The sequence below is a fragment of the Netta rufina genome (assembly GCF_964035555.1).
Source record: "Netta rufina genome assembly, chromosome: 4".
Classification (NCBI taxonomy): domain Eukaryota; kingdom Metazoa; phylum Chordata; class Aves; order Anseriformes; family Anatidae; genus Netta; species Netta rufina.
The window spans coordinates 43,919,682-43,990,787 of NC_140127.1; the positions used below are offsets into that span (position 1 = coordinate 43,919,682).

Here is a 71,106-nt window from a genome sequence, read left to right on the forward strand (position 1 = left end):
AGCCTTAAGGTACGGAGTAACCGGGGAAAGGTCACAGGCACAGCACACCACTTCCCCCATATGAAGACCGTTCCACACTGCGTTAACACCTATCCTAATCCAAAGCAGCTCTTCAGGGCATTGAACCAGAACGGTAATTCCTTTTACCAACAGAACTCTCAACTAGCTACAGCTCATTTCAGAATTCAGGAGTTGCTGAGGCTGTTTTGTGCAGAACACTGTGCATCATACACCTGGGACCTGGGTGTTCTGTGCTGCAGCTAGGTGCTACCAAAGAATTTCACTTCCAGAGACTTTTTATTTTAACCTGCATACAGTAAGTTTATAAAACAGACATAGAAGCAGGACCAGGCTGGGGGGGAGGGAGAGATTATCTACAAAAATAAGTTCAGTAATAACAAACGAGATTATTTATTATACATTACTGAAGGAGAGATGACTTTAACGAGCAGCTCTCTTCTTTCTCCTCCTTTTGTTAAATGTTTTCTTACTTGTATTTTCTTGTTTCGAGGTGGTCTGTGTTCTGTGAGCAAACAACATTTTTAATCAAGTAAGTGTATTGTTTTATTTCAAAGGAACACGGGTTGAGCATCTGTAACCGTGCAACCACTCACCATGCTCAGTGCAAAGTTCGAACACTTCCTAGAAAATGTTCTAAATACAAGTGAAGGTTTAGGCTAGAGTAGAGATACAGCAGTAAAACTAACTTCTCTGAGATACAATTGTAAGTTAGCCATAGAGCAGCCTGTAAAGTCTCTACAGCACCTGTAAGGAGTGGCTGAATCAAATCCACGTGTACACTCCCATTCCCTTTGGAGGGATTAACATCAGTTACAGAGATGTGACTACCTCAAACAGCTGCAGGTCAGCTGGGTGCCTGGCCTCCAAGAGGGGAACAAACTAGCCCCGCCTTAAAGCTCCTCACCCTGCTATATAATCCCCTTGAACAACTGAGACCCTTCCTGGCCTTGCCAAAGTTCTCAGCACAGACTGTCATCGTTCTGTTGCCCGGCATTCCTTACCAGCTCCTTCCCCCTCTTAATCTCACATGACGGTTACCTTGTTTTGTTTGGTACTTCCTGTGGTTCCAGGATGACAACTTCTTCCTCTTCACTGTCAGACAGCACAATAGGTTCATCTGGAAGGGGGAAAAAAAAGATCAGTTTCTGTAACAAGTCCCGTAGCTAATAATCACAGCATTTCTAAAAAGATATTGAAAGGGGAAAAGCAGGCTCACAATTGCTAGTGCTTAACCCGGCAGTCTTGCTATAGTACAGAAAACAAGTTTTCTTTTGAAGAACACAAGACCTGTCCAGGTGAAGTCAAAGTAGCCCAACTCTCACTCAGAACTACAAGAGAGACATCTTGCACTTTTTAATTCTAGACTATTAACAAAGTAGTGTTATAAGTGTATGCAGTATTGAGACAAATGAATACTCACCCTTAGCTTTGCTTATTGTACTTGTGTCCTCCGTTTCCATTCTCTGGCACTCAGAAGTGGCAGCCTCACTTTCACCCTCCTCTTCCACTTCCTCTTCCCTCTCTGATTCTTCAAGGTCTTCCCAGGAGTTCCCTATTCCTTCCCCAATTTGGGCTGTCCCAGGAGCGTGCAATATTGGTGTGGCAAAACTGCAGTAGTTAAGAAAAATTTTGGAGACACTAAGAATTAAGTAACCTAAAAGCAGTTAGAACCAAACCCAAGAGAATGTTGATATTCCCTCTGATGGCTATATGGCTACCCTGAGCTGGGATACATCTTGGGTGTTTAGCTGCTAGTGGGACTAACACGGGGAGGGGGAAGCCTGCTTTTTTCCCAGACAAGAAACAGAAAACATACACTTCTGAAGGAGGGTCAGCTTTAGTTATGATTTCTTCTGCTTGTTCTTCCACGTTGTTGGTGTCTACAGCAGCACTTTCCATTTTGAAGGCAGTGATCTTTTGGTTTGGTATAGATTCTGCAAAGCCAAACTTCCCACCTTCTTTCCTAGTCAATAACAACAGACATTATTTCAAGGTTATTTCACATTTATGAATGTTTTCTCTCAGAGTTCAAATATACAAATACTTGCTCTTTAAAACAATTACAAAGAAACACAATTTGCTGTTCATGTTACAAGTTAGCATCAATTTTTAGCATATTTCTTAAATGCTCGTCACCATCCCTTCCCAAAGCACTCACCTAACTTTCTGGTCGTTCTCCAAGGCTTTCTGAATTAGTTCTGTTATTTCTGCAACCTTAACAGCTGTTATTTTACTGCATCTCAGAACCTGTTACATACACAACAACAGTTTACAATGATGAAAGCACAGGATTTTTAACTAGAGCTGTAGGACAGATTACAGGAGTAACACTTAAAATTAGGTATCTAAGTAAAAGGGACTGGATCCACGACGAGGTGATCCAACAGATTAATACAACAACCTCTAGCTGTGCATGAAGACACAGTCTGAATTTGTTTACAGCCTCCAACAGCCAAATCACAGGGAAAAATATGCCTGTCTGACCAAGCAATGGCCTTTTTCTACATCTGTTCTTCAGCACAGGAGCACGCTCTTCCACTGGGTCTAAAAATACTCGATGTCTTCCAGTGAAATCTGACAGCTAACTGTTTCCTTAGCTTCAAAATATTAAGGATATTGCAATACCAAGATTACAAGCCAGGAAGCAGTTTATACCTGAGACAAAGACCGGTCAAGGAAAAGATTTACCTGATCCATTACTAGCATAATCCCTCCACTGGACTGGATGGTACAAATTTCACGATGTTTATTCATGGCAATTACAAGGAGGCCGTCCATTACACGTTCTTCTCGTTCACTTGGATCCACCAACAAATATGTGCTAGAATCACAGTTTTAAATATAACACAACAATATAAGTTTGAAACTGAGTTTGACTCCCCCAAGAAAGTGTTCTTATCACCTGTGAAAGCAGCTGGCTACCAGCACTACACAGTACACATACGTATGTCTGTGGCTCCTCACTTTTGATAAAATTCTTTAAGAAATCTGTCTGTCGAGTCGCCTTTTTTTTCTACAAATCTCTATGTTTAAAATTAATTCTGCAGAACTGACAATAAGTTGTTTCTGTCAATAAGGACTTAAGAAGAAAAAACACCTTACCCCTGCTGGAAGAAGGCAAAACTGACGCAAATAGGCATGTGGTGGATACTCAAGGGGACAGGATCACGCTCCTCAGGAGAGTACTTGGAAAAGAATTAGCCCAGAAGACAATTATTTACAAAATTCATTTGGTTTTAAAATTATGTATTGCACAAGAGGGATTTAAAGATATAACAAGCAAGAAAAAAGGCAAACATTCATCATCTAAATATTAACAATCTTATTGCTCTTCTTGTATAATCCTGTTTACTACCTACATAGGCAAATTCAGCACGTTCATCACAATTTTTTTTACAATTAATGTTGCCCTAAATTGAAGTTGATATAGTTTTACACTCAGCAGGCTTGCTTACTACCCTTTTACATTTTGAATAGGAACACATGCACTCCCAAACTCTATGTATCCTGGAGTTTATCTGCTTACATCATCATTTAATTCCTTCCTTTCAGACAGAAAGGAACAGCTACCCAAGATACTATACCGGCATCTAGTACGACTTACCACTGTCACTTCCTCTCCTTGCACAGAGACATCTGGTCTGCGAAAATGACACAGGGCTACTATTGCTGCTATGCTAGCAGCATCAATGATGTTACCGTCATGATTTAACAGGTGCAGGTCCACACGGATTTGCCAAACCTGAGAAAAAAAACAAACGTAACTGCTTGGTAATGAGTAAATGTGATTCCGGAGAAGCTATTGCTTTTCAAGACACTTTCTGTTTTTGAATCATAAAAAGGACCAGCGTATATTCTTTGTGTCTTTCCTTGACAAATTAGGATGAAAAAGCTTGGTATATGTAAGACACCAAGCATGCTAGATTTAAAACCTGGTTAATTTGACACGATACACAACAGTCAAGTACGACTTAAAATTTGTTTTGCAAAGAAATATTCAAGTGTGCAGGATCCCAGTTATTTCAAAAAGTCTGTATAGATCTGTAAGTTAAAAATACCTACAGTCAGATGGGTCCTCCTGAGGTCTTAATTTCCAGTTTTTGAAACAAAACAGACCACCTGAAAAACTGACTATACACACACTTTATTTTAAAACCATTTGAAGTTTAGTTTTTCATACCTTTTCACCAGCAACAACGCAGAGAGATTCAGTATCTATACATTTGGAATTTCTCAGGCATCGCTCTATCAATCTGTTCAGTTTCACCAGTAACTCAGACTGCCTGTTAAAACAAAATTAACCCAAACTGAATACAATTATTCTGCACACTTACACGCTTCAAAACAGTGGTCCTTTTATAAGTCTTTTTAAGAAAGCTACATACCTGCCAGGCTCAAAACCAGGTGCGGCCATGGGCGACAGCTCGAGGTTAAAGAACAGTATCCCTTCTGTAGCCCGATTTGGCTTTGGGGGCACAAGTTCACATGATACTTGGCCAAGAACCCTGCGGAGGGCAACAAATCACTAAGCTACAGAATGAGGCAGAAGATTGCTGGATAAAGGGATATGAAATTAGACTCGTCATCCACCCGTATGATATAAATTATTTGTAATTTATGGCCTACCCCTAACCCCAGCCCCCCGTTCCCCGCGGTGCCCCTCTGGGAGGCCGCAGCCACCTGGTCCTGCCCAGCTCCACCACGCAGCAGCCGCGGTCGGGCCCGAAGGAGATGCGCACGTTCCGGTAGTCGTAGCACTGCCGCCCGTCCAGCCGCTGTGGGGAACGGACACACAGAGAGACACACAGACGGACAGGGGGTCATACAGACGGACAGACAGACAGACAGGCATGGTGGGGGCCGGTTACCGCGGGGGCGGCCGGCCCCGGGGCGGCGTGAAGGGGCAGGGGCAGGGGTAGGGGCGGGGGGGGTGATGGCAGGCGGCCCCCACCTTGCCCTCCCGCACGGCGCGCAGCAGGAAGCGCCGCTCGCAGTTGGACAGCGGCGTCTCCCTCATGGCGGAGCGGCCGTTGGGTCGTGAGGCGCGGCCGTTGGTGCCGAGGCCCGGCCGCTGGGTCGCGAGGCGCGGCCGTTGGCGGCGCGGCGCCTCAGCGTCATCAGCGCGCGGCGACCGTTAGGGGGGGGGGGCATTGGGCGGGCTGCAGCCGCCTGGCGCCCCCTAGGGGCCAGCGCGTCCCCGTCCCGCCGCGCCTCAGGCGGGGCTGAGGTGCACCGGCAATCCGTCTTTTCTCACCCAGAATGGTTGAAATGTCTTAATCACACTTTCTGTTCAAACCTCGTTGACACGCAAAGTTCTAGGCAAGCTAAAAAGTGAGGCACACCTCAGAAGCTTCAAGTTTGTGTGAGCGAGGACAAGCGCTGTCAGATCCTCCGTGCTAGTTTTGTATTTTCATATATTTCAGTAACTTCAAAAATATTCAGTCAAAAATATAAGAGAATATTCAAAAATATAAGAGAATACTGACATGAGATTATACAGACCACCTTGCTCGGTGGACAAAAACAAGCATTTTTCCTAAATGGTACCACATAAGAAGCAACACTAACGAGCAAAATGCTTTAACACTGGCAACTTCTGTAGCCACAAACACAGAAACTTCTGGAGCAAGATTCTCTCTCACTGCTGCTATATGGCCGATCAGATATCTGCCTTGAACAGCAGGCCTTAGGTGGAAAATTCTGCTTCTGCTTTTTTCATTGCTTAAATTTAGTGATGATGTTCATTAGTGAAGTCTTGGGGTTAAATTCTGGCAGTTTTGCCATCACTGAGGGAGAACACTGCTCTAGGACCAAGTTTGCTCCATATTCATAGCCCTAAACCCTGCTGTGCTTTGGCTGAAACAACTTTTTACATGAAAAGGAAATGTTAGGTACTAGTGCCTTGCAATCCCTTAAGATGTGATAAGAAGGAAATTATTTTGTCAGAGTTAATTTTGACTTATGTACAGTTGGAAAACTCATATACAAGTAGAGTTTCTAAATCACTGAAGATAAGTATATTTGGAGTAATTTCATTTATAATTAGCAGGAAGATACAATGTGTAAAATAAAGCTTGGTAAACACTGATGGTCAAACTTTGGTAAATATGTAAGTTGAATAACCAAAAAGAGAGTCTTAAAGAAGTGAGACACAAATTGTAAGCTTTGCATTTCAAATGTCTAATTTGAACTTTTTGCCCAGTGTATTACTGTAAATCCTTTTGCGTCACACTGATACTTTTCCTTTGTTTTACTGAAGCCTTTGTAATGCTTTCACAGAAGTTCACTACAAATTTCACTTGAGTTGTATTGAAGAAGTATTTCGTTTGCATGTTCAAGAAAAAAAATATATATATTAAACCTTGAAAAGAAATCATTGTGAGAATGATTTTTTTTTTTTCCAGTAGAGGGACACATGCATTCAGTTAGAGGAGTGTATGAGAATACATGGTTCTGTGTTATCATACATGTACTTGGAGCTGAACTGAAGCAGCTGGAATGTGTACGTGCCCTTTAAAACAATATCCTTTAAGTCACGTCCTCCCCATACACCCATACACATACACACACACTTTGATATTATAGTTCTTTTTTTTTTTTTTTTCCTCATACATCCAATACTCCAAACCATTAATCATCTTCATGATGCAAAGGAGTACAGATGCAGTCACAAAAGTGCAAACGAATAAGAAAGGAAAGTGGAGTTACTTTTTTTTTTTTTTCCTATTAGTATTTTTATTATTATTTATTATAATTAATATGGCATAGAAGTGTTTCTTAATTTGTGATGAGTGCTCTTCAGGCTGAAATGCTTGAATTGGATTATTTTACCAAACTGAACCATGAGGGAAAATCTCATTTGAGGAATTAAATAAAAAAAAAAAAGAAACTGCATCAGAAACTCAGCATCTTGACTGCAAGCCTCCAGTTACCATGCTTTATGGCCTTATAAAAATAGATTAATAATTGATCTCTTTTCATGGTAACCTTCGCTGTAATGTGCCCCATGCTGCTTAGCTGCAGGTCCTGCTCTCCGCAGTGTCTCCAGTATACACGTTTACACATGTATGCACAGCGTGATGCATACTGTGTTTCAGCATATAAAATTGCTTGGGAAGAAAGGCTTCACATAGATTAAATAATATAATTTATCATTTGATTTTATAAAAGCTTCTGAGACCTTGAAACACATCATCTCCACTTGAATGGGAGGGTAGGTAACCACTGCGAGCAGAGCAGCCTGCAGAAATAGGACTGGAACAGGAGATAGCGTGCTGACCGTCTCGGTGCAGCGAGGCACCGAGTATTCTGGCCCTGATCCAGAGGAGCACTTAAACAAGCTCTTTATCTGAAGCACAGCTGTAAGCGCGTTTGTTCCTTATTTCTTAGAGGGAAGGTGTCACAGCTTGTGCATGAAACATCAAACATCTCCACCGTTCAAATGGATTTCCATTTCTGAGTATGAATTTTAGGGCACAGCTGTGGAGGCAATGCCTTCCCATCTGCTGGTGTGGTCACAGGGCAGAAATGTGAATGGTGCTCCAGCTCCTCTGTTGTATCTGATTGCCTGTCTTTCCAAATGAAGGTTGATGCTGCTGGAAGCCCCATGTCCTTTTGCTTAGAGGGGAGGAAAGGCCACCTCTTGTGCAGAGAGTGCCTGTCCCACCTTCCAGAGCTCTTGTTGGAAGTTTCTATGGCCCCAGTGTCCAACTTCACAACAAAAGATGTGTACCATTTTGTTTAATCAATGAAGAGCCAATGGCTTTAAAAGATTTGTCAGACGACTCCTCTTGGGATGATGTAGACAAATAAATTGTGGGGTGAGAGAAACACAAGACACAATCTTAAGTAGTAAATTATTCCTGAGTTTGCAAAGCAACAAAAGTGACCTGTACTGCATACAGCTGGGTATGCTCTCCTAGGAGGAGGCTGCATCTCCTTTTAATAGTGTCTTGGGTACATGGTTAATGGTTCAAAAAAAGCAATTTGGATTATCTAAGTGACTTTTGCAGCTGCTGATGTGAGACAAGTAGCTGTTAGAAAGAGCGTGATGGATGTGAACTTAAAACCAGACCTGGAAGCTGTACACACTTGCTGCTTTTTCTCCTGCATGTGATTAGCGGCAGAGATTTTCAGCACTGCCAGGAGAGAAGGTGGAAAGGAGTCGGAGAATTGTATTTCTAAAGGCTGGCAGAGCCTGCAAGCTGCACTGTAACTGGTAGTGTGTGGCCTTGTTAATATTTATGCTGCATTAAGGAGACATTGAGACAACTCTTTGTCCTAACTAATGGCAATGAAGTATTCAGAGGTACCCATTCTTTTGCAAAAGATCAGCTGTCTTTGCTAGAACTGGTTTTGCTGGTGCCTTGATTGCTTTCTGAAGGCAGATGTAGCTATTCTGCTAAGCTTTGCTAAGCACATACTTTTCCTCTGTTTTTTTTTTTTTTTTTTTTTTTTTTTTTTTTGTTTTTCTTTCTTTGGGGTGACTGATGTACTCAAGTCAGTCCTTTCCACATGATACAATTGCCATGTTAACACCGGACATGGGATGAAAACTCAGTATTTTCCTGCCCAAACTGGGAAATGCCTCCTGAAGCCCAGCTCAGACTTGCTGCCTTGCTCTTCAGCTCCAGACCCTACGAGAGGAATTGGCCTCCTTCTGTCTCAACGCCCTCACCCTCATGTCTGGCAGGGGGACCCCAAGGCAGCGCACACGATGCTGCCTGGCAGGGAGATGTGGAGGGGCTTGTTAAGACATGGCCTGGCATTTCTTCAGGGCTTCTGGGGCCTGCCCAGGGGTTTTCTGCCCAGCTGTGGGCGCAGCTCAGCACCCTGCTGCCTCTCAGTGAGGTGCCCTCTTGCTCTCTCTTTGCTCCCTAGTTTGAGAGTAAGCCTTGATGGTCTTTTCATAAGCCCCCAATGAAATGATCATGCCAAGAGTGACTTAGGGTAATTTGTCTGTAGCTGAAATGATGTAAACCGCTTCTACGTTAAAAGGAAAGATTTGGTTAAAATGGGAACTTAAACTTTGTCACTGACTTCCTAAGGTCTGCGTCAGCTGTCCCAGCTTTGTTTATTGCCCTGGCCAAATGTGAAATCACTGAAGACTCTTCAGCTGTCAGAAGACTGGATATTTAGCGGAGGAATTAGAGATCTACAATAAATTATTGCCCAAAGACTAAGCATGGAGAGAAGATGATTTACCAGTGATCTACACCTGTCCTATATTCACAGGATTCATTCCAACTCAGCTGAATTCAATCACCTCATACAAGGCTAAAGCTGGGAGGGAAAGGTGCCTCCCCTGCTCTGTGTGTGTGCTGCTGAGGGTGGTGTTTGGCCAAACCCCACCACCCCAATCCCTCAGGTGGGGAACTGAGGCACAACCTGGCTCTGAGCATACGGAAAGTCAGGGTTATTGGTAGGGGTACAATGTGACCCCGTGGTGGGGGCCACCCACTGTGGGCTCAAACAAAGTTTGTGATTTGGCCATTAGGTCTGGAAAACACAGTGTTTTCTTCCTGCATCCTGCTGCTGCTTGAAAGGCAGGTGAAACTGCATAGGGGGTAAGGAGTGCTCACCCCAACACGGGTTTGTTTTGCCACGTGGGTGGCTGGTTACTGGGGGAGGAGTCGAGGAGACTTTGCTTGATGAGCCTTAGCTCATGCTGGTAGCACTAAAATCCCCTAACAAATTCCTTTTTGACCTCCCCTTTCCGCTGCCAGCTCTGTAATAATGTCAGGCTCCAGGGAAGACCTGACAGTGATGATGCTTTAGAAGGTAAAGACTTCAAGCATAAGCAAACACCCATGTCAGAGGCAGAGCCACCTGATGTGAGAAGACGTGTAACAACCTAATCTGCGTGCTTGTCTCAGCCTGCAGCTCTGCGAAATGAAACATTGCCTAGGAGCTTCTGCAGGACAGATTTCAGCCTTTAAAGTGAACGAATGATTCTGTAACTGCAATGTTAATTTAAGGAGAAATTACATTTAATCTAGTCTTTTTTTCTAAAATCTGGTATCTCCAATTTAGCCCAGTTCTTTGAGCATATTCTGTGTGTGGCCTGGTTTCTCACTGACCATTTGAAAGCTGTTTTGCTTGATGCATTCATGAAATATCAAATTTAAAAAGCCTTGCTTGACTGAAATCTGCCTCAACTATGCAGACACGAACTGCTTGAAATTCCAGGGGGTGTTGAAACTGTATCCATTGCTAGTGGGGTGGAAGAAACCCAATACTTGTATGAACTGTTATGGTTTCAGTTGCAATCTATGCTGGAGTAACCCTCCTTATCTGCAGGCTTTACTGTTTTCTCCTTATTTAGAATCATAGAATATCCTGAGTTGGAAGGGACCCTTAAGGATCATCAAGTCCAACTCTTGACACCGCACAGGTCTACCCAAAAGTTCAGACCATGTGACTAAGTGCACAGTCCAATCTCTTCTTAAATTCAGCCAGGCTCGGTGCAGTGACCACTTCCCTGGGGAGCCTGTTCCAGTGTGCAACCACCCTCTCTGTGAAGAACCCCCTCCTGACGTCAAGCCTAAATTTCCCCTGCCTCAGCTTAACCCCGTTCCCGCGGGTCCTGTCACTAGTGTTAATGGAGAAAAGGTCTCCTGCCTCTCGACACCCCCTTACGAGGAAGTTGTAGACTGTGATGAGGTCTCCCCTCAGTCTCCTCTTCTCCAGGCTGAACAGGCCCAGTGACCTCAGCCGTTCCTCGTACGTCTTCCCCTCCAGGCCTTTCACCATCTTCGTAGCCCTCCTCTGGACACTTTCCAACAGTTTCATGTCCTTTTTATACTGTGGTGCCCAGAACTGCACACAGTACTCGAGGTGAGGCCGCACCAGCGCAGAGTAGAGCGGGACAATCACCTCCCTTGACCTACTAGCGATGCCGTGCTTGATGCACCCCAGGACACGGTTGGCCCTCCTGGCTGCCAGGGCACACTGCTGGCTCATATTCAACTTGCTGTCTACCACGACCCCCAGATCCCTCTCTTCCAGGCTGCTCTCCAGCGTCTCATCGCCCAGTCTGTACATGCAGCCAGGGTTTCCCCGTCCCAGGTGCAGGACCCGGCACTTGCTCTTATTGAACTTCATGCGGTTGGTGATCGCCCAGCTCTCCAACCTGTCCAGATCCCTCTGTAAGGCCTTTACGCCCTCATTTGAGTCCACAACTCCTCCAAGTTTGGTGTCATCAGCAAACTTGCTCAAAATACCCTCTATTCCTACATCCAGATCGTTTATAAAAATATTGAAAAGTACCGGCCCTAAAATGGAGCCTTGAGGGACCCCACTGGTGACCGCCCGCCAGCCTGACGCAGCCCCATTTACCATAACCCTTTGGGCCCTGCCCGTTAGCCAATTGCTCACCCATCGTATGATGTTTTTATTTAGCTGTATGGTGGACATTTTGTCCAGTAGGATCCTATGGGAAACCGTGTCAAAAGCCTTGCTGAAGTCCAAAATTTTGTTCATCATTTTCCACGCTACTGTAGGATTTGCTAGTGTGTAGTTTCTCTGGCATGAAATCCAATTCCTCAATGTGTATCACACGAGCCAGATGTACATGCAAAGTCTTGCCTAGGACTGTTGACAAATAATCAAAAAACTCAGGACTTTTTTTTTTTTTTCTATTTAATCTACTGCGTTTTTTCCCCATCTATTTACTCTACTTCATTTGGATCAGGCCCACTTTCAGCTCAGAAGCCAGCTTTCCTGCTCCAAATACAAGCTCTTGGCATGAGATGATCGATCTGTCGGAGCGTTTGACTTAGCGATTGCTGTCAGGAACCTGCTCGGTTGCGTACTGAAAAGGTAGCGGGGGACCTGCTGCCAGGAGACTCCTGGAATAAGGTTTTACCGCGTGTCAGGACTTTGGAGGACTCATGCATCATCGCTGTCATTCCTCTGCTTCACCGCAGACTTAATGCCTGCTCAGGGGAGAGCTCAGACCCTCTCCTCCGCAGTTTCAGTCCCAGGGCATTGCCACTAGATGTCCCGTTTTCTTCACGGCCCATGCCGCTTTGAAAATCACTGGTGTCATTTTGTTTGGAGTATGGGAAGGGATGGCAGTATGTCAGCATTTACATTATTCATATTTTCGCTTCCTCTTTGATGATGACTGGAGCTATTTCTGAACGAAAGCGTTGCTAAGAGTGGTTTAATGTTGTTTAACTACACTTCCTACAGGGGCCGGGACTGGGAACGTGGGTCTGACACAAACTGCTAGCATCTTTCTGTCACTGTATTCAGCAGGGTGACTCGACATAACTTGCTCTGGAATTACTGTGTAGCAGTGCTGCTGTGCTGGGATGTACATATGAATGAAATCCTCGTACAAAAACCCAGCTCTTGGGTCTGCAGCTGCAACCAGTGGCAGGTATTCAGCATAAACTGAACTTCGTGGGATCCTTTGAATTTGAAGCAAAAACCAAAGCAATCATTCTGAGGCAAAGCTATGCGTAAATTCTGCTGTGTGCTGCACTGTGTGGGAGTCTGAGCAAAGGGTTTGTGCCTCCGTGCAGAGGTATGGGAATTGGGCTGCAAAATATAACTGATGCACGCCCCGATGGTGACATTCACTGCTTCTCCTGTGCAGATTACACGCACTAGGGCTCTGAAACCAGGTGGACACAGCGAGTATGGATTCTGGCCTCTGGATCCCGAGGGTCTGCTTCATGGTCTTCTTGCCATCACCCTGAGCCCCCCTGCAGTGTGCACGGGAGCTCTCTGTGGCTGTGACCCACGGAGCTGTGATGGGGTGCTTGCCACTGATGGCTGTGCAGATATCTGTGTGTCTGCTGGCTTCCTCCTGCGGTGAGAGGCACTGCCACCGCTCTCTCTTTCCGGGACGTACCCTGCTGTGCTCACCCTCTTATATCCTGCCTCTTCAAGCAGCAGTTTGGCAAGGTTGTTCAAGGCAGTTTGACTGCTCACAAGTGGGAAAGGGAAGCCCTAGTTAGCCATAAATATCTACTCATTTTGGCTGAAGGAAAAAAGGAAATTTATGGCCGCAGCTGTCTTCAGCAAGTAGTGTCATACCACGAAGCAAAAGAATTTGGTGTTAAATGAGTAAAATACATCTCTTCCTGTTGAGTAGTCTGGATGCAAAGTTGAAATGTGCTGCTTCACTCAGTCCCATCACACAGGTGTAAACTCACCACCTTTTCCCAAGGCAAACAGTGTAACTATCCCATGTATATAGACGCTATAATGTCTTGCTAGAGAAAATCTGCCATTCAGGTTCATTATTTACTGCAGTGATTTCTGATGATAATGTCTAATATGCATCTTTAGCTGTATGCAGGCTCTCCTCAATGCCTAATTCTAGAGAGTGCTCAGCACTTACAGCTCCTGCTGGTATCAATCTTATTAGACAGTTGGCAGGGTTGTGCCCTAATGCTTTTTTTATATATATATATATATTTTATGAAGTTTTTGCTACTGTCAGTTTTCTTATGAACTAAGTTTTGACTTTTTTCATGGCAACTGTCTGAGGGCCTGACCTTTGTTTATTTTTTACTACTAACTCACTCCTCAGGTAACGTCTTGAAGCCAGTGACATAAGTGACACTTCAGTGACACGTATCATTGTGTTCAGTGTTTTATAAAATGAATTCAGATGATTCTTCATTAACAGCTGCCCCTGACTTCTCACTGAAACCTCATAGATGAAGCTTCTGCAAAACACATGGAACAACAGCAAATGCTTTTCCAGAAGCCTGTCTGGTGTTTGAAGGACAAAACTGGGATCTGTTACACTGCCTGTCACATACATGTGGAAGAGAAAGTTCTTGCTCTTGAAGATGGTGGTATGAAAAGCAGAAATAAAAGGGTTAAAACTAGGATAAAATGTACAGAGGAATGCTTTATATATGTTCCTAATGACAGGAGATAAATGAAGTGTACAGGCAGGAATGACAGAGACAGTAAAATTACAGAAGGAATAAAAAGGTGGGATTGTCACAATTTCTCACCAAACTGTCCAGTGCTAGCTTTGATAGTTGTTCTTCCCCTGGCTGTTTAGAAAATGAGAGCTAGAAAATGATGACTGCTAGAGCAGCAAACTTCTAATTCTGTCTTGAGCAGAGGCTGATGACCTTCACAAAAGAGCAGACAGCGGACCAAATAAACATCAGGGACAGCCAGGATACGAGCATGCAGTTTGTGTGCCGTCTGACTGCTCCGTGGGAAAATGTCTCATGCTTCTGCAAGTCTGCTGTTGGACAGCCTGATGCTACAGATCCTGCCTCTGCCAATGGGACAGAGGCTGGAGGGCTTTAAAAGGGTTGGAGGGATCTGAAATTCCTCCCTTTTTCCTTGGTCTCACCAGCCCAGAGCTGAGAGGTGTGCCGTTTATCTAGGAGCAAGATTTGACATGTATCAGTCCTGGAAGAAGAGACTTGAAGCCTTCATGGTAGCCCAGTCATGGATCTTGAAAAGGACTCCTACTTCATTCCTCTACTATGGGGGAAAAAAAAAAAAAAAAAAAGCTGTCAATATGATCAAGAAACTCATATTTTCCCTTAATTACTTTATGTGAATAATAGCTACATATCAGTTCTTACAGCAGGATGGGGAGAACTGCTTTGAAATGACCAGAATTGCAGCTTGCATCAGGATGCAACTTATTACTATGTTCCCATCTCTATTTTACCTAAAACTTTGCTGTAATTATTGCCACTGGGAGTTGGTGGTGTGCTATTGTAATCAGTTTATGCTTGAAAATGCAAATGAAGATGAAAACACTACTGAAAGCCTCCAAGATGCAGAGGCAATGAAGCTTTTTAGAGCAATATTACCCCAGGCATTACTCCCAAACTAGTATTTTACTTTCAGGCAAACAAGTGGTTTAGGAAGAACAGAAATATTCTGTCTTACAGTCAGCTGTTAAACACACAACGGGGGCAAGTTTACACTGCTGACTCTGTTGGCTACATATAAAATTTACCAGAAGTCCATTGCGTTTGATGACTTGCTTTGATAAAACTTGGGCCCCTTGAATCCCTGAACGATATCATCACCTGGAAATATCACCGTCCATTAAAATGAACAACCCCCCCAAATGCCCAGCAGTTCTGGCTATGGATTTGCAGCGTGATACAGGTAGCTATGAAAGAAGCGGGTATCACACCACTGGAAACCCAGTGCTGGATTTGAACTGCAGGACCAATGATCTGTGGAGGGAAAAGCCTTGTGCCTGACAACAACAGGAGAATGCTAAGAAGGGCTGTGTGAAAGGCTTTTAAATTCCTCTTGAGGAGAGCCCTGAATTTGGGCTATGGCAGGCCCTTCAGCCTTGTATGAGTGAGCGAGAGAAGGTCAATGGGCTCTCATCCTGCATGAGGCTACACCTAAACCCTCACATCTGTGTGCCTTTGTCCGTGCATAAACCTTTGAAAGCCTTGCTCATCTTTTAAAGGTCCAAAATTGAGTAAAGAGAGTGGTTTTAATATGGAGTGCCTGTGAGCACAGTGGTGATGACTTATCAAGAGCAATTGAGAGATAAACATCTATGTGCTGACAGTTTAGGTAGTTTTATCCTAGTTCAGATGTCAAAACATACGCAGCAAAAGGACTTTAGAGGTCTTGAGTTAATTGCTGGAAGTGTTCCTTCTGTTTGTGGGAGCTGGGGGATTTATAAGAACTTCTGGAAAGAAAGAAGTAAATTAAGATCAAGGGAAATGATGTAAGCTCTTTAAGACACTAGTGCCTCCTGATAAAACCGCGGGGTTATTTAGGTGGTGGTGTTGATTGCACACAGATTGAAAATGAAGCACTCTGTTGTATGGGTTTCTGATGAATGGTGGCTTGGAAGATTGAGATCAACATGTTTTAGAAATGTAATGAAAGGCTGAGGAGAAAACAAGCCAATGTAGGTGTTGTTTGGTTTTGCCTCCAGACATATTTCCTCATAATTAAAGTAAAATGCTTGTGGGCCTGATTCTGCTCTTACTTACGGGAGTCAGTTTGTGCTGCTTCAGGTGAGAATGGCCATGCAGAGGCAGGAGTGTGCTTCTTCTCCTGACACCTTTAGAATAATTTATGGCTTCTTTTTCTTTGCCAGTGAATATGTAAACCAAGGAGGCAGCTTGCAGTGGCAGAGGCCCTTCAGCAGTGTAAAGAAAGAAAGAACAGATCGGTGCAAGTCAGTAGCTTGTGACTTGAAACCTGGCTTCAGTTACCACTAACCAGCTGTGACCTTGGGGAAACCACTGAGCCTGAGCTTACCTTTATTCTCTGTCTGAAAATGAGGACAGCAGTGCTGCTGTATCTCAAGACTCTCATGGGGATGCTAGGTGGGTCCCTAGACAAAAACAAGGTCTCATTACAGGACCTCACCTAGAACAGTTTGTTAATAATAAATGCAAAAGGCAAGTTTACTTGGTGATGTTTTGCCAGTTCATTTCAGCTAAATTGACTTATTTTTCTCTTCTCCACAGAGAGACAGACATGCACCCAAGGCTGATTTTTTTCTTTTCTTATTTTTCTTCCAAATTTCCATTAAGCTAAACCTCCACCAAACAGAACTGAATGTTTTTCTCTCTGCTTCTCTTTCCTAAGTATAATTAATGGCTTAATTGGTTAAGGGAAGTATGTTTCTGAACTTGCACTGGTTACTCCTGATATTTACTTAGTGTTATCTCAAAGGTTTGTAGTTTCTTTAAAATTATTTACAGAATGATATGACTTCCTCCCTGGGAACAAAAGCAGTGTTCTGCTATTATTTTTGGGATGTCCCCTCATACGTGCTCTGTGTGTGCATGTGTCACAAAGTTATCTGCTCCTGATAAAAACTGCAGTGCAGATCAGCCAGAAATATAACCAAAACACCTGCCTCCTTTTGTCCCAGTTTGCCCCAGAAGAGTCAGTCCATATCCCTAGCCATCAGGGATGGAAATCCTGTTTCTTGGGGAGAATGAGGCAGCCTGGACAGCAAGCCTTGCTTTAGCAAGGTGCTGCAGGGCTGTCCTAGGAATGAAGGCAAGCTTCTAGGACAAGTGTTGGAGTCTGGCTCAAGTGATTTCACTGTTTGAATTCAGATTATTGCACTGATGACATTGTTGTGACATATCTTTCTGTAAAGCCAATTTCAAAGAAAGCTGTACCTCCCTGACTAAAAGAAAACAAAATATTTTTCCAGTAAGGTGAATTCAGCTGGCTGCTGCTATAGCTGGTATGAACGCTCCTAGCTCCTATTAACCTTCTCACATTGTACTGGTATCCCAGGAGAAATCAAGAATCTGACAGAGCACGGCTCTGTAATGGGCTGTGGATCAGAAGTAATGAATCACTTACAGGAAGGTGTCTTTGCTGGAATAGAAACCAATATTTAGTCTTGAAAGCAAGTCTTAAAGTGCTTTGAAAAAAAATTCATCTTCCCCTATTTTGTACTCTTAGGCTGTCCTTCAGCAGCCCCTTGATGCCAGCACATGCAGCATGAAATAATTTTATAAACTTTCTGTCAGTAATAAAATCTGAACCTTTTCTCCCTGCCTGTAACCAATGTAACCCCTCTGCCCTCTCCCTTATTTTAGTAGTGTTGCTGTTCACTCTGTGCCTTGTACCTTCCACCCCAGGTGCTTGAGCACAGCGTAACGCTCTCTCCATTTGTGCTAGCACTTGAACTGTTTGCTGGGGTCGTGTAAGCACGGGGGGCAATGAGGCTTTGAGAAATTGCAGTCCTACGGCATTCAGCTTGGAACAGAATTTCTTCTCTGTTAGTATGAATCAAAGGATGAACATGAAATTGCACTTTCCCCCTTCCCTCACCTTTGCTTCTGAGTTGTGGTTCATATTATTTTTTTCTTTTTACTGTTTCACTTCCAAAGAGACAATAAAATGTGAAAAGCATCTAAGATTGATCTTCAGTTATAACTTCATAACAAAATCATGACTATAAGCATTAGCGTGTTCTCCATAAAATTTCCTAAGCCTGAAAATCTTCTTTGGTAAGCCTATTGCCCTTCAGTCCTTCTACAATGGGCTTTTCAAATATTTTGCAGAGGCATTTTTTTCTTGAGAGAACATTTTAGCTGGGATACTAACTGTCCTTGGCCTTTCTGTATCATGTGTAAATGGCTCTTACGTGATTATTGTGCTCTGACTGTGAGGTTAACTGAAGGGCCTTTTCCTTTTTAGCTGCCATCTGATACAGAGCAAAGCAGACTTGCCTATGTTGTGTCACATAACACCTCAGAAACATTGTTGGGAGCAAAATGATGCTTTGGGGCAGAAGATGACACATGGTGGAAGACTGCTCTAATACTGCAAACTATCCATCCCTTTATTTATTTAAAAAACAAACTTGAAGCTATAGCTCTTGCTGCAATCCGGCAGCACGCTCTTGACAGTACGAGGTCATGCTTTTGAAATGAACTGCTTTTGTGCTAAGTTTTCATCCTCTGATACTTTTACCTTGTTTCTGGGGGAAAAAAAAATAAAAAATGCAGATGCAGTCTAGCACTACAACCAGTCTTTGAAAACTCTTTCCAGTCCCTTTTTAGAAACCCCATGCCAAGTTAATTATTTGATTTACCTGGTGGGTGTTATATGCAATCGCTGCTTCCCTTTTATAACTATAACCACTCTGTTGTGTAACTGGCATGATGGCAATTTTAGACTTCATACAGCGGTCAGCACCCAGGGAAAATTTGTTTGCTTATTTATTTTGAACAAATATGCCTAGACTATTTGCACATCTGAATTTCATACAGAAGCAAGAAGGTTTACTGAACTAATGCTTCTTTGGGTACTGTGTGCATACTATTTTTGTCCTACATAACTTGCAGTCCTGCCTGCAGGCCAAAGAGTATAGGTCATACTGAGTTTTTGGCTTTATTTAAGAGAAAAAAAAAAAAATAAGCGAGCAAAAACTTTGGAGAACAGAAGGTAGCTTTTGAAGCTAGAAAGTCTTTCAAAGCCAGAACACAGTCATTTCCTCAGAGTTGCCTTTTGAGACTGAAGCTCTTTCAGCTACCCGTCCTGAAGCAGAGCACTTATTTGGGAAGCAACAGAACCCATCTTCTTCCAGTAGAGAAGTGTTTCACATGTGAAGATGGGCCCTGAGTTAAGAATTGTGTCCTCCTCTCCTGCCACCTCCTCTGCAGGATGATGCTGTGAATAACCACAGAGTAGGGTTTCAGACTTGCCACATGTTCCACAGGTCCTCACCTCAGGGGAACAGAAACACGCAGTGAGCAAGCTTTGATCTAGATTAATCATCTAATTCTGTTGTTATTATGCTGCTTTGCATTAATGTGTAGCTTTTAAAGACCCTTTTCAAGAGCTTAGGTCAGGGGGGCAGTAGGCTCTGACACAGCAGCCAGTGTCTCCAGAACACAAAGCTGAGCTCAGAGAGCATCCCCTGACTGACACAATCCCATCCTTGTCTCCCGAGGAAGTGCAAGGTACCTAATGTCATCTGTGCTCCTGAGCTTACTTTGGTTTTCTGCCTGCTCAACACTTGGTTGCCCAACTAAAACACTCTCAGCTTCAGTGCAGTATTTCAGCACGTCGTTTTGCTTTGAGAGCATGACTTGGAGACCAGCCTCAGAATTTCCCACTGCGTGGGCTTGGAAGCACATTGGGAACCAGCAGAGCCCGGCTTCCAAAGTCATTGTGTGTGCTAGAGCTAAACAAATCATTATGGCACCACTACTCCGTTTGTCACCATATTTTATTTTATTTTATTTTATTTTATTTTATTTTATTTTATTTTATTTTATTTTATTTTATTTTATTTTATTTTATTTTATTTTATTTTATTTTATTTTATTTTATTTTATTTTATTTTATTATTCCAGGTTGTTTACAATCCTGGGCTAAGGAAATACTGGTATGTGCCAGCAGCACCAGCACTGGGAAGTGGACTGTTACAGCCTGGTACGATCCTGCTTGCATGAAAATCTGAAGGACAGGGAAGGGCTCAGGTGGGCGAAAAACTGCTTTCACCTAATGTATTTTTTGTTTGTTTGTTTTTCTTGTGTGAAAATTAGGTTTTATTGACAAAGAAACAAACAACCCCCTAAATCTAAAAAGTTATTTCTTGTTTTCAGGTGAACACTATTTCATAGTAGAGCAGCGGTCAGGTTGAATACTTGTCCATGAAGGTCCTGTATCTGATGTCAGGGGTCACCATCTGTAACTCTTCGAGCCCATTCCCTTCCAGTTATGCATTTGTGTCTTCTTCAGGTTGATTCTGGTTTTGCTGGTACAGCTATTCTCACCTCTTCTCCTTGCATTCAAATCGTTGTAAAGGCTGAAGTTCTGTGGTCACTAGATTTTTTCAGAAATCTGCTTTTGGTAAATGGACTGGCAAATTTTAATAATCTAATATCAACCCCCTCTAGGCCTCCTCACTCCATGAAGTTGTGCAAATATTTATTTGCTTAATCAAATAGTGGTGACATTTTAGTTTGGCTAGACGTTCTAATCCTAACTTCATCTGTTGGCAGCGAGACCACTGTTTTCTGCTCACTTTGACCTTTTCTGTTGCTACAGTTGCAGTTCATCTTGCAGCAGGTATTTCAGACCGCCTCCAGAGAGGGCAAATAAATGCTCTATTCTCACATCCAAGGTTCTTTTCCCTGTTCTTTGTGGGTTTAAAATGGAGAGGTTACCTTTGGCTGAATGTTACCTCATGTTTGGCTGGGGGTAAGACTACACACAGGGTGAAATAACAAGCTACTGTGTGTAATCTACTCAAAGGTAGGAGATACGAAAACTATTTCAATATGAAATGAAATGAAAGAAGGTAAACTTCCTCCACAATAAATGAGAAGCAAAGTGTACACACACTTACCTCAGGGAAAAAAAAAAAAAAAAAAGTTAATATCCTTCCAAATCCACAACCTCCAACACAATATTTAAGGAGAAAAGTGGAATTAAATACATCTCTTACTATTTGATACTTTTCTTAAATTTGGGAGTTGCTCAATATCAGTAAAATATTAAATAATGCATAGGAAACAGAAGTAATTTAATCCAGAAGAATACACTCTCATAGCTCAGAAGATATGAGAAGAGCTGGGGAGAAAGCAAGTTTTTTCTTTCTTTCTTTTTAATGTGCAATTACACACATCAAAATTTTGCAACACTTTGATTAATCTAGCAGAACTTTTGTGTCATGCTGCCTAGTTTAAACTACGCCTGGAGTTACAGAAAGCCAAGAATTCAAAGCTTGTATTGCAGCTCTGGGGGAGCCGGGAGGGGCTTGCTGCAGCGGAGGGGAGGGAAGGAGAGCAAGGCTGTTGTTTCTCCCAGGCGGTGCAGTCACATTCGAGGTGGTCAGATGCTAACTGCTAAATAACTTGTTAGTGCAATATGTGTATATTTTTCCTATTTTTTTTTTCAAGAGCTTATATTATTGTTTGTGAAGCTTCATAGATACATTTATATCATTAAAGGCAATATCCCTATCTTTGTGTGTTTGCTGCAGTAGAGAGATTCTACAAAGCTATTTCAAAGTGAAGAGGATTACAGCTCTATTAATTTCTAGACATGTCGGTAATTGTTCGCATGATACTGATAGAGCCTTTCTAACTTTCTCATTACCCAACAACTGCTCCTTATCACACATCTGAGTCACCAACGAAGTTTGAATTCCATTGGGCTGTGCTCACACCTCAGGCTTTTGGTACTCTGTGTACACGCCTCAGTCTAATCGATAGAACTGTGGAGTGTGTTAAAGAGGGCAGATTTACATTGTTTCGTGGGTGCACTTTCTAGATGGCAAAGCTTGAGATGTGGTCCCAGTTTGACCTGCATCTGCTCTGGATATAATGAGTAAGAAGAAAAGGGCTTTTATTTTTCTGAAAGGGATGTGTGTGTGAGAGCTAGGCTGTGCTTAAACTAAAAGCAACCAGTCTGAACTTTAACCATTATTTCTGAAACTGTTTCATAACTCACTGTTTCCTTAAGAACCTTGATCCTACATTAACTGATGTGTGCACTTCTAGATGCATGGTGCAAGGAACTCGCTATTCCCTTCATTTGACTGTCATCACATCTAGATTGCCACTTCCAATGGATTAAAAGCAAATGAGGCTTCGGTAAGAACATCAGGCCACTTTATCAAATCATTTAGCTCGTGGTCCTGCAAATAAAGGCAGCTGGGTGGATCCCGTGTTTTTCCTGAACTGTTTGCGCTCTTCTGGGACAACAAGAAATGATGGGCGAAAGATTGAAGTTGACATCGTGATCTGCAGTCCTGTCAGTATTTTCAGAGCAAAAAAAAAAAAAAAAAAGCACTCATTTTAAGACAAAAGTGACTGCTGCATATCAAAAACCTCATGTCATGAGGTTGTGCCATATTTTGGCAGAAACACCGAATTCCATTTGTAGCCTCTTCCCCTCCTTTCATCCAGCACACAGCTGGATGGCGTTTGTGTGGGTGAGGGAGCAACCCTGCAGCACCAGCGGAAAATGGCTATCGAGCCGTGCAGACTGCACCCCCCGTCTGTTAACCCCCCTACCTCGGAACCCAACTGCTTGTCCTGGCACGTAAAATGCCTGCTTGGAAGCTCTGAGATCCCATTCCCTGGCAGGGCGAGCCCCCAACCCCAGCGGGCCCCCTCAGCCTCGGCCCGCCCCGGGCGGTGCCGGCCCGGCCCCCGGGCGGAGCGGGGCTGCCTCCTGCCTGCTCCCGGAGGCTCGGGCTGTGGTGGAGAGCGGGCACTGAGCGGCACCATTCGCTTTCTGCACACTCGGACTCGATCCCGGCCCGGCGAGCTGCGAAATGGCGAAGGTGGGTGCCGGGGTGGGGTGGGGTGGGGTGCCCCCGCCGCCCCGCTCGGCTCCGGGCTCCATCCCCTTGCCTTTATCCCGCTAATGTATTGCTGCTCTGCCTTAAATCAGCCTGGCGGGGGACGTGGAGAGGAGGAGGAGGACGGGGAGAGCGGCTCAGTCATGTGAGGAACACGTCAAGCACAACTTTATTATTTTTTTTTTCGGTCAGTTTCCACTCGTTTGGCCAAGTTTTCGGTGCCGCGCGTTTGCATTGCGCCTGGGCGTTGGCGCTCTCCGCTGGGCGAGGGAGGAGGAAAACCCAGCGGTGCTTCTCGACGGGCCCTCCTGCTCTTGCTTTGCTCTATCCCGCTTAGTTTTTCTGAAAGTTTTGCAGCTACGAGACCAGGACATCGCCTGAGCCTTTTTCCTTGTGTCGGTGTCATGTTTGAGCCTGGATGGAGGCTGGCAGTACGAGGCAAACCTGTTTGTTTTAGCATTGTATCGAATACATCCACCATATGCTCCCAGCAGTCCAAGGCTTGGGTTGCTTATTTATGGACTTTGTACGGCTGTGGAAAAGGGGAGCCATCAAATTTTAGGATTGCCTTAGCAGAAGTCAGTGTGATTGTGCAGTGATGTATGAGTAATGTGGTGGCAGGTGAACTAGGTGATGCTTGAAGGTCCCTTCCGACTAATCTGTTCCTATTCTAACTTAATTAGCTTAATTAGCTTAACTTAATTTAACACTGCAGTGAATATTTACCCATATTCTGTCTGGATTTATTTTTAAGAGAACGAAATTAGTTTTTTAACAAGTTATTTTTAATAACATTCTGCTAAGTCCCCCCCCCCCCCCCCCTTTTTTTTTGGAGGGGTAAAGAGGGGATTCTGTTTTCTTCTTCAGGCATCAAGCATGGTTTGTCTAGGATGCATCTCAGAAAAATAGACCCCTATCCAAGCCAGCGCAGGGCATCAGACCTGAGAGATCTACCTGAACAGCATTTTGTTACAGTTCATGTAACATTGCTGATATGTTCAGTGGTGACTTCCTCTTAGTAAAAACATGCAAATTTGCAATTCACTTGTAGTCTGTTCCACAGACACACTAACTCTCAATCTATTTAAAAGGAATATTTCATTCTTCATTAGTGTAAACCAGCTCTTCTTGTCCTTGTGCAGCAGAACTTTCTGCCGCCTGAGGTGACACTTGGGCTTGAGCTACTGAGTGGGGTGGGGTGAGTTGTGCTGGGCTGAAGTCACTGGAACTATGAAGTCTTGTACCAGGTAGGTCCAGCACTCCAGTTTCCACGTTCAGATGGCTGCTTCCCACTGACTTCAGTAGTATTCTTTACCTGTGTGATTATGCAGCCAAAAAAGAGAAAAGACTGAAAGTGTTAAAGTTTTGCAGCTTGTAATTAATAAAATAAATAAATAAATAAAAGTTGAAGAGTAAGCTCTGCTCCTCATGGCAGGTATCTGTTCTTAATTTTATTGCACCGTGAAGTGATGGTAAGGCATGAAAATACACATCAATTAATTATGAAATGTAGAGTATCAATTGACAATAGTTATTTATATGTGCAATTAAAGGTTCAATGTTCAAAAAGACTTGACAGCACAGTGTGCTAAAGTCCAGTGTAATCTAAATATTTCCCTGAAGAATAAAACCGTTGATGAAGGTAAGTTATCTTTGGAGTCTTTGTCGCTGGTTTTGCTCAGGAAAAGGATGGCATGCGCTCCGTGGCCAGGAGAAAAAGGTTCATTCATTTTGTGGGAAAACTGCAGCATGCCATAACGTGCTGTACAGACCGGTCCCTCTGTGCCTGTGTTTATCTGCTTTCTTTGGAGGATCGCTGAAGTCTTAACAAGGCATCTTTTCTCACACATCTGTGTACGTAGTGATCTTCATTAATGTATAGATGTGTATGAAGAACTCTCCTGCTTGCTGAGCTATCATCTGGAAGTGCTGCTGTGTGCTTGCTAATTGGGAAACCTTGAAAGAAAGCAACAAGAATTATAGTCTGTATGTTGAGGACTGGCCTGTTTTGGTCTGCTACTCCCAAACATTTCCCTGCAATGAAGTTGGGACTGTGTAGTGTGTCTATTTATAAACTGGCAGGAAGGTGGAGGTGTGGCTGCTGTGTGCAGTATCCGCAGCTCCTGGTCTGCCAAAGTGCTTGTGTGACTGGCAGCACAGGAGTAGTATTGCTTTAGAGGATTATTTCACACATCCTGAAGTACAAATGCCTTTCTAGAGTTGTGTCCTGAGCAGTTCCTTGGCTTTATTGGGGTTGTTTGTGAGGACAGGTTCTCTGACAGTTTTTGCAAATGTCCCTGCGTTGGTTCCCAAGTTGCCATTGCTTGATCTTATCTTCTTACTCTCTCTCTTCTGCTCCTGCTTTTTTTTTTTTTTTTTTCCCTGTTCTTTCTGTCCTCATTATCTATGGTATCTCTATGGTGTATTGACTCATAGTTCAGCACAGCTGTTGTGCAATTCCGTCTTTTTGTCAGAAGTGTAAATATAGTAGGGCAGATGTGAATATGGTCTGCTGACCAGAGCTTACTCCTTCCCTATAAGTGGGCAATCTGAAGCATTGCTAAACTTAGAGAGGGGTTTTGTAGAAGTCTCCTTAAAGTAGTTGCAGATTCACACTAGCTCCATGGCTGTATGCATCCACTCACAGCATCACTTATGTCCTACTGCTGTTGAAATTTTGGTGGGGATGTACAATCTAATTCTTATATGGCATCGACTCTAATGCGTAGTTTGAGCTGGGCTCTGTGCCTGGTCTTCAATGACCACAAAGGCTTCCACTTTGCTGGTGGGTGCTGTGTTGTGCTTTATCTGCAAGATGGGTATGCTCATTTAAAAAATAAACAAACAAACAAAAAACAAACAAACAAAAAAAACCCACACAACTCAAGTTAGTCTTTAATTTACTCTAGCACGTGACCTTCTGGGTTCTTCCAGTGCTCTGAAAATAGCGTGCCTTCTCTGTTTGTCAACCTGTGTGCTGGAAAACATTCTCCACTTCCATTCCCACCACTCCACAGTTTTCCTATGCCATCTGGTAAGCAGGTGGCTGATTTAAGTAAAAATCATGTCACATATCACCTGCTCTGCACTAGACACTGGCCTTTCCAGCAGTAAATTGATGAGACCCAAATTGTGTTGCTGCTGTGCAGCATCATGAGAGGGGGTAGCTCGTCACGTATGGGATATCTGGATGGTAAGAACTTGCTGTGAGAGGGTACAGAGCAAGGGCAACCAGAAATAAGTCTGAAGCAGTTCAAATATGCTCTTTTGTTAGCTGATAATGAATGCTTTGTATTGAAGGGTGGCTAAATGTCTTGTGGGTAGGAAATCTTGTGTGTGCTTGGTGGGGAAAAATTAAAAGGAACCTAGTTAAGTGGCTGTTGTTGATTTTGCATGTTTCCTTGGCTGTTGCCAGGGTATGTGGCCACATGACATCAAATTGTGAAGCAAAGTTGTCTGTTGGGAGAAATTAAATATAGCTGAGGTGCTGGTTAGAAACAATTTGCCTGGTGAGATTGCATCTTCCTGTTCTTCTGCAAGCAGTTGTTAGAACAGAATAAATAAGAAAAAATCAACCGACAACATGAATTTCTTTGTTGGAGGGCATGAGATCTAAAGCTAGATCTTCTCTTGCATTTAGAGTTATATATATATTCATATAACATACATATATAAATATATTTTTTTCCTTTTCTTTTTATACTAACTTGTGTCTTCATTAGTCCTGTTGGTAGCTGCCTGGAGAAAATGGAAGCTGCTGTTTATTTCTAGTCTATCATCTCAAATTGTCCTTGTGCTACCCAAGGCTGTTTAGCAGCAGGCAGTATAATGGGGTATGTAGAAAGTAGAGTGTGGGTAGCTTTGGGGTGTTACAGTCTTGCAACACTTTTTCTGTTGAGGCCTGTTGTCCTTCTCTTTGTTTTGTTAATCCCAATGTGGAGTGTTGATATTTGCTAAGGGATATTTACTAAGTTGATATTTACTATTGTCAGTGTCACATCTGCCCATTGGTGGCTTCTGAAGGTGCTTTTGGACTGCAGGTTGCACTTGGGCCTGCAAAACTGTATCCAACATTGTCTTGTAAGAGCAGTCTCTGCTGATGGCAGGGCTGTAGCACTATTTCTGATTTGCAAGCTGCAGCACTATCTCTGATTTGCAAGCTAAGTGCCACTCAAGTGCTGCTTGAGGGGGATGCTGTAGCCAAACTCCAGTAAATGTTTTGTGTCAGAAGGGAATGCCTGGAATGTAAAAGGTACAAGAAAACTGTTTTTAGGTTACAGCTGCAGCTGAAGTATTTCAGGAACTGTTCATCAAACTTAGTACATGGTAAGGCTTTCCACTATGTGCTTCAAAAGAGAGCAGAAAGTTTCTTAATAAAAATAAGAAGGATGATTCAGAGTGACTTTTAATCTGTGTATGCACAATGTTTGTGCATACTTTCTCTAAAACAGCCACACAGTGATGTTGGGCCCTTGTCACAAGACTTAGGAATTACTTCAGGAAATGCCCCTTGCTTATAACAAAATAAGCAAAAGAAAACTTTAAATTAAGCAATTGTTTTATCCAGGACCGATTGACCAGAGGGTGATTTTCCGAGGAGGATTGTGGTAGTTGTCTAATACTCAGTGATACTAAAGCAGGAGGAAATACCCTTCTAAATTACCCCATTCTGGCTGGTACAGTAATAATGGAGGAGGAGAAAAACAGAGGCTTTTCAGACTTTATCTGTTCTACCAGGTTAAATTCCATTTATAAATTTGATCCCAGTTCCTTGAGGTTTCTTCATTATAGCTTTTGGAATAGGATAGGAAAAAGACTGTAAGCACATATTACTGTACCTAAATTTGAAGTACTGCCTAAAAGCTTGCTTGTAATGGGAAAAACAGACTGCTCCAGGGGAATTGACGTGTCCTTAAAGTAGGCTGGCTATCGGAAAGCATCTACCAGAAGGAAGTTTGTTGTTGCTCTTAAATGTCGTGGTACTTTGTGTTCTGAATTTCTGAGGTACTTTGGGGTAAGCCTCACCCATTACTACTGCAGCAGGGGGAGAGATAGGGATTCCCTGTTGGCAGTAACACACGGATGGCCTGAGAGGCAGCAGTGCTTCAGGGCAGTTTCTGGTACGTGCTTGCCAGTTCTTTTCTCTCCATGCTTTTCTGGCTGACCTACCCTAGCTGAGCAAATTGGCTTGAAACCACAGCACTGTGAGGCTGAAATTGTTAACTCAAGGGAAAGGCCGTGTCACAGAGGCCAGATGGCTGTGCTGTCTGTGAAACAGGCTGCTGTCAGTCTCGGTGGAAATCTTGGCATTTCCTTTTGTGTTCTTCCTTAGGATTGGAAAAATGCCCTGCCCGTGCTGATTGTTACTTTAGTATGCCAATACCTACATTAAATTTTCCTTCTTCAGCTGTTGGAAAGCCTCCCTATTCCCAAAACCCTGCTGTTTCTTGGCCTTTGTAGTTTATAAATTACCTGTATGTATATAGCACAGTAGGTTCTTGAACTGTCGTGTTTAAATAAAGGCAAGACTGTTCTGTGCGGGTGATGAATATCTTTCTTGTGTTTGACTCAAGCAGAAAGTCCCTGAAGAATCATTTTCCATGGAAACATAGTGGAATTCTGTTTGTGTTTGGATGGGCTCATCTTTTATCTTTGGTGTGAACTGTAATTTCTTCTTGGCTGTGAACTACCATGAGCAATGTAGCTGAATCACATGAGTAAAAAGGTGCTTACGCCGAAAGAAACATGATGGAAAAATTGAAAGTCACTGAGGAGTTCAGTAGGTCTCCTTTTCAGGGTGATGGAAAAAATCAGTGTGATACTGGCTGAAAGCTCCATCAGGCTTTTCTTGGGGGAAGGAAGTTCTTATTTCTGAATGTGTCTAGGATTCTTGTGTGGCTTATCTGGCCTATGTGATTTGTGCAATTAATTTCCCAAATGATTCCAGGAAATGATCATTTCTTAGTCATTTTCCTGCATTCATGCTCCAGTGTTGTGAGTACCAATCCTGCAAACTACCTTTATGTAAACAAACCTGAACTTAGCTGGCCTACTGCTGAACCTTTTGAGTAGAGCTGTGTTGAAATACCCACAAGCTGCTATTTAGGCAGACAATTGCATGAAAAATGCCATTGTTTTTTGGATCTTAGATTCAAATCTAGTCTGAGCTCGTGTATGGAGAACTGAAAGATGCTGTTATCTTCTATTTCTGTTTTTTTTTCCTTTTCCCACCTTTTTTTTTTCTCTTCCCTCTAGTCCACAAGAGGCACCGTGACAGCATTCTCTCCTTTTGATGCCAGAGCTGATGCAGAAGCCCTTCGTAAGGCTATGAAGGGAATGGGTAAGAACAATTTATGTTATGAAGAAGAAAGAGTTCTCACTCCTGCTTTGAAAACATTTTCTGAACTCATTTTTTATGTTAGCAGATGAGGATAGGGCGTGTGTCCACATGCTATGGAATGACGGCCCTGGGACTGCAGGAGTCTGGGCATGTCCTAGTTCTGACTGTGTGTCTCTCAAGGATGTTGATTTTTAGATTAACAGAAGTTAAAAATGATGGTTTGGACACTTCCCGTTTAAAATCTGATACTTCACAGGCTTCTCTGCCCATGCGGTTTTATTGCTCAGTAAGATAGACTGTGAATTTAAAGGGAACAACTGTGATGAATTACCACAGAACAGCGGAAGCTCTGTGCTTGGAAAAGGGGCAACAGCTCCCTAGGTCTGGAAGTGGCTAAACACGGGGCAGTTATTGTGACCAAAGAACACGAGCGCACAGACCAAATGTAGCCTGACAAGTGGTCTCTAAGCTCATGCTGTAGCTTTCTGCCCCAAAACTTTGCTGTGAGAATAAATGCTAATTTGATACTTTCTTCGAAGCTGCCTGTGGGAAGAAGCAGAGAGAAAGGAAGAATGGAATTCAATAAACCTCAGGTCTATGGACAATTCAATAGAGCTAGCAAGGTGCTATGTTGTGAGGATAAATTTGTAAACTACTGCATATAAAATCAATAATAGCTCCATACTTCCCTACTCAGGGGTGTTTAGGATTACTGGCCTGTGGTTTTCTGGGAGTTGACAGGGCATTTATTCTGAAGTATATCTCTTGGGGAGCCTGACAGCAGGCTTGTTCATGGAATAAAGATTGTGACTGTTTTATACATGATGGCTGGGGTGCTGGGGGCAGTGTCTGGAACAGGGCACTGATGGAGAGCAATGTGTATTCTCCAGTCATGTTCTTGCTACAGCAGAACACCAAACGTGGTGGCTCAGCTTGAGGTGTGGACATTCGTTTTTTAAATGATTGTGCTGTTTATTGGTAGATTTTTATTTTTGAAGTGTTTTTCATTGTTTTTTTGGTTTGTGTTACTGCTGGGGTTTGTTATTGTTGTTTTTAGAATGTGCTTGTAACTGTTGTTGTTCTTTCTTTCTAACCTCAGGGACTGATGAGGACACTATTCTGAAGATCCTTACCAGCAGAAATAATGCTCAGCGTCAAGAAATTGCATCTGCCTTTAAAACGCTCTTCGGCAGGGTGAGAAAAAACAAACGAACAAAAAACTGTAGAAATGAGCTGATTTTGGCCTATGATGATTAGTTAAAACTGTGACGTGCATTCATCATGCTCTCTGTAAAAGATTTCCTGGAAGAAAATATAGTTTAGTTACTGTGTCCCCCTTCTCCATATAGAGTGATGGAATGGTTTGGGTTGGAAGGAACCTTAAAGGTCACCTAATTCCAACCCCCCTGCCACAGGCAGGGACACTATACCAGCAGACCAGGCTGTTCAAAGCCCCATCCAGGCTTGCCTTGAACACCTTGAGGGGTGGGGCATCCACAGCTGATCATCTGAGCTGAACAATGCCAACTCCCACAGCCTGTCTTCAGAGGAGAGGTGCTCCAGCCCTCTGATCATCCTTGTGGCCCTCTGCTGGACTCTCTCCCACAATCCACATCCTTCTTGTGCTGGGGGCCCCAGAGCTGGGTGCAAGATTCCAGGTGGGGTCTCACGAGAGCGGAGCAGAGGGGGAGAATCACCTCCCTCTTCCTGCTGCTTTTGATGCAGCCCAGGATATGGTTGGCTTTCGGGGCTGCAAGCGCAAGTTGCTGGCTCGTGTCAAGCTTCTCATTTAATCAATGCCCCAAGGTCCTTCTCCCCACGGCTGCTCTCAATCCATTCTCTGCCCAGCCTGTATTTGTGCTTGGGATTGCCCCAGCCCAGATACAGGACACTGCCCGTGGTGTTGTTGAACCTCATGAGGTTCACGCTGGCTCACATCTCAGGCCTGCCCAGGTCCCTCTGGATGACATCCCTGTCCTTGTGTGTGTCAACCACATGACATAGCTTGGTGTCATCGGCAAACTTGCTGAGGGTGCACTCAATCCCACTGTCCATGTCATTGACAAAGGTATTAAACTGCGCCGGTCCCAGTACTGCCCCCTGAGGAGCACCACTCATCACTGAGCCACTGACCGCAACTCCTTGAGTGCGACCATCCAGCCAGTACCTTACCCACCAAGTGGTCCATCTGTCAAATCCACACCTCTCCAATTTGGAGACAAGGACATCATGGGGGACAGTGTCAAATGCTTTGCACAAGTCCAGGTGGATGATGTCAGTAGCTCTTCCTCTGTCCACCAGTCCTGTAACCCCATTGTAGAAGGCCAACAGCTTCGTCAGGCACCATCTGCCCTTAGTGAAGCCATACTGGCTGTCCCCAGTCATCTCCTTATTTTCCATGTGCCATAGCATAGTTTCCAGGAGGATCTGCTCCATGATCTCACCAGGCACAGAGGTGAGACTGTCAGTAGGTCTGTAGTTCCCCAGGTCTTCCTTTTTATTCCCTTTGTGAAAATGGGAAATCCTTAAATTTGGCTAGGTTAGAATATTCCATTTAGATTATCACAAAGAAGTGAACTTTTTCTGTACCTTGTTAGAATACATCGGGTTTTTGTGCAAAAGCTTACATAGTTTCCCGTTAGTATGCTTCTAGTACTGACCTCATCCTCAGTATGGAAGGAGTTATCAAATACTTTGGCTCAAAGTCTGCCATGCAAAGTCGTGGCAAGAAGAGAATTTTCTTGACAGAATTCATTGCAGTACTGTTTGTTCCATATTAGGATCTTGTAGATGACCTGAAATCAGAACTCACTGGCAAGTTTGAAACGCTGATGGTATCTTTGATGAGACCAACGTGTATTTTTGATGCTCATGCACTGAAGCATGCAATCAAGGTAAGGAGAATGCAAGAGATTGAGTATATTGTATACAGTGTTTGTTGCTCTTTTGTTGTGTATAGGAATGAACATTCAGTTAGTAAGGGAAATGATGATAAAGTTGTCTTTTAATTAGTAATGTTATGCTAACACCTGCTAGTATCACTAATGCAATTGTTTTGATTAAAATTTGCATAGCATAAGACTTGTTCTGATTTAGGTTTAACAAGCAGATCAGTGGTGTTTTTAAATTCTTTTTTGCTGCTGAAGTCCAGTGGATGCTAGTTTTTCTGCTGTGAGCAACCTAGGATTTGCAAATTAGTTCACAGCATTTCATTAACACGGTAGCTTTGGTTGTCTCTTTTTGACTGTTATTTAAGCATTAAGTTATTTAGCACCTGATGAAAACAGTCAAACTCCAAAATTGGTGAGCTAGCATGCCTGTGTAAACTCACATCGAGCACCAAAATTATTAGGGGATGGTATCTGTGTTGAATGTGTTCTAAAAGCTCCCTCCAGTAATACAGAGACAAGAGCTGACAAATCCTGTCAGTGGTACTCTTTTTTTTTTTTTTTTTTTTTTTTTTAGCATTTCTCTCTTTGGTGAGTGCATTTATTACCTTTCTGGGAAGGCTAGGTGAAACAACAATTTGCAGTCTGTATGTTTAGATATCTTAGTGTGTTTTTTCATGGGTTCCTATTTTTCCCCCTTGATCACACCTGTTTGATATCCTCAGCCTGTGGAAATTCAGGAATTGGATGTCCCTGGGTTTTCTGCAGAAACCTGTTGATTAAAGTAGATGACATTGAAGTTGGCTGGTGTCAGCTAGTGCTTGGTTGGGTGACACTAGCACTCCCCAAATCCTTGATGAGCAGCTGGTTAATATGTAGTCAGCTGTGCAAGCTAGTGATTATGAACCCATGACCCAGCAAATAATGTCTCAGCCAACAGAAGCTGTAATCCTGGAAATTTTTGTAATGTCTTTATGTGCACTGGGGGAAGGGAACATGGCACCTGACAAATAAACTGATAAAAACCTGGCTGACTGAAAGGAATGAAAGTATTCCCAAGCTTCTTGTGTTGACTTAAGGGTCAAAGACTGACAGGGAAATGACAGAACAGATGGGTACAGGAGGGAAACAGAGATAGTGGAACAGGAGTGTTTTTGTTCTTGTTAGTTACAACAAATGGTATTAAACACAAGACCATAGGATCTCAGTGAATGTCTCTGCACAGGACGAAATGTTGACACTAGCTGCAATTCAGCTAAAGTGGATAAGAGCACTAAAGAAGATGTGGCAGCAGGAACTTCACTGCAGGATGACGACTCAGCTAAGGGCATTGTCTGTGCTGAAGATTGAGTTACCTACTGCTGCTGCTACAAGGCTCCTTAGAGAACTAATGTAATAGTGCTTGCCTTACTTGTTGAGTAGGCATATTCTTAAAACAATCTGTATTTTGAAAATGTTTATGTGTATCCTATTAGATTTATACACAGTATAAATCTTTGTACACAGTATATTGATTTTTTTCCCTATAGGAAGTTTTCTCTATAGGAAGAACTGTAAATAACACACCACAGCAAAAAAAATAAATAAAATGCACAGGGTAAGGGCTCCCTTTGGAGTGTAAACAGCAATGGCTTATTCTTATAGGCAAAGTAGACACAGATACGTGACAAGAAGATATTGCCTTGGCTTTTGTAAACTTTATCCTTGTGAAAGCAGAGTGCCTGTTATGGCTATGTATAGGATGCAGCAACTATTTGAGGGCCTGAGTTAGCGATTCTGTTGTAAAATGTGTTTGCTTACAATGGAAGGGATGCTGGGTGACTGTTCATCTGTGTGCTAATCAGTGAAGGGCAGTGTGTGAACTTGTGAACTGAGCTGAGATGAAAGCTGTTCACTCAGTTACTGTCACATCATCAGCTGTAACAGTGAAGAATGGAGGTATATCAGGGTGTACTTGACTGTGGAGAGGCTCATCTGAGTCCTGCAGCATGAGCTTCTTTACGTGTTGGGTTGATTTTGAAAACAATCATTCCAGAATGGAAAGAAATTATTTTTCCAAGCCTCCCAGGATAGACTAGGTATTACCAGAAAAATATTTTTTCTTTCTCTGATCCAGATGTATGAGGTGATGCTTGCCTTCGGTTGTCAAAGGGAACACTTGTTTTCCTTCTGTTACTCAATCAGCTGATTTCTTCTTGCACTCTTGTAGGGAGCAGGAACCAATGAGAAAGTGTTGACTGAAATTCTTGCCTCCAGAACACCTGCTGAAGTGCGGAATATTAAACAGGTTTATCTGCAAGGTAAACTTCAGTATAAAATTAAGTTCTGAGTTCTCCTTTCAGTTCTTTCACGATGATTTTAACACGTTTAAAACGAGACCTATCTGTAAACTGAGGCATGTATCCAACAAGTGAGGTTTTGTTCTGCTGAGTTGGAAACTTTATATTGCAAGAAACTAGAGTGGATTGCAAACTAAAATCCTTTTTAGTTTGGGGCTATGATTGGGATATGCAGTGTTTGGTCTTTTTGTGCTTTACAGTTAGAATTTATTCAAATGTAATTTCTTTATTCCACCCATTATTTTCTTTCTTTTGAACAAAAGAGGGTTTTTAAAAATTGAAAGTCAGAAAACTGGCATCCCATAAAGAAATGGGATTTTTTATTTATTTTTTTTTTGATTTTCGCTTTGTTATAATGTATTGCATTTTTTTTGATTGTCCACAGGAGTACGTGCTCTCACCCTGTGAATGCAGGGGTTACTTTTTTAAGGCAATATTTAATTCAACACTTTTGTATCTATGCAGATTTCTTTCACACAAGAAATCCTCATATCTTAATGAAGTTCAAGACAAAACTTAGAGTTCCAAGGACAAAATTTATTGGAGCAAGACTTTTATAAGCTCCTTTCTGTTGAACAGTTGTGAGACTGCCATATTTCTGTATAACTCCAGATCTGTATGCTCTTTAGTTCTTTAAAGAGCTGAACCAGTGTATCTCATTCTGGATTCAAAATATTTTAAGTAATCTGTGCCTGCAGCTGGGTGTAAGATGATGCCTTACCATCTCTTAGAGTAATGTTAGGTTGTAAGGGATGGCAGAATATGTCCAGTTGTTAAAACTGTTTCTGACAAACGATTCCACAAGCTGTGAGTCAAATCCATTTTTTGCTTTTCCCTATTTTCTCATCAAAATAGCAAGGAAGTCCATAAGGTAGTGAATGGGTGTTGCTCTTTTGCAGAGTATGAGGCTAACTTGGAGGATAAGATCACAGGAGAAACATCAGGCCATTTTCAGAGAATGCTGGTGGTCCTTCTGCAGGTCAGTATCTCCGTGTATGCCTATGTGTGTGTATGATTTTACTTTCGTTTTGTCTGATGTACTCTTTTTACTTTCTGCTTACTGACGAGGGTTTCTAGATAGACTTGGTGATAGGCAAGACTGGTTCAGAAACTGAATAACTCTCCCTGAACTTATGATCTTGAGCTCTGTAATGAACCATTTCCACAGCTCTGGCTTGAAAAGCTTCTATGATACTTCTGGGTATAGCAGAATGCCTGCTGCATAGGTTTTTGAAGGTAATAAAACAGAACGGTTATTTCATAAAGACACAACCAAGCAGAAATGAAAAGTGGGGCTGTTTTTGGATAAGGTGCATTTGGGATTGAATTCTCACAGCGATTTTTGCAATCTCAATATATTAGGTGCTTTTTTTGTTGTTGTTGTTGTTTTGTTTTGTTTTGTTTGTTTTGTTTTTTTGATTCACCTGTCAGCTTAACAACTTTTAAATTTTTTTAGGCAAATAGAGATCCTGATGGCAGAGTTGATGAAGGTCTTGTTGAGCAGGATGCACAGGTGGGTGAATGACTTACTTTTTGTTGGGGGAAAGGGTTTTTCTACAATTACCTCAGAAAGAACATGCATAAATACAGTTCAAATGTGAGAGAGAATTTTTATGATTTTGTGTGTGTTTATTTTTTTTTTTTTAATACATTTTGCTGCACTTTTATACGTTCTGGACAAAAGAAGTGACAAAAGGTGAAATGTTGGGATCAAGACTTGTGGCACTTCTGTGTTTCAGTGTAAACCACGTCTTGTTTTATTCATTACTTGTTGAGGTGCCTGAACAGAGCAGTGACTAGGTCATAAGAAGAGAGAGTTGTGATTGTTGAGGCTGTGTGATGCTGAGGCCTTGACTGCTGGAAAACAGCAGTGTGTTACTAGTTCATTGTTTAACATGTGATTTGGGCTTCTCTCTGAATTCAAGCCTAATATATCTTGTGTCATATACATGTTACAGAGAAATAGTAATGCTATTTGGTATAGCTCAGATGTATGGGATACATCCAGAGAGGGTGAAATATTAAAAAGAAAATATTCCAAATACTTTGTGCTACTGTAACAAATTGACAGTCCAAGAATTGTCCTCTGGAGTTTCTAGGGACCCACCCATTGCCATTTGTGAGTATTTTCCATGACTTTGTCACTGATCACTAAACTTATGTTGTACACAGGAAGAGAAGTACCAGCAATAAATTTGTATCCCTGATGAAGTCTTTTGCTGGATTCTGTAGGGTTTGTTGTTGTAGTTGTGGTCAATATTTCAGAGATCTGATTACAGAAGTAATGCATGTTTCTTCTCAGCTGTTTCAGATCTCTGGGTTAGAAATTTTCTCTCATAAATCGTCTGAGATGAAAGAAAACATATGAACTGTTAAGGTGACTAGGAGGAAAAAAACAGGATACCAGATCAATAAAACATTCTCTTGATAGCAGGGCAAGGCGTAGAGAGAGAGAGAGAGAGACCTGTGCCAATAAGATATATTTTGTCAATCCTTTGTTGTGTACATTCAGAAAGCATCATTCTCCTTCTATTAAAACTCATACTGTGAAAACTGGAGCCTGGAGATTAAGGAGACACTGTACCTAAATGTAGAAATGTGGTTTTCTAAATGGTCTCTCTGGTTTGTTACATATGTTTGTCACATTTCTCGTAGCTGTTTTATGCAAAGATATAGCTAACATAGCTGGAATGGATGCAGAGCATTTCTAATAATTTCTAAGCGGCTGGGGAAAAAGCATTTGAGGTGGTATGGGTGTGTAGGAAACTTGTAAGATTTTTCTGAGGATACTTAAAGGGGGAAGTGTAACTTCTTGCAAGACGTTTTGTGAATATCACTTCTTAAAGTTATACAGTTGAGGTACACTTTAGGTATTGCATAGTAGCAAGGCCAGTGAAATTTTAATGCAGTTTAGCTATTTTTACAATTATGAACTTTGTTCCTGACAATAAGATCAATATGAACAGCACCTGGCTTAATGCTTGTTTCCAGTTTCTTTGTAAGTCAACAGACACGTCCCTGATTTAACACTTGTTTGAACTATTATTCAGAATACTGCTTAAGACAGCTACTACACCACGTTGGTGATTCAGTTTAGGGGAAGAACTTCTTTTATTTCTACATGATGGTGGGAGAATGTATGGAGATCTGTTACTTGCCATTAAGAAACTGAGATCAGGCTAGATGATCTTGCTTTAGTTTTAAGACATTACAAACGTTCAGTTTAGAAATAACAGTGCCTTTAGTCCATGGGAATGCAAGGTGGGAAAATGCAGCCTAGGTGTTAGTAACTGTTAGAGCTTACATAAAATGCCATTCGCAGCTTCAGGTATCTCCAAAGAAATGCATTCCTGGAGCCTCTAAATGCTGTGGTGGGACGTGGATGGAGACTGCTGGTATTCGTTTGAAGAGCTTAGCATATATTTTAAACTAAATATCCTTGCAATGCTTTAATGGCTTTTTTTCCCCTGCTTTTGTGCTCTGTGTCATTAATGTATCAGCAGTCACAAATGCACTTTATACAGGATTGTGGGACAAACATAAATAGGAATTTGGTAGCTTTGCATTCAAGTTTTACAGTACGGGCAGACAGCTGGCCAACAGCATTGCTATGCAGGAGATCTGCTTGAATGGGTGTTTCTAGGAAATATTTGATTATCTTAGTACAGGTGGTAACTTGTTTGCCTGCCTTCTGTTTGCTGAGGAGGGGGAAAAGAAGCTGTATGCTCTGATATCTAAAACCTTTCTCCTTACATTGTGTGGTGTTTAGCACACGATTGGAGAAGGCTTCTGAGTTTCATCCATTTTGTTTTTCTTCTGCTGTCTGCATGAATTTTTGAAAACATTTCACTTTTCTGAAGTTTGCTAGTAGCCTTCAGACTAACCTGAAGAGCAATCACTGTGCTCCAAAATTATTAAAATCTGTTACTGATCTAGTTTTATATTGGTTAAGAATTTAGCATCTGACAAATCGTGTTTCTGAGGACTTTAAAATCCATCTGCCCCTCTTTTTTGGAAAACTTCCTCCTGGGCCGAGTTAGCAGAGTTCTTCCATTGAGATGAGTCATAATATAATAAAGTTTTGCCAGTTTGATTTAAAATAGGGGAAGGAAAAAAAAAGGCAGTATTAGGAATGGATTTTATCTCTTGGATTATAACAGTTTCAGAAAACTTGAGGCTTATGAAAAGGACTATGCACATAGTTAGGGCCTTAAGCAGTATTACTCATGTAAATGCTTTTGCAGCCAATTTCAGACTTTAGAAAGGAATAAATGATAAAGTCAGTTTAGTATTTGGCAATTTTACGTATTTTTTTTTTCTTCCAGCTATAGCTTGTTAATAATTTTCCTTAGAGTAAGAAGAATGGAGCTTTTTAGATGTGCAACCATATCACAAATGCTGTTGTTTTAATCTCTTCAATTTACAACAGGTCTTGTTTAGAGCTGGGGAGCTGAAATGGGGAACAGATGAAGAGAAGTTCATTACCATCTTGGGAACCCGCAGCGTTTCCCACCTAAGGAGGGGTAGGTAATATGGTCCATGTATGACTGAAAACTTCTGCCTGAATTCCCGCTGTTACCCAGGTGGTGGTAGAAATGGTAGAAGAGCCATTTCTGGTACTGCATTTGTCAAGTCCAGTAACATTTATTCACTTCTTCCCTCTACTTTTATTTTTGTTTCCTATAATTTGCTTCTTCCACAGCAAGAAGTGATCTGCTGCTTGGAGTGTGCAGTGGATCTGAGGAACAGCTGGAGTACTTCTTTCTGGATGTGTGTTTATTATTTTTTCCTTTGGAAGAGGTCATGGCAATAAAGTGATTCTGAGAGACTGTTATGAGTCACTACAATCTTATGAAGATCAGCCCTGAAAAGATCAACCCTTTTATAGGTGCATATTCTATTAGCTGATAATAAGGAGACAATAATATTTTTCCTGTTCTTCATCCATTCATAAGTCTGTTTTATTAAGCTGCTTAGGGCATTGGGAATAAGGATCACTACATTTTGATTTGGTTCTCCAGTCTCTTTGTTTTTCCTTTACCCTTTGGATTAGTTGGATTTTCAAAGCTAATTTAGTTTGCGATTTTAAATATCTATTTATTTTTAATGTTACTAGCATTAAAACAATCCTAAAGTTTGTTTACATTCATCCAACGTGTACTTGGCATGATAGAAATGTAATGTTTCAAAGAAAAGTTGTCTTACCGATACTTATGAACGCAGACTGCCAGTAGGACAGTTTGCATGAAGTTAAGTGGGTGGAGTAGCCCAGCACAGACAAGATCTTAGATTCAGGCTAAATGATAGCTGTGCTCTGCGACAAAATGCTTATCACTTCTTACAGCTTCCTATCTTCCCTCAGAGGGGAAGGATCACCTGCTGGCAACCTTCTGGCAATATTCTCCCCAATGTACTCCAGGATACCATTATCCTTCTTTGCAGCAAGGGCCTGTTGCTTGCTCATGCTCAGCTTGGTCCTCGGTCCCTCAGGACCTCCGGATCTTTTTCTGCAAAGCTGCTTTCCAGCTGGGTGGCTCCAGCGTGTTCTGGTGCATGGTGATACTCCTCCCAAGGTGTAGGAACCTGTAGTACAATAGAAATCCAGTAGGAAATAGACATCTTAAAACAGGTCAGAGGGAAGAATGAGTGGACAACAGCATTTGAACAGTGGATGTGGAGATACAGATGTCACTAACCTGTCTGTACTGAGGAAGATACTGGGGAAGATATCTGACTACACATGTGACATTAAGCACGCTTTGTGTTTTCCAGTATTTGACAAATATATGACCATTTCCGGCTTTCAAATTGAAGAGACCATTGACCGTGAAACCTCTGGTGATTTGGAGAAGCTGCTTCTGGCAGTTGGTAATTACAGAATTAATTAATCTCAAACTGGCCTTCTCTCTTTTAATCCCTCGAATTCCACCCGTCACAGGAAGTGGCATGAAAACATGGTTCCTTCTTAGCGGGACCTTAATAGACCCAATTCTTGTGTTTAGAGAATAAGCCTCTACTCTTTTAATAGATGAGGGAAAGGGTGGGATGGTGGGAAGGAGCAGGGTGGGAAGTGGTGTTGTGAACTGCCTTCTGTTCGTGATGTGCACCGCCACCAGAAAGTGAGACAAAGCTCTGCCTTTGTATTCCTGGCATCTCATTTTTGGACAATGCTACTTGTGACTGGGAGTAGAACTTGGCTAGTCAGGTCTTTTCTATGACAGCACTTTAACTCTTAAAACCAAGAGTTGTAGCAGAGGAACAGTCGAGCTAGCTGTATACTCAATTGTCAGCATTGGAGAGAACGATGCAGAAGCATGCAGAAGCCTTATCTTGCCAGTGACAGATTGTCTCGTGTTGAATAGCAATCAGTAATTTAATCCTTTGCCTCTTTTTCAGTGAAATGCATCCGCAGTGTGCCTGCCTATTTTGCTGAGACTCTGTATTATTCCATGAAAGTATGTACATGTTTTCCATAAGTCACTTTCCTTCTCCTGTGGCTACTGTTCCTCACCCTTTCACTTGTTTTTCATTTCTTCTTTCACTGCAAATGCCAACAGGATACTGTATCACTAAGCATCTGCAAAAGGTTTGGGGTATGCAGATCTGGAACAGGCTACAAACAATTCATGTGCCTTTCTTTGGGTTGATCGTAAGTTTATCAGACCATAAGTATTTGACTGGAAACATCAGTCTCATCGGCTGTTTTTGGACTTGATCTTCTTACAATGGAAAACATCTGGCTAGATCCATCGCATGCCTTCAGCTAGATAAACAGTGCCTTAAGGTGATGGATATATTTAGGGAGTAAAGATGACCAAAAGCTGAACTGCAGATTGTGTAGATTTAGTGCTCTTTGTTTTAGAAAAGAGTATTTACAGACTGAAAGTGCAGTTAGCTTTGAAACACAAGCTTAATGGCTTATCCATCCCATTTTGAGAAGGAAAAGTAACTTTTAGGAGAAAAAAGGAAAGAGATCTAAACAGCTATGAAAGATTCTGGAGGGGAACCCCATCAGCAGCACAGCTGTGTTTCTGTTGTCCTTTCCTTCCCTTGAGTAAGAAGAGATAAGCAGGAAATCTGTATTTTTAAATCACAGTGACTAATAGTAATTAAAACCCTAGGAAAGATGAGGTAGGTAGTCTTTTGTCTTCAAGCAAATTATCATCTTCCCTGAATATATTCCTCCCTTCCCCACGCTGAAAAGCACTGAAGTGTGTTTGTCACCAGGTGGTTGTGCTGAGGAGGTGTCAGCATGAGAATTAATGAAAAGAGATGAAACGGTACCTTAACTTTTAAAAGCTGCTTTACTGCTTTAATAACCATCAGTGTAAAAAATGGTTCAGATGGAAAATCCAAAACATGCTACCAGCATGCTGAACTATGAGGAGGACCACTTTTTATTTATTTTCATTTTTACTTTTTAAAGGATATGGTAGAGAACTTTTTTTTTTTTTTTTTTCTGTGGATTTAAGAATCTTTTTGATTTCTGTTGTGAAGAGCGTGACACAAGTCTGTTGGTGAGATCCAAATTTTTTTCAGTAACATCGTTAACCTCTGTAAGAAAAAAAATCATTGTTTATAACTTTGGCAGAAGAGTGTGTACTTGTTATTTAGCAGTTTGACATGATAAAGTTCTACAATCTGTCTGCCTTCATAATAAGGTGGGGCAGAGCCTGGCTTTTAGCAGATTTTAATGTCAAATCCTACTCAGAAACAACTGGACTCACGGCGTAACTTTTGAGCAGCTTTAGGGCACTTGTAGATGTAACCCAGGAATATTACAGCCAGTCGAAGGATTGAGTGGCCCTGGACATTAGGCTGAAGATGATCGTGGGGGCTCTGCCAAGTCCTTCCTTGAGGTGCATTAGCAGGTCAGCATGTGAAAATGTGTACTGCTTCAGCTTGTGTGGAGTCTGACGTGTCTGAGCAGGAGGGGTCGGCGGGTCCATCTGACACCACTTGCTAGTGCAAAAACTTAAAATATTTAAAGCAGCGAAGATGAATAAAAGAGTTCTGAGGTTGGAAAGGGGCTGTGAAGTTTCTTTTCATAATAAACAGCTAGCTAACTTGTGGAATGGGTTGCTTTACAATGCTATGTGCTTGGTTTTAGTCCTTAGTTAGGATTTATGTGCCCCCTTCCAGAACTGACTGCACTTCTGCAGTCTGAGACTTCACTGAGATGGTGATATGCATGTGATTCTGATTGTAGCAATCAGATATACTGCTGTGTAATCTTGGGACTGGATTATTTTAAATTTATCTGGGCATTGGCAGTTGGTGTCAATGAAGATGAAACAAAATTAGAGGGCTGACTGTACAGCACTTCACCAAACTCTTGGGGCTTGGAGCACCTCACATGGTTGGTCTTCGCATTGTAGCGTGAATGCCTTGTGATACTGTCCCAAATACTCTGTTGCAGAGTAGGAATGTAAAGCACAAGTGTTTTGAGACATCACTTGCTCATTTTTGTTTGTTGTTCTATGACAGTAACTGTCCATGACAAACTCACAGTGTAATATTTAAACTTCTCTTTGTAGGGGGCTGGCACTGATGATGACACCCTGATCAGAGTCATGGTTTCGAGAAGTGAAATCGATCTGTTCGATATTAGACAAGAGTTCAGAAAGAATTTTGCTAAATCGTTGCATCAAATGATTCAGGTAAAACTTCTATTTTGTCATCTGGGAAATTAGGGGTATTTAAGATGCAATTGTTTCCAATGTTTGTTTTTGTGGAAGGGAGGGGGGCGGATGTGTGTAGAGCTGGACATCACTGTGTTATCTGAGAGCAGCAGGGGCTGATCTGCAGTTTTATGAAGTATCGAGTAGTGTCATTTAAGTGGGAGACATTTCCTAAGAAAAGCTGAAGGTTTCTTTCCAGTGTTTGCTGGGAGAGCAGATGTGGTTTTCTGAAATTACACTTACTCATTTTTTTCCATTTTTAGTTGCTGCTTCATTTCCTTTTCCTTGTCTGGGTTCCTTAGGATTTTCAATGCTTCAGAGAGGGTGCTGGCTCCAGAGAAATAGCAGTGGGGTTTGGAGTCTGCATTACCATGAAGTCAGAGCTGCAATCTCTGGTTGTGGTGTGTGGAACCTTTAGGACTACTTAAAGTGGAAGAAATTTCACTGGAGTCATTATCTGAATCATTATCTCCTTTAAGTGGGTGGGATGGAGCAGGAAGGGAAAGAGCTAGCAGGAAATCCAGAGCCAGCAGTTGCAGGATCGTTGTATATTTGCTGCAAAGTTAGGCCAAAATGCCTTTTTTCCTTGTAATTTTTTGGGGGTATATTTTATTTTAAATGCTGCTTTTTGTTTGTTTGTTTGTTTGTTTGTTATTACTCCTTATTTGATAATCTGTCTGTGACAACATAAAGTTCTCTGCTTTGGTGCTGCTTCTGGATTCTCCTTTTCTTGGACTTTCTCATTTGCAGTTGAATGCTTTTTAATGTGCAATAGGTAGCTCAGTTCTAGTGAAGCTTTCAGGAGCTTTTATTGTCTCTGAAAGTCTGTCTATGTAAATATAGCTCTAACAGAAGAGGCAGAGAATTTTTTTTGCATCATTCCTGAGCTGGGAGTAATCCAAGTGGATTTCCTGTGGGTGGGACAAATGCGTAATGTGTTAGTCTTCATTGGTGGCTGCTTTTCCTTGCATTTCTGTGGTTGTGACTCATGGCAACTGGTTTGTTATATTAACAGAAGGACACGTCTGGGGACTACAGGAAAGCACTCCTGCTCCTCTGTGGTGGAGACGATGAGTAACGGTGGCAGCGACACGAAGGATTTGTTGTACTCCGGCTTTGCAGCCCTTCAGTTAGCATGCCTGGCTAAGATTTTGCATCTTAATGCTTTCTGGCTGTTTGAATTTATACTAGTATCGCACTTACTAAAAACAAATGTATTATCCAGCTGATAAGCAGTCCCTCCTTCAAGTGCCTTCGGAAAGTATGCAAAAGTCCTCATCATGCAAGATGGGTCCGGAACACAGAACCCAGTTATTCGCAAGTGTTTTGCTGAAATAGGAAAAAGAAATAATGTATTTCCACTAATAATTTAAAGACCTTTTTTTTTTTTGCTTTTATTCTCTACATTTCCACTGAATGTTAACCTAGTTTTAACATTGCAAATGAAGAAAAGGTATCCTTTGTATGTAATATTTGGATGAATTTGCTAATCATAATAAAACCAGTCATTGGAAATCTAAAGAAACAATAAATTTTTTCCCTCTCAGCAAAGTTGTATGTGGTTTTTAATGGGCAGAGATCCATTTTCCTTTTTCCTGATTCTACTCAATTCTCAATTTTTTTTTTCCTGATTCTACTTCTTTAAACAGATGTTCTATTTTTCCCTGCTAGTATGCAGGTTTACAAGTATATTTGATGTTTTCCAGCTGCATGTCATGATGCCTACTACTAGACTTCTGTGGTAGGGACAGCTGATGAAGATGGGAAGAAAGTGATCCATACTTTAGGAATCTTGCATGAAAGAAGGGAATGTTGCAGCACCACTCTCTGATCAGGTTAATGGAGCAGAGCACAGCATGAGAGAAACACCAGTCTGCTATATAAGCTGCCTTACATGTGCTGCTTTAGTTTACCATTTATGAATGGCTTTGAAAATTAAATCGATGTGTGTGAAGGAGAATAAACTGTTTCATGCATTGTGAAGTCTGAACACCATGATTCTAAACTTAGCTTATCAGTTAGTCACGTAAAAGAGCTGTGGAAACTGCATGTTTTAAAGTCCTATTGGAATTGATTCTTCACAGATTAAGAGCTTTTAAATTTTCAGATTGAATAAGTATTGAAGTTTCAAGACTTTGACATTATAATTGTGATTTTTTACTGTCAAGTCTGGTTAATAAGTACTTGGTTTCTGATGTAAAATATGACAACTACTTATAAGTAAATATGTTAACTGAAGACTGGTCTACTCTAAAACCTTGTTTTCAGTTCTCTTGCACACTTACTCTTGCATAATCACTTTTTCCCTCACGCTGTCTCCGTCTTCCTCACTTCTTTTTGTCCAAATTGGAGACTTACAGACTCAAAGCCAGCACGAGTGATTTTCTTAGAGACAGTTAAGTGCTCCTCTCTGCTCTTCCTGGACAGTTGGCTGAATTTTCCATGTCACTCCCTGTATGTGAGAACGGAGTGGGTGCGGTTTGTATCTCCACTTGTGTAATTTAAACTAATCTGAACTGATGCTGCTATAATGCTGCCCTGCCCTGTTTTTTCAGGCTGCATGTTCCTGTGACCCTCTGGTGAGCTGATCCAGGGCCCTGGGCTGACAGCATCCAGCCACAGAGGTACAGCACAATGTCCTCAATAACTCACTGCAGCATATAGTGAGGGCTGCTGCTGATGGATGGATGGGCTAGGAAGGTGCAGGATGAGGCAAAAAAATTGTGGGAAGGCAGACAGGACTCAAGCTGGGTTGTCCTGAATTGTTGTCTGCTGTCACAAACCACCCGGGCTTATACATGTAAGAGCGTTACCAGTATTAGTAAAGGGATTCTTCAAATTTCTTTCTGCAGGTACAGACCCAAATTATGAAGTTTAGGTTGCGTGCCAAGTCAAAGGTGGTGCTTGAAATCGGATTACAAGGATCTCATGACTGTTACATTAATCAAGTCTTTTCCTTTTCCACTTCTGTCTTGCTCTGAGGGAGGTGGAGGCAAAATATAGATGTAGAGAAACTACTTAAGCATAATGTACACAAATATGCATAAAATATATTTGATACTTAATACAGGAAGACTTAAATACAGTCAGTCCAGACATATCTAAGTTGTTTGTATGGTTTGCTGCTCAACCAGTTAGAGACCTTGTTTATCTATGTTGTGTTTACCAGGTTGTCACAGCAGAACAGTGTAGTGCTTTGGAATACGATCAACTCTTTTTCAAAAACCATAATATAATGGTAGCAGTGTTCAAGCAGTAATGCTTTTATTTAGATCTTTAAGTGTTTGGCAGAAGAAAAATCTATAGTATGTGTTTTGATTTTGTTTTCTTCTGTTTCCAAGGATTTATTTTCAGCATTTTGCATTTTTGCTTTCTGTCACGTTTTTACAAAATGCATTAACAGAGTATTAGTCATCCTTGAATGACATGGCCAGCTGCACACATTACAAGTTCAGCATGACCACTGCCTAGAAATATCTTGCGATGATAAAAAGTCCTTTTTTTTTTTTTTTTTTTTTTTTTTTTTTTTTTTTAGTGTGTTAGTGTTTGCAGAGTTAAAATGAAGTACAGAATAACTGCTGGTGAGAAGCTATGAAAGGCTGTGAAAAATGTCTCCATGGGACCAGACCTTCTTGGAGAGTTCTACCTATAAATTGTTGTCTTCCTTGCCCATATGTTTATTGATTTCTCCAAAGATTTGAGAAGGTTTAAGGAGTGAGACTTTCTTCTTGACTTGAGTCTTCATGACTTGTTGCTGGTCCTTTTGTAGATTTGGTTGCTTTTTTTTATCTTGATATTGAAAATAGATCCTCCAGTGTGTGCCACGTGAAGAAGGTTCCTCTGGTGTTTCCATCAACAAAAGGTAGAAGTGTCTGACTATTGTCTGAAGGTATTCCAGCAAAGGTTGACTGTTGTCACAAAGCTGCTGCTTACAGCTTAAACTGAGTGATCTAAACTACTGCCAGAACCTACAAATAGCAACTCTAAACAGGAGTTTTGTGTAGGACTCAGTATAGTATTGCTCGTACACAAAAAATATAAAAAGTAAATGGTACCAAAGCATTTGAAACTGCATTTTGAAGTAGTTAAACAGAGATGACAAAGTCTGAGAACTTGTGCTTTCTCTCAGAGGTCTAATTAAAATGGGAAGAAGTTTATCCAATTATAAAGTTTCTAGTATTTGTTATATAATTTCCCTTTAGGAATACAAAATGTTGCACTGCATTGGAGAGTTCATCCTAATATAACTTTCAACTAGGGCTGCCTATGAATCAAATGCTATCTTTTTGGCTATTGTTAATCATGGGTGTGTTTGTTTTTTCTCTGTATAACTTCTGATTTTGATTCATGAAGATTTGTGTTCATTTTCTGGCACGGTTATGAAGTGTTGAGAAGTCCAAGTCCTATCATTCCTGTGAAATCCCCACTCCGGTGCTTAGGCCAGGCAGAGCAGTCAGGTTTTTCTTCCTCCATCCGGCATTTGGAGAGGGGAGGTGACCGGTGCAGAACGTGCAGCTGCTCTGGGTTGCTTTCATCAGAAATGGCAACTTTCGTCTCTGAGATGAATCCTTTGTGACTTGCGAGTTTTAGACGAGGGGGGTGGTGGGAACCCTTCAAAAAGTGTTAACACATATTAGCGTTGAAAAGATCCCAAACAGAGATGGAGTGTGACCAAAAAGCACTTCATAGGCAACTTACCTGTGATGTGCTTTTAGGTCATTATTACCGGCGTTGCCTTTCTGACTCAAAAATGAAAGGCTTCATCTTCTTGACTTGGTAACTTGACTTGTTGATCATATCTTCACTCTTGTGCCTGTTCAGTGAAGCATCTACACGTGTTAAAAATTCATGAGGTGGGACGCCTGTGCTGGGTCTCCCATCCTTCCCTTCCCGCTGCCTTCCCCTCTCCAGGCGGTGCCTGTGCAGGCAGCGGGTGGTGCTGTTGGTCAGGCAGCCGCATGCTCAGGGTTTTTTCCTCCTTTCTCCCATCGCTTCTTTACTGGCTTTTCTATTTCTCCCAGGTTGCTTTCTCTCGTTTTCTCAACCTGAAGCAAGGATTCATTTTTTTTTCCACCCCTTATATCCTCAGAATCTTGTAATTTACTCTTGTTTTCAGTAGAGAATGGGAGTGTGCTTACCTGCGGGGAACAAATAATAAAATATATTATTAGAAATAGAAACTGGATTTGGGCATGACATCATTCTTAATGTTGAGTGGTTACCTTCTGTAATCCAAAACATGTAAAATATCTATTATTCCTCCCCAGTCATGCTTAGGAGAAATGAGAAAATTTTTGTTAAACTCACACATTTACATTTTGTGAGTTTAGTGGAACAGATTTTGCTTGCAGCATTGTTTTAAATATACAAAGATTTCTAACTTTTGGTCCCAGGATTATTAACATGTTTTAGTTAAGTCTATGGCATTCTTTCTATGGCAATGTAATTGCCTTGCTCTTTCTAGAGGAATTGAAAGACCTTGGAGAATCTGATATTTCATATGGTCATTGTGCAAGCAGCAGGTAAACACTCCTTAAGGGAGCAGAAATGAGTGGAAAGACAAGTTTTTGAATTTTAACCATTTGTGGTAACAGAGATGGCAATTCTACAGTGCGATGACAAACTTAGAATAGGAAAGAGGACGGATGCTGCAAAATATGGCCTCATCTAGTTTGCTATCAGAACAAGGCTTTGGTCATTTTCTACTTAACGTGCTTCAATTGTCAGAAGAACTGTGTTCCCCATTTTTTGTCAGATCTGTTGCAAGATAAATTATGGATAGTTTATTTTGATGCATAGAGAAAAAGCATATTTTTCCTACCTACCAGGAGGAACAGTAAAACAGATGGCCTCAGATTTTTCTGCAGGTTTTTTTTATGAGTTAAAAGCTGTGATATTCTGTGTATGCCAAAGTTTCAGCCCAGGTCTGGAAAGAAAACGTTCAACGTGTATCTTCCACTGATACCCATGGGAAACAGGCTGCTAAATACTTCTACGTTTGCAGTATGTCGTACATGAATTTCATCCACAGATTAGTCTGGTAGTTCAACTTTTTGGCTAATTTTATGATTGATTTCAACAGATAGCAATGTTGTGGCACAAGATGTCAGAGTCCTGGTCACACTTTTACATACACCTATGAAGTGTGTCGTGACAGTGAGGTAACCCGAGGGAGCTGAAAACAGGCAGCCTGTGTAGGTGGCACTTTCCACACAACTTGCAGTATGTGTAGTTTCATCTTAATCTTCCTCTTCTCAAACCCTCCTTCAGCAATGACATGCTACAGGCTGCATATAATGAGGCCTAGGAGGCACAACAGTATCTCTGCAATCTGGTGAAAAGTTGCTGAAAGTCTTGCTCTGTGTTAGTTACCAAGTATTCATCTCTTGTTAGACTCTTTCACCCTGCCTGCTTTGTCTTTGTGTGCTGACCTATTAAATCAGCATAGTTGCTCTGTGGATTCCACTGAAGCTTTATGAAGTATGCTCTACCTTTTTATCTGTGCCCGCTCTTCTGGCATTTTGTGTCTGGCTTCAAAGAGCATTCTCTAAAAAAGAAGGGTGGAGGAAGAGTTCATAGATCCTGACTGATGGTGGCACCACAAAGTGAATGTGAATATTAACAGAAAAAAAAGAAATAGCACACTAATTTTTAGTGTCGTTCAGCAACAACAAGCTTAGGAGCAGAGCTCATTTTTCCAGTGTTGCCATTTACTTCTACTAACAAACAAACTCAGTAAGCAAATGAGAGTTTAATCTCATTCTTTTATTTTTTATTTTTTATTTTTGTATTTTTATATTATTATTTATTATTATTTATTTTTTATATTTTTATATATTTTATTTTTATATTTTCTTTTTATTTTACTTGCATTCTCAATAGCACTGCTTGAGTTACACACAGACCTGTGCGCAGGCTTTACTGGAAATGGTGTCTCAGGTTTTTTCTTATTAGACACAGCCAAAACTTTCCTTAGCAGCAATATAGACCTAAGTGTTGTGACTTGTGAAGAGAGGGTGACTTGTTTCTTTTTTATATATTTTTTTTTCTCCCAATTTATGCTAAGATTATAAAACATTTTGTAGATTCTGTTGTCTCCAGGAAATCTAACTTGCTGCTTCATGAAGAGCACATGTAGTAAAACTGGGTAAAAAAAAAAATAAAAAAATCTATTATCCTTAAAGATATAATAAAACTGCCACCTCCTAATGCCATTTACGGTGAAGGAAAAATATTGTAACATCCATCAGAGGCACCTTCTTGAAAAAGTAAATGAAAAACAGTCAACATGAAAGCTTAATTATTTGATCTGCTTACATAACGTTTTGCTTTGCCCCAGAACCTACTGTGTCACCTTCAGTGAAGGCTGATGTATCTTTCTCTCAGTTTGGAGTCTCTGTCTTTCTTTCTGATCTATCATAGCAGGCTTTTTCCAGCAGAGCGGGATCCAAGCACCTCTCCCAGCAAGCATGGTTCGAAATAGCACTGCATTTAGGCAGAAGATAGCTTGTCACAGTTTGCTTCACTCCACGTGCAGGCAGAGCTCTGGTGTTACTGTGGCTGATGAGCTCCTTAGAGACTGCAAGGGTGTAGGCACTGCAGCTAGGAGATGTGGCTGGAGGAGAGGAGGGACGAGAGAAGACTATGAAGTGATAAATGACCTGCAGAAGATCAGGAATCAGTATTTACTCTTGCCACACTAGAAGAGCCAGGGATGCTCAGTAACATTACCAGGTAATAAATTTAGAAACAAACTGAAAATAATTTTTTGCCTGTTGTGATTAAATTGCGGAACTTGCTGTTACATTTTGAATGCAGTTTGGTGGTGAGCCCCGACAGGACCCTCTTTCATTGGGCAAGTGAATTCATCTTTGTTAGAGTCTGCACATTTTATCACTTGGGTCCCTGGGGAAGTTTTCAACAGCTGTTTCATAATCTGCACACCCAGAATTTAAAGGTGCTCTAAACTCAGATATGCACAGAATTATTCAGCTTTTTACTGACTGCTTTGCCAAGTTTTTTCAGAACTGTAGCTAGAAAAATTGTCTGTTTTAAAACCTTAGAATGCTATTTACTGTGGTGTGGCATCCCTGGCAAGACCAGCTCTGTCTGAAGGTGACCTGTTTTGCACAGAGATCACACAGGAAATTTCTTTTTGCGTGTCTGCCTTTGTCCTTTCAATGTAGTTTCACGTGGCTCCTTTGATTTACAAAATTCATCCGTTCAGTCTGTGTCTGTGTGGAAGCTTTACTACAAAAATATGTGTTTGTGTGCTGGTCCCTCCTACAGCCTGCGAACGTGCCTGCGGTTAGTACGTGCTGGAGAAATCCCGTAATGCTGTAGCAGGTGCTGCAGCGATGGGTACCGAGCACTGTTCAGCAGCTTGGATATCGACTACGCTTTGGCTAGCATAGGGCCCTGGGAGGGATGAGGAGAAGTGGTTTTGATTTTATAAACATGCAGTCAGTCCTGCAGTAAGACCATGTGGCAAAGTGATTACAAGATGATAGCCATGGTTAGGGTTAAGAAATTGTGTCAAGTCACAGTACACTGAAAGCTGTAGTGTGGGCAAGTTTCATGAGAAGGAGGGTGATGGGAACAAGCCATGGCTTTATGGCACTTAAAGAGCAGTTTTTGATTGCTTTTCTTTCTCTAGGATCCTCAGATAATGAAAACCTACTGAATATCATGGCTTGAAAATACTGCTTTCAGTATCAGACTGAGGAATCTGACTTTTGTACTTTTTCTAGCAAGACTTGCATTAACAGAGAGTATGTATTACAGAAACTCAGTATGAACAGGGAGAAATAGCATCCATTCTGAATTGCCAGTCATTTAGAAAACCATTAGTTTACTGTTACATGCTTACAAAATAGAGCCTAGTATATTCTCTGGCAATAAAGCCCATAGGTAGCCTAAGCAGCATAGGTTTGATCCACTATTATTATTATTTATTATTATTTACTATTATTTATTTTATTTTTGTTCCTCTGACCAGATTTCTATGGCTGCCCTTTGATCTCATTGCTTCAGAAACCAAAACAATTGGGAAGTCGGAATTGGGAAGTGCTAGGAATCTGGGGGTCGTTTGTGTGAAAATTGTGATTCTAAATGCAAGAAGAGAAATAGTTGACATAAACATCATGGTTATATTAAAACCTCAGGCTGACTTTGGATTTCTAAATCCAAGTGGATAATGATTTGGGGAATTAGTGAAATTGAGATGTGATTGGGATCCTGGTAGATTTGAAAGGGTTATAACTGTGTGTTTGAATCATGGCCTAATCCTACGCTGATTTACTCCTGTATTGTTGATGGAAAATCCACCACGATCCCTGGTGTTATCTTGTGTAGATGATGCAGATGTGAGCTGCTTCTTCAGCCTTCTGTATTTTCTTTTGAAAGACTGGCTACCTGCATCTTGATCGTGTAGGCCCAGTTTGTGGCTTCTCTTACTAGTTGGGGTCTGGCACTCATGTATCCTCTCAGGAACATTTCGAGGGAGGAGTAAAGATGAGGAGTACTTTAATGCTAACAATGTTTGTAATTAACAGGACTTAGAAGTGAATAGTTGCAGTCATCATTGCTTTAGAAATACACTGCCAACTTCAGCACACAATGTCACTGAAGATAACCTCTAAATCACAGATACTCAAGCTCAGAAAATGCTTAAAAGGTGCTTAAATATCTATCTTTGGACATGCTCAGAAATGCCTCAATTCTGTCACAGCTCAGTCTCTCCTACTGAAACTCAACCAGAATTTGCAATAAAGGTGTCTCTTTATCTGTCTCCATGACCCATGAGCCAGCCTTTTGCAAATGAAAACTGAATTTTGTTCTTTCTGTACTTGGGAAAAAGGAAGCAAAAATCCAAGTATCTTGTCCAGGTTTGACACAGAGCGAGTGAGTGAGAGTTTCCCTTCCTTTCCTTTCTGGAGTCGTGGATATTGAACCAATACAATACTGACAACACTGCAGAAATGTTAACTGATGTCACGTGTGTGAGTTGCTAATGGTCATTGCATGGGAGCTCTGGTTGGAAGTATGGGAAATGTCAACTTTTGTCACCCCATCTATCATCTTAATGGCAATACTGTTACACGTAGATGAGAAAGAACTACTGAGCCAGAAAATATACTGAACTGGTACTTCTGCATGCAGTCCTATTCAGCTGTTGACTGGTGGGTTCATCTGCCTTTATTATAGGCAATTGAGCTCCTTCTCTATAGTATATTTAATAGAGCTTGATAAAAGTAAATGGGTGTTCTGCTCAAGGATCTCTGCTGTGGGCGACTGGAAAGGGATCTTAGCTAAATGATGAATAAACTCCTAAATCCCCAAACAGCAAATTCTATAAATGCTTATTTTTTGTTGTGTGTTTGCCAGCCGAGGGGGGTCTTGAAAACACTAACAGATAAGGGCAGAATTTGCTGAGATGATTAGTAATTGGTAGAAGCCACTCTGCTAGAAGTGGAAAAATAGCTCTTCTCCACTTCTGTGCTTTCTTTATCTCTGACAGGGACCTGCGCAATAGGAGTTGGCATCACTGCCAGCACAGAAGATAAAAGTTTTTCTCATTTTTGATATTGATGGTGAGCCTTGAAACTGTGAAGACAGATGGAAATGCTCCAACAAGAAACCACATAATTTCAGCTGTTCAGACTTCACAACTTGCCAGAATATCTTACAGGAGATGTCAATAGCACACTGATCGCTAGAAATTAGATCATAACAAAATACCACTTCTGTTATACAGATACTGTGTGTTACACAGGTGCATTTTCAGGTGTGAACTGTGGGATGTCACATCGAACAACACGGCACAACTTCTTAATGAGATAGAGATCACTGAGAACTTGGGATCACGTAGGCTGAACGTGTGACTTCCAACATGCCTGAACAGACCATTTGTGTAAAATCTCTTTGTAGGTTGGCTTAGGATTACTCTTTCATTAGACATGGTTACCATTTGGGAATAATTGTTTTTAAATAAAATTAAAACCATCTACTGCTCTTCCACTTCTTCAGGACTGGAGGAGCAAGGCTGCGGTTTCTCCTTCCTGAGGCTCTGTGGCACCTCTGGCAGCCCATGCAGCCAGGGTGCCTCCAGCTGCCCAGCCGTGCTGTGGGGCTGCCTCTTCGTTCCCTTCTCCAGGGTTGCAGCCTTTCCACTGCAACGAAGCTCCCAGCCTTGCCGTCCCCACCCTGGGGCAATCTCTTCTCTGTAGCAGTTTTCTGGGCTGTGGAGATGCTCAGGCCCTCCCTCTCGGCCCAGAGTTGCACACTGTGTTTCAGTGCTTCAGCTCCTGTGAGTTCAGGGACGGCACTTTGCTTTCTGATTCCTGTAGCTGTTGGCATCAGATCATGGACTAGCTGGACAAAATGTTCTCAAATACGATGATGAATTTTTAAAATCTGTGAGAGTCTGTGTCTGTGTTTGAAACAGTGACTTCTTCACAGTAAGTGAGAGCAGAGATCTAGCCTGCGGCAGCTGCAGTTCCTTGTATCTTCATTATGATTGGGGTGCTTTAGGCTAATTCATATTTAAATAATCACATGAAATATAAAAGTGACTCTTCTTGAAAAGTTAAGTGCAGATAATCAGTATGTCCTTTCTTGACTTATGGTTGAATTCAATTTCTTTTCTATCTTTTCTAATATGCACTCATGATTTATATTTTACAGAGATTTTTAGGCCCTAATGTATCATTTTTGTTCAAGTATATGACTATTTCCATGACCTGCAGAGATGAAAGACAGAAAGAAGTGAGAGGAGGCAGGGAAGTCATGAAGGAGGTGGAAGAAAAGAGGAGATGTGGAGCACATTAACTTTGACATCAGGTGGGCAGTCACTTTTCAGGGAGTATCAGGCACATCTGGTATCTGGGCGTGTGTGACCACTCTGTCATCAGGCTTCTCATGTCACCAACCTAATCAGCCTGATAGCCAGGTCCCGAGGCCACATAAATGAGGTACGAATGCAGAATATGCTGTAGCATGAATATGCTACATGCAGAATACGCATGCAGCATGGGCAACCTGCTCTAGGGAACCTGCTTTGGCAGGAGGGTTAGACCTGATGATCTCTTCAGGTCCCTTCCAGCCCCTTCAATTCTGTGATTCTGTCATAAACTGGCTGACAGGTTTTCTGTCTGGCTCTTGCAGTACTTTAGACTGTTTTTGAAGAGTGTCCTGTTGCTCAGGGGCTGATATACCTGATATTGGATACCTCAGCACATCTACTTACTGCAAAACTGGGTGAAGAGCGGTATGTGGTGGTGCAAGCATGGCAGCTATGTGCATTTCAGAAGGCACCCCTTTTTGGGGTACAGCTAACTCTGATTTTGGTGTTCCTATGTCCTCCTTGGATTCAAGGTGAGGCTCCTGCCATACCATCCATGGTTTTCCATGTTAAAAGGGAGTAAGTCCTTTTCTTCACTCTGCATGGTCCACCATCTGGCTGTGTGCAGAAATGCCACCATTTCCTCCCTCCACGTGCCTGAAGCTCCACATCATGAAGCCCTGAGGTTTCTGCTGGAAGGAGCAGCAGCAGCTGCTGCTTACAAGCTGGAGAAGAGGAGCTCTGCTGTAAGGCTTGGGAGGCATTTCAGGGATCATTTCAGATCATTTACTTAATGATCCGAAAAAGTGTGGTTGAATAATCAATCAAAACTGTTTGTTTGTTTGTTTGTTTGTTTTTGTGTGTGTGTGTGTTTTATTTTTGTTTTGAAGGTAGTAATGTATTTTCTATGCTAGTAATTTGTATTATTTCCAGTGAAATACAATAGGCTGTATGGTGGTGCCATGGGAGACTTGTTTTGCTTAGCTTATAACTTTCCAGAACTTTGAAAAAGATATAATTTAATGGGTGACATATTTCATTTGCTCTGTGAAACTCAGCTCAATAAATAAGCATGGAGAAAAATGGAGAGTTCAGTGGAGAGCAAGGAAACATGATGCTGTTTTGAATAGAAAGTGTTAGAAAAATGTTAGGAGGTGTATGCTTGTCTGCATTGATACACTAACATAAAAACAGCTGAAACACTCAGAAAATGAAATGCTAACATGCTGGCACAATGCATAATAAGCAAGATCTAAGTAGATTTTATGATTAAATTTATAGGAACTGATGTGGTATATATTAAGAAAACACTTGGAAGCCAAAGACTAAGGTTTTCCTTCACAATCCTTCCCTCCCTTCCCCCCCAGGGCAATTATATTTCTCTTGGGCTAACTAATTCCTTCTGCATACCATACCAGCATTTGGGAAAATATCTTTTTCACCATACCTTTTCAGTTTTTCTTAATTCATATTAATTCAAAAAGGTTTGCATTATTTTCCTCCCTAAATTTGGATGAGGTAAATGGAAGTGTAATGGAAAGAAAATCATAAGGCTAAGAGAGAGTTGTTGCTGGCACAAATTAGGCCAAAACCAGACTTTAACTTGTGAATTAATCACTCAGGGGACCAGAGCAAGTTAGTTTGGATATATCTGAACAGATTTCTTGGCCTGATTTTCTGGTAAGCTAATGCAGAGTTAATTAATTGTTATTGTTTGTTGAAGAGTGAAGTTGTGATCTCTGAAGAAAAAGGCTTCAGCCAATGATTTTGCACAGTAAAAACATGCTTGCAGCAATGGCATAAATACAAAAAGACTTTTACGATCTTCAGCAGAGTTACCAAATGCCAGTTGATTCACAGGACTATAATTATTCGGTTTTCAGCCATTTGGATTCCGAAGTTAAACAGAAAATCTATGAGAAAATGCATATAAAATCGCTTGAGTCAAATCTTGTTACTGAAGGCAGGCTGACTCGAATCTCAGAGCTACCTGGTGGTCAAGAGCTCTGCTCCCAGCAGGACGCCTCGGTGGCATTGCGCTGTGTCGGGCAGGCCCTGTCACAACAGATCAATGGGTAAATCTCAACTCCTACTTGACAGAGAGGTCTGACGCTGGGTGTTCTTGGCGTGCCAAGTTGTTGCGTTAAATAAACAGTGAAATCTATTGATCCTGCTTTATGGATCTGCCCAGTTTGAGCTAGGTTCGCGAAGAAACCCATGACAAGAACAGCACTCAGACCTGCCAAGAGGTGGGCGAGACTCCTGTGTGTCTGCCTGTGGGGAAGGTCGGTATGGGATCCTCAGCATGCTGAGCAGTAGCTGGTTATTTAGTGGTAGGGAATCCCAAGGAGAGCGGTGTGTCGGAAATCCCCCACCTCAGGGGGTCTTTGGCCCCTGCATTGGGACTGGAGGCCTGATGCCTTTTGGAGAAAAGACTAAAATACATAACCTGGAACCCACATCCTTGTTTTGTTGAAAAGGAACAAGAGAAACCCCTGGTTTAAAGGCAGCTTTACATTTATATGCCCTTGAAGCAGTTAAACTTTTGTGTAGCAGAGGGAAAACCTTTATCAAGTTTCTTCTTTGTGCAGACGTATTTGTGTTTGTGAAGGCTGAACCCCGAAGCTTGTCCCTTCTCAGCAGCAGTGAAACGGGTGCCACTATTTGTTTTTTATGAGACTTCGTTTACTGTGGAAAGCTGTACAGAGAAGCGGAAAGTGGCTTCCTGCAGATAAGCTGGGGCTAACAGATTTTCCAGACCTTCTGTATTTTGCCAGGACATTCTGTAAAATCTTGTCTGTTGGATACAGCATCAAACCTCTGGAGCACTTTAAAAGGAAAAGGCATAGCAAATGACTGTGTTTGTTCATGTTCCTTGCTTCTCTAATATGATTTGCCTCTGATGTGCTTTTCAATAAGTTTTTAGTGATGTGGATTGTGGATCCCTATTCAGTGAATTAGTTTCTCAATAGGAAGCAGAAACTTTGGAGATTTTCTTTTAGATGACTTTTTGAAAATACCATTTCTGTCTGCAATATGGACGAAATGGGAAATCAGCAAAAGCTGCAAACTAGCCTGGCATACAGTCTGTGCTGATGTGACCTTCCAGATAATAACGAGGGGCCTGTCCTGCTGGGAGATCTTACATATGCATATTGTGCTGCTACTGTTTTTTTCCTCATCCGACTGAGCAGGTCTCTGTTTTTTGTTTTGTTTTGTTTTGTTTGTTTGTTTTTGTTTTTGTTTTTTTTTACAAAATATTAGGAATTTACCACGACATAGGAAGACATAACAGGAGTAGATAAGGCAGTATGTATGAATGGATTAAGCCCACAGTCTTGAGCCCCATTTCTTTTCTTGGACTCTTTAACACCTCTCGGGTACACTTTTATCTTCCTTGTCTTCCATCTGCCCTCAGCATTGCAGCTAACCTGCTCTGCCAGTCCTTTTATGCTTGTTTTTCATTCCGGATGAAGCCCTTAGGCAGGGAGAGCGGTGTGCTGTGAAACGCTTAATGGCAGAGCCAGCTCCTGCCCCCCAGCACCACGTACACCACACACCGTGGTGTTTCAGGGCACAGCAGTAATTGGCAAGAAGTCGGCTGCCCCTGTGTTTGCTGTGGCTGCAGCTGCCATCTGCATCGTGCAGGGGAGTTGGTGTATTACCTTCCCTCTTCAAACAGAATCTCTTGCTTTGCCCATCTATTTCCTGCTGTAAGTCTTTGTGCAGCTGTCGTGGCTTCGTTGCTTTTTCATTTGCTCTTTTCAACTGGATCTCAGCAAAGCTCTATGTCTGCAGACTCGACAGCTTTCCCCTGTGGTGTCTATAATATCTGCATACGTGTTTTAATTCTTGAAGAGCTAACATATTCTTCCTTTCTCACCTGCCCAGATGACATGGATATGGGATGACTGGCTAGGACACTGAATTTGAATCTTGCATGAACAATAGATTCAACAATAGAACAATAGAATAGAGGAAGGGATCGTATAGTCCAACCCAGGATTAGCTTTAATATTTGGTCAGGTTGTTCAGGGTCTTGCCCAGCTGAGTTTTGAATATCTCCAAGGATATCCTACAGCTTTCCTGGGCAGACTGCTCCAGTGTTTAACTGCTCTCTGTGGATATTATTTTTTATGTCTTGTCAGAATTATATTTGCTGCAGCTTGTGCCCATTACTACTAACTTCTGTTTTTAAATCTCTTTTATTTTAAAAATCAGTGATTGCATGAACGTTTTCTGTTAATTGCTGCTCAAAAACGGTTCATCTCTAGGCATGTCCACAAAGCACAACTGCGGTGGAAACCCTAGGACCTGATACCTCCCCAAGAACCTTGTGTTCTTCCTGTAGCCCTTGCCCTACTCATCTGACCTGCTTGTGCCAGGCCTGTCACATATTGCACATACCTAAGGCCATTATGTGACAAACCTCATGATATAAGTCAGAAGACCATGATTTTGGGCTGCCTTCCTCTCTGATTACTGCCTATTAGCCAGTCAGACAGTGCCTGTGGCCAGCAGCACACCCACACTAGCTGGCTTCCCACACTCTGCTGCACCTTTATTTGTGCAGGAACAGAGACCCTCCTCTCCCAGCCCTTAGAAACTCTTGGGGCAGGTTAAGCATGACATTGGAGAAAAGGGTTGATATTCAGAAGTGTTTTTTTTTTTTTTTTTTTTTTTTTTTTAATGACAAATCTTGCTGTATTATTCATGTCTTTTCTGTATTAAATAGACTATTAGACTGTTAAGTGGTACTTGGACTACCAATACATTCTTAGCTCTGTATGTGTTCCCTTTGGCTCAAAATAGTAATTTGGGCATCCTGATGTTTGCACACATCAGCTGTGGGCAGTGCCAGGACTAGCATGGATGGCTGCCTTTGTAGCTCCAGCCGGCACCTGGCAGGGGTGGCAAGGAGGATGGCAGACATTCTCCAGTGGAAGCAAAACCTATCTGTGACCATGTAAATTAGCTTCAGAAATAATAAGGTGAGTGCTGTGCCTGGCCTGGTGGTGCCTGATACTGCCTGAACAGGTCAGTGCTGCCAGCAAACTATGATGCTGATGACTGAAAGCTGAAGTGAGGGCTGCAGGCAATCCTGGCAGACCTTTGTCCTATGCAGAATGTGTGTTCATTCTATAGGAGATCACTTAAGAGGCGGGGGAATGTCGCACAGAACCCACCTAATAATGCAGTGAATGTTGAAGCCATCACAAATAGCACTGTTGTGGGTTGAGAATGAACTCTGGATTATTTATTATGCTTTTTATTACAAATAAAAATGTAAAAACTTCATTGACTATGAGAAAATATTACCAAAAAAGGCTTGTTCCTGATGAAATGTAAAACAATGAAACCATTTTGCTTAATAGATGAGTGAGCAGATAGATTTGATCAAGGAAAAAAGGAATTCAAGCAATTAATTTTGACTTTAAGCTTCCTGAAATGGAGCAAATTCTGTGAAAAGCTTAAAAGAATCAGACCAGATAATTTTAGAGTTTGAAATAGGTAAAACTTTTAACACTAAACAAAAGGGACAAATTTCAATCAATCCCATTTATTCAATCTCCTCCCTGCTGTTTTGTGGGGACGTAATTCAGGATTTTATATATGAATTGAAAACTGCTTAGAGGAAGACAAAGTAGTTCATACTTTTTACTGAAATAAATTAACTTTAGGTTGCTTAGCTGTCACCATTTTATGGATGCCACGTAAAGGTATGAGTAATACTGTAATAATGGCACAGTTGGAGAAGGTGGTGAGATGGTGACAGTATAATGGATACTCTCAAAATGCTCTTGCTGGAAAAAGCACAAAGCTGCTTCTTTGCCCCCACATCAAAGTGTCTGACATCTTCAAAAAGGTCTGGCTGCATCTTTTTTTTTTTTTTTTTTTTTGTCAGCAAATATGTCAAATGCAAGAATGTCAATAAGTTCTTTGTTGCCATATAGCTGCTGACTAGTTACAATCATGTGCCAAGCTTCAGTAAGCATTACTAATTAACAGAGAGAAATCACTTTCTGCTTGGTGTGTATCTAAAGCAGATTGCAAATAACGATTAACAGAGTCTTTCATTTTCTCCACTTGAATTTCATCAAGTAACTTTTCAAAAATTTGTGCAGATTCCTATAATGGAGCTGAGTAGAAGAAATGCTATCAATTCAGAATGATCACAATACGGAATGCTAATTTGGATGACAACTCTGTAAAGGGAGATAAACCAGTATGTTGCTCTAAATGAGAGACACTGGATCCTAGCGATAAATTGTAGAGCATTTGAAGACTAACAGGGTTATTTCTTGTACTGTCCTTTTAACCCTGCCTGTAAAAGCACTGTGCTCCTAGGATAGCTGCAAAAGGGTTATCTCCTGTTTTTCTTCTCTGTAGGTAACCCCCAACTCCATGTTATGCCATGCACAGTTGTTTTTTTTTTAATTTTTTCTTTCTTTCTTTTTTTTTTTTTTTTTCCACATGCAGTTGGAAGTTCCTGCCAGAGTTGTCATGAATAATCTGAAATTAAATTCCAGATGGAGAAATCTGTTTCTTTGGGCTGCATGTAAAAACAGCTGTTATGGTGGTTCATTTTTGCTGGACAGCATAGGCAATTTATTCTGGAATTGGCTGGCTGGCACCGAACAGGCATAAAGAGATCAGGACAGAGAGGTCTTGGGGAATCTGCACAATTTAATGCCATTGGTCTGAAAGGATGTCACGCAAGCTGCAAACATTTCACAGAGCAATGAGCAGCTTGATCAGTTCTGTTTCCTTTCATCCACTGAGAAAGGTACAGATTTTTCCTTGTGCTCCTCTCCCTTGTGCTGGATTTATGTAGAAGCTGTCTTAGTCATGCTATTTTTGTGCAAAACTAAGTCCTGCATTTATGATTTCTATGAGTTCTTTCCCTTCCCTTCCCTTCCCTTCCCTTCCCTTCCCTTCCCTTCCCTTCCCTTCCCTTCCCTTCCCTTCCCTTCCCTTCCCTTCCCTTCCCTTCCCTTCCCTTCCCTTCCCTTCCCTTCCCTTCCCTTCCCTTCCCTTCCCTTCCCTTCCCTTCCCTTCCCTTCCCTTCCCTTCCCTTCCCTTCCCTCATTAAGGTTGGAAGAGAGACCTTCAAGATCATCTGGTCCAACCATCCCCCTACTACCAACCTCACCCAATCAACTTTGCAGAAGAGGGCTTCTCCCTCCTTATATTAATGGTTTTTGTTTTCCCCAGTTTTTGTATTCTGGAGTGTAATTTTAGGAAAAGATGATCTAGAGGTTGTTTATTGACATAAAGTGATTTTCTAGAGAGCATGTGCTGTTACACTTGCTAATGTACTGAAAATGTCATCCTGGCTGGTGTGAAAATACTGTGACTGCAACATCCTCTCCACATTCCAGATGCTTGTATGCTTGTTGCATCCAGTGCCTTTCTAGTCTGAAAAGACTCGCAGATCTGTAGCAGCTCTGTTTTTCATATCACTTGAAATAAAATTGCAATCAATTATTTAGTGCCTGGATTAGTTTTATGTGTATGTGCTGGGTTTGTTTCTTGCTTGTTAAAGTGGGGATAGTTCCTGGTGCCTTAGAAAGTTGCGATCAAATATTCAGATAATTCATTTGCCAGCACTACAGAGGGAAGGGAGCAATGCTCTACTCTTCACAATTAGCCTCTGGAGTTTGCATCGGAGCACTCCTGAACTTCTTCTGCAACGCTGTAAATGGCTTACACATTTCAACTACCTCTGGTAATATTCTAAGTAAAAAACTATGTTTCTAAAGGAAAGCAAGAAAGAAGGGTATTTGAAACAGATGGAAAGCCATAGGTGGGAACTGTTGTCTTATTAAAGAATAAATGCTGCCAGCATGCTGCTTTCAGTGAGAAGGGCTACAGGAGGCTGAACTTGCTCACATATAAATACCTGGGGCCTGGCATAATGGGCTTTTTAGCCCCCATCTGCCCTTGGGGATACTGGCTCTAGTGCTGTTAGTGTCAGCTGGCATGTTCTCCATTTAATTCTGTAAGGACTGGGCAAGGCAGTGGAAGTGACTGTTGTAGAGATACAGGGTATTTGAAGGTATTGAGAAAAAGCAAAGTTTGAATGAAAGGAGTAGAAATTAAGAAATTATTGTACTACAAATTATACTGTACCACAGAGCTCTAGCATTTGAGTGATTCTCAAATATAGTCTACCTCAGAGAAAGTACTGCGGACCAGTAGCGATGACATGGCGTGTTGTGAAGAAAAGCTGGCATCTATGAATACATTTTGGGGGATCATAGCCTGGCTGAGAACAGAGTTTCTCATGAGATTGACTGAAAACACGCTGGATATAACTATATAAAACAGAATGAAACTTGCCCTCTTGGCATATCAGCCCAGTGGAAACCCCGAACATTGTGACGTTCTGAGTGTTTATTGCTCTTTAAAGGAACTGGCAGCGAAGCATGGAATTAGAGGCCAACCTTCAGCCTCATGTATATAAATCCTTTTGCCTATGAGAACCAATTATGAGGTGGAAAAAGAAGGTATCAACTTTATTGCCTAAATATCTTTCCAGGATTTCTCAAACTATTTTCCCCCAAACATCGGTCAGAGAAACATTCAAAATCCTAATGATTGCGCAAATCACTCATCCCTGGGTGTGATTTGAGCTGCAGAGAATTTTCGTAGTAAACCAAGTTTTTTGCTTTAGCCTGTGGCTCTAATTATCTGCTGTGATGCATAACATAATACAACAGCTTTGGTGAAACGCAACGTTTATATTTTGTATTGGCTTTCCCAGAAAGAAAGAGTTCTTAGCTTTCCTGTTAGCAACAAAATTTAAGCAGCATGACTTCTCTCTGCACAGTGTAGGAATTGCTGGCCTAGAAGAAAGGATTTGTTTGTTGTTGAATTGTTTATTAAGAACTTGTTGAAATTAAAGCCAAGCAGAATAAAACTCAACCATGAATTCACAAATATGGTTTGTAATAACCTAGATCTTGAACTGGAAATAAGAACTCAAGCAAAAGGGGCAGGAGAGCTGCAAGGATGAGTTTAGGAGCTCCTGGCAAAACTCAAACAGGAGAAGGAAGTATATGGAAAGTGGTAAAAGGCAAGGCCACTTGGGAGGAATACAGGAATGTTGTCAGAGTATGCGGGGATGCGACGAGGAAGGCTGAGGCCCATTCGGAATTAAATCTGGCAAGGGATGTCAAGGGCTTCATGAGGTGGTGGTTGTCAACTTGTAGTGCCCTTCTCCTGGCCATACCTCACCCGTGTGGGTACGGTGGCAGCCTGTCTCGTGGGCCTTACTAAAGCCAGAGGAGATGGCAATTGCTGCTCTCCCCTCGTCTTACTAAGCCACTCGTCTCCTCCAAGCACAGCTCATGTTGCTCTGGGCACAGCTGATCCTTACTGAAGTAGTTTTGGGTGTACCCCAATGTCTTTGTGTACCTCAAAGTCATCTTCAGGCAGGTGTCTTAGGCAGGCAAGAGCTTCTGCCTGGAACTCTGCCAGAAGGCTCCCCTTCAGGAGCTACCGGGGAGCCTTCCAACCACCCCCACAGGACAGCTCTTCCTCCACACGGTGAAGCAAGAAGCCTCAGGAGGGGTGAGAAGGTTTCTCCTCACTAGAGAAAAGAGCAAGGGCGGCCCTCAGCCTGACTCCCCACCACCACCATCAAGAGAACTAGCACAGAAGGGGGCAAGCAGACTGCTACGACCGAGGGCGGGGCGTAGGAAAGGGGCGGGGGGGAAAAAGCGCGGCACGGCCGCCATTACACGGTGCCTCGTCCCTCACGCAGCCACACCACGTGACACCCCTCCCTGGGGCGGCCGCCATTCCGCAACGTCTCCTCCCCGGCGCCGCCGCCATTTGGCGCCGCCCGGTCTCTCACGCGGCTGCCATCGCACGACGCCGCCGCGCTTCCCGCTCCCGGCCGCCCGCCCGCCCGCCTCGCCCCGGCGCTGGGCAGCGGGTGCCGCTGCCCGCCAGGCGGCGCCGTGCCCCGACCGTCCTGTGCTGTCTGCTGGCCGGGCTGCGTGTGGCGCAGGGACCCCGCAGGGCGTGAGGAGCGGGCTGGCGGCCCGGGGAGGCGGAGGGCAGGCTCTGTGCTCACGGGGCAGCCGTCTCTCTGGCAAGCAAAATAGCCCAGGGCAGCCATCCGCAAGAAGGGGGCCCTCAGCCACCCGTGCTCCGCTTCCTTCGCATGAGGGCATCTTTCAGGCCGCAGATGCCCACTCCCAGCATGACCACAGCGGGTCATCGCAGCGGCCATCACAGAGGCTTCCTGATGTCACGGTGGCTTCTGCACCGAATTTTGTGCAGGGCCCTGTAAAACCCCTGGTGCCTGGCTCACCATTCACTGAGCTTCCAGGCCCCTCTGGTCGTGATACCCAGTGATGGTTGAAGAGGTTGTGGAGCAGTGTCTGGCATTGGCTCTGTAGGACAACAGAGAATTGGTTCTCGGAACCAGAGAAGATATAGGAGAGTGCCCCTGGAAAAGGAGCAATGCCCATCCCTGTGGCAGATGATGAGGAACCCATGGAAGTGGATCCACCTCAGGAGGAGAAGGAAGAACCATTGGTAGATCCAGCTCCAGCCCAGATGATGTGACATAACATCGTGCCAGGGCTTCCATCTGCGAGACCACAACATCGTCATCGCAGGGCTGCCCGTAGAGCTCCTTATCCATGGCATAGCCGCTGTCCCCACAATTAATGAAGAGAGGCCATCCATTAGCATCTCACAGGCTTACCTGCAGGATGGCCTCCTTTCCCACCCCCTACTCGCCATCCCCACCTCTCATGAAGTGGAGGCATCTCCACAGAGTCCCAAAGAACAGGCAAGAGTGGACTTGGCTTCCTTTGGGCTGCTGTGTGGGGGCAAGAGAAGGCCTTCCTTAGAGGGCTGCTCTGGGTTATGGGCCTCTCAACGTGAGGAGGAGAACACTGCCCAATGCAGGTTTAAAGGCAAAGCCGTGCCCTCCATGGCAGTGCACAGGGAACAGCAGCAGATCAGTCAAAGCAGTGATGGAGGCAAGTGTTCCTCTGAAGAACCAGAAAGCTTCAGGTTTGCCAGAAAGAAGCACAGAAGTGAAGCATTAAGTCCATTCAAGATGCTTCATTAGTAGTTCTTCACAAGACTGGCCAACAAATCGCAATATTAATAATAATAAACCAACAGCGAAATGATTTTCGTCTCTTGGTGTCATTTTTGCTACTGCATCCAAACTGTGGCATCCCCTTCTGGCCTCTCCAGTGTAAGAAAGTCACTGATGTGTGTAGAACGGGCCCTCTCAGGACCTTTGAGGGAGTGAGGGCCTGGAGCACACGGTATACCTAGGCAGGCTGGGGAAACTCCTGTGGTGAGAATTAAGGAGAGAAGGCTCAGGGCTGGACCTCTGCTGAGTACACCTGCCTCCTGGGAGGGCATAGAGAAGGTGAAACCTTCCTGTGCAACGTGCTCTAGGTGGCCCTGCTTGAGCAGGGGCGTTGGACTCGATGATCTTGATTCCTGTCTGAATTTAAGAAGAGATTGGACTGTGAACTTAGGCACATGGTCTGAACTTTTGGGTAGACCTGTGCGGTGTCAAGAGTTGGACTTGATGATCCTTAAGGGTCCCTTCCAACTCAGGATATTCTATGATTCTATGATTCTATGATCTCCAGAGGTCCCTTCCAGCCTCAGCCACTCTGTGGTTCTGTGAACCACTCAAATATCGTGGCCAAGAAATGAGATGAAGACGGGCTATTTCTTGTTGTCAAACTGACATAGGGTAGCTTTCTTGGCCTTGGCTTTCATTCAGTTTTACCATATGTTTCACAGTGAAGCTGCCTTTTTGTCCCCTCTAGCTGTAAAATACTAAGACATGATGTGACTGGAGGGAAGGCAGGAGAGTCCCAGGCTGCCAGCTCTTGTCACTCCTGGCTGGGAACTGCAGAAACAGCAACTGCGGTGATTTGGCAGTCTGGGCCTGCTCTGAAGTGAGCTGCAATCTTTTAGCAATTGCCTAAAATGAATGAAAAGGTACAAGCCAAAGATGGTCAAAACACTTTTCTGGAAGCCACAGAAAGCTGTTCTTTAGTATTGTTTTAACAGACAGGCAACTGGGATTAACCAAGGTTGGGTAAAGAGTCTTATCCAGCCATGTAAAGAGAGGCATCCTGTGTGGTTTATCTGTAAACTAGTGAAGGGGTACTTTCTGCAGATTGCTTTTCGGGTTGCAAACTATCCCAAATCCCTACCTCACAGCTTTGCTACGAGAAAGAATCTCTTGCTGAGCCAGGGTGTTTCACAGCTGTTTCCTGCCCCCCATCAGAAAGGTTACAGGCAGGTGTTGGAAGGTGGGACGAACAGCATTTCTTCCGATCAGTGCTAGCTGGCGTTAGTCAGATGTGCAACTGATACAGCCTTGAAGGTTGCTGACACCTGTTAAAACCAAATCTGTAGCGGGAAAGGGAAATGTGACACCTGCTGCATTGAGCTCAGCCTTCAGTGCTATCTCCTGTATACAGAAAGCCTGAATCCAAAATGCAGAAGAGGTGCCAACAACACCCATTAATACCCTCAGGCTTAGCCCTCTGGTAATGATGTGCCAGATCCAACACGGGAAGGAGAGGGGCTTCCTAATGAGTATTTCCCATAGGATTCAGCCTACTTTACAGTATTTTATGCGTTGAGCCTGCGGTATGGAAATTGTTACACCCTCCTGTAAAGCTATTGGAGTCTGGTGCTTCACATTTGGCTGTGTAAAAAGCAAATGCCTCAAAGCTTCCTCTGGTGCGGGATATTGTCATGGGGCGTTAGCAGTTCTGCCTCGGAGTGCTCGCAGGGAAAGCAGGAGTTGGTGCTTGCTGAGAACAGGGGGAGAATTTAAAGCAGGGAAAATGTAATCACCAGAGTGAGAATTCATCCGAAAGCTGGCAAACACTGCAAGAAGGGTGAATTTTAGGAGCGCGGGTGACAAAGATATTTAGATAAGAACGTGGAATTTATGCAAAGAAACAAATTGGATGTTTGCTTCCAGGAGCTAAAATCCCTCAAAGACCTCACAGGGTGTGTTTGATGCTGCCTAGTCAGCGAGGACAAGAGCTTAATTGGCGGAGAATATTTGGGTTCTGTGGGGAAAATACAAGGGATTTCAGAGCAGCCTGTCTCCAGCAGCCTGGCTGCACAGTGAAACAGAAGCAGCTCGGCTTTCCTCTGAGACAGAGACAGCTCCCTTTTCAGGGCTTTCAGAGGGGAGAAGAAGAGAAAAGCAAGCTTACATACAACTTTCTTTGACTAAAGAAAGGAAATCAATGAGTATTCATGCAACCAGGCCCAGGGTTAGATCTACCCTGGTTTCAAAACATCCGTTCGGGTTTTGTTCTGTTCTTTCAAGTAAATCCATGGGTTGCTGGGATTAATCCCAGGGTTTGCGCTCTGCTCAGTTCCATCATAAAAGTATAAATTAGCTCATTCTCTAAATGTTCCTTCATTAGCAAAGAGTTCAATTAAATAGGAAATATCAAAACCGTGTTCACTCAAAGCCTCTGTTGCCCACTCAGGACTCATTCTGGGGGCTGCTAAACTCCCCTAGGTGGGAATCTAATTGCTCTGCATCTGCCAGGGTGTTATCAACACAGAGCAGGATCCACTCCAGAGCCTGCAGTTTGTGAATTGTCTATTTTAAATTTAATTTTTATGTTTTGAGTTTTTAAGGACTTAGATCTGCCATATTTGTTAGGGGGCCAACAGTTAAAGCTCACTGGGTGGCAGAAACAGCGCTGAGCGAGCACGCACTGCAGCAGAATGCTCTGCCTCCCACAGCTGAAATCACCCAAAAAATGCACATTACACATTTCACACCTCAGATATTACTGGCTCAGATATTAATAGCTCAGCACCCAATTCATCATCTCTTTGTATTTTGTGTAGTGATTTACACTTGTGCAAGGTGGCTGTAAAGTATTTCAGCTCTTTATGGAATGCAGTTGTGCGCTTGTAAATAATTATACAGGGTGTAAAGCATTGGAGAATCAGGACAAAATGTGTGCCATTCCTCTCACCGTGCTGGTGCTACATATTCAGTTGTATAATCTCCAGATCAAAAAAAAAAAAAAAAAAAAAAGCTGGAGGTGAATGCAGAAACAATACCACTCAACTGCATGATATTCATCTGTAATAATTAACAGAGATTGATGTTTGTATTCTGCATCTGAATTTCATCTGCATAGTTATCTGTGTTCTGTCTGCTTTTTCTTTTCCACTTAGGCAAAGCATGCTTAGTGGAACATGATGGAAGAATAAATCAGTGGAACATGTTCTGTTCTAATTTACTGTTGTAAAAAGTGAAATATTTGATGGAACTTGTCAATTTTGGAAAAGGTCTCATTGAGAGAAAGTCTGGTATAACCTGGGCCCATCTAAATTATATCAAAATGGCTTTTTTTTTTTTTTTTCTGTTTTACTCTTTCTATTATATTTTATTTTCAAGCATTTTCAATGATTTTGTTTCTATTTCTGTAAAACACTTTTCCTCACCAGTATAATGAAATGCTTCTGCAGTCCTGGTCTGAACTAGCAGTTCAGGAGTTATGGAAAAAAAAAAAAAACAACACATACTTTTTGGCAGGAGGGTTACCAGGATATTACCATTTTCTCTTTGAATTATCATTCTAGAAGGCTGAATCTTACAGGGTTCACACCCAAAGAGAAAAGAGACCCTTGGAGCTCAGCAGGAATGCAGAAAATGCTTTTTTACATGCTCATTTCCTCGCTCCCTGCCTCGTGATGCCAGCAGGCAGGGCTGGGCAATGGCTGGAGCCCTTTGGGCCCCCCTGCAGCCCCAGCACAGGTGCCTCCAGTCAGGTGCTCTGGGCAGCACCATGCACTTGAGCACGGCTGCTGGTGGTAATCCTGATGGGGCAGGCGCCATGGGACCATGCAGGAACCTATGGCGAGCCACGTGGAAAGTGGGGTGTTCACCCAGCCTTTAATTTTGGTCTCTGTATGTGAAAATGTTGTTTTCTTGCTATTTCCAATCTTGACTTTGTTTTTTATAGATTTTTTTTTCTCCCCAGTGTTTTGTTCCAAGTAGAATTTGTTATTTGGACAGTCTATAGGCACAAAGAAAGGCTGAAGAGCATGAGATATTGATTCTCAGGAACGTAAAGAGTTTAGAGGGAGCGAAGAAGGGTGATTCAGGAGACTCCTTGCCATCTCGTCCCGGGTTGCTTGTTCTCCAGCCATTAAGGCATGGAAGTTGCTGGGGGTTTGCGGGTTGCTGGGCAAAGTTGTTGGGCAATGAATAGTTGGTGGAAAAGTACTGCTGTGGGGTGAAGGGTATAAGGGAGCCTGTCCTCAATATGGGGATGCAACAAGGATAACTAAGTCCTGCCCTCAGTGTGAGAGCTGAAGTTAGTCCCTCAGTAAGAGCGAGGTGAAGTTCTGTCATCAATAAAGTAGTAGCAGTTACTGATCCTAAATGAAGCCTGGTGTCTGTGTGGTTGTTACGCCACAGTGTGCAAGAAGGACTGCATCTACTCTGTGCTCCCAACCCAGATGCTTTAATCTATGCTGTGCTTTTTCTTTATGGCAAGTTTAACCTTTGCCTTCAGCGACATGCAAGCATTACAGCAGAATGTAACAGCAGTAGGTTGGCATGCCTGGTACAGCCTGGGCTCCAATATTAATTCTAAAAGTCAGTCCATTATGTATTTAACTAGATACATAATACTTGAGCTTAACCTTATAAAAAAAAAAATAAAAAAAAATCATGTGCTGGTTTTGCTAGTACTTCTGCTGTTAGATGAATCTCTTCTGTATTTTTTTGCATGATCTATTAGTCTGTGTTGTTAGAAATTTAAAGCTTACACTTTTATTTTCATTAGTTTTTATGATTTCACACTAGTTGCATAGTCTTTTCACTGGCATTAATTTCTCACAGGAAAATTAGATTCTGTATTCAGCCGGCAGATATTTTGCTGGTTACATGTTTAAAGGGGGGGGGGTGGCAACTCATGACAGGGTGGTTTACAGTAGGTGAATTTGTGGGAACCGTAGCTTAAGCAGGCTCCTTGCAGAAGCGGATGGTTAATGTTGAGGGAGTTTTAGAGTGAAATTCTGTTCCTCTGAGGGCAGGTGCCATCTCTGCCTGCTCTAAGGAACTGTGCTGCAGAAAGCAGCTGCTTGGGGTTGAGCTTGTTGCACCTAGCACTCAGGATGACAGTTTTTCATTTGCTGGTCATTACTTTTCAGCGTATGGGTTTCCTT

At 42.4% G+C, this 71,106-nt stretch overlaps 2 protein-coding genes across 3 annotated transcripts; one reads left to right on the forward strand and one right to left on the reverse strand.

The window, feature by feature from the left end:
• Positions 1 to 383: 383 nt before the first annotated feature.
• Positions 384 to 5,120, reverse strand: EXOSC9 (exosome component 9). Its single transcript, XM_084285474.1, has 12 exons — positions 4,973 to 5,120; positions 4,702 to 4,796; positions 4,407 to 4,526; positions 4,202 to 4,304; positions 3,626 to 3,763; positions 3,124 to 3,206; positions 2,710 to 2,842; positions 2,180 to 2,268; positions 1,838 to 1,984; positions 1,442 to 1,629; positions 1,060 to 1,138; positions 384 to 523 (listed from the first exon to the last, which is right to left on the reverse strand). Exons 1-12 carry the CDS (start codon positions 5,036 to 5,038, stop codon positions 442 to 444), a joined length of 1,323 nt encoding a protein of 440 aa, XP_084141600.1. The 5' UTR covers positions 5,039 to 5,120; the 3' UTR covers positions 384 to 441.
• A 17,513-nt stretch (positions 5,121 to 22,633) lies between these two features.
• ANXA5 (annexin A5) lies at positions 22,634 to 44,585 on the forward strand. 2 transcript variants are annotated; one of them, XR_014618393.1, is made up of 12 exons: positions 22,634 to 22,774; positions 29,048 to 29,132; positions 30,232 to 30,326; positions 31,913 to 32,026; positions 34,230 to 34,320; positions 35,259 to 35,338; positions 35,816 to 35,872; positions 38,789 to 38,882; positions 40,132 to 40,227; positions 40,756 to 40,814; positions 40,917 to 42,230; positions 42,897 to 43,019. XR_014618393.1 is itself a non-coding variant. In XM_084286581.1 (12 exons), exons 1-12 carry the CDS (start codon positions 22,766 to 22,768, stop codon positions 44,116 to 44,118), a joined length of 966 nt encoding a protein of 321 aa, XP_084142707.1. In that variant the 5' UTR covers positions 22,634 to 22,765; the 3' UTR covers positions 44,119 to 44,585. The 2 variants fall into 2 exon arrangements, 1 of the variants encoding a protein (XP_084142707.1); XM_084286581.1 differs by lacking the exon at positions 40,917 to 42,230 and adding an exon at positions 44,056 to 44,585.
• Positions 44,586 to 71,106: the final 26,521 nt, after the last annotated feature.

Coding starts and splice junctions, on each gene's coding strand:
- EXOSC9 (XM_084285474.1), bottom strand. CDS start 5,038: ATGAGGGAGACGCCGCTGTCCAACTGCGAGCGGCGCTTCCTGCTGCGC. Junction 4,797..4,972: donor GCGCCGTGCGGGAGGGCAAG/GTGGGGGCCGCC, acceptor CGTTCCCCACAG/CGGCTGGACGGGCGGCAGTG. Junction 1,139..1,441: donor TACAATAAGCAAAGCTAAGG/GTGAGTATTCAT, acceptor TCCCCCTTCCAG/ATGAACCTATTGTGCTGTCT.
- ANXA5 (XM_084286581.1), top strand. Junction 40,228..40,755: donor GAAGCTGCTTCTGGCAGTTG/GTAATTACAGAA, acceptor CCTCTTTTTCAG/TGAAATGCATCCGCAGTGTG. Junction 40,815..42,896: donor CTCTGTATTATTCCATGAAA/GTATGTACATGT, acceptor TTCTCTTTGTAG/GGGGCTGGCACTGATGATGA.